This window comes from Sorex araneus, chromosome 11 (genome assembly GCF_027595985.1).
Source record: "Sorex araneus isolate mSorAra2 chromosome 11, mSorAra2.pri, whole genome shotgun sequence".
Taxonomy (NCBI): domain Eukaryota; kingdom Metazoa; phylum Chordata; class Mammalia; order Eulipotyphla; family Soricidae; genus Sorex; species Sorex araneus.
This window is the reverse complement of record NC_073312.1, coordinates 46,160,657-46,229,868: the sequence shown is the minus strand read 5'-3', so window position 1 is coordinate 46,229,868 and position 69,212 is coordinate 46,160,657. Positions and strand designations below refer to the sequence as shown.

Here is a 69,212-nt window from a genome sequence, read left to right as displayed (position 1 = left end):
ATAAAAGGGGCAGGAGAGTACAGCAGGTAGGGCACTTGCCTTGAACGTGGCAAACCTAGGTTCAATCCCCAGCAACCCCTATGGTCCTCCAAGCTTCAGCAGGAATAGTCCCGGAGCACAGAGCCAGGATTATACCCTGAGCACCACTGGGTGTGGCCCCAAACCAAAAAACAAACAAACAAACAAACACAAAGGGTTTTAAACATAAAAATATACTAAAGTTTATATATAATTGCTATATAACAATGAGTTACTTATTTTATAGGGTTTTAAAAATAGAACAATAATGAAAACAACTCAAAGAGTCACTGCAGGACTGGTCAATTATGGAATATTATTATATTATTATACTTTGGATTATGTATTATTGCAGTCATCAAAAGAGAAATTTAGAGAGATAGTGGAAAGGGCAGAGTTCTTGCCTTATATGCACTGACCTCAGTTCTATCCCCAGCACCACATATGTCCCCTGACCACCACCGGGAGTGACCCCTGAGTATGGAGCCGGGAGTAAGTCCTAAGAAATACTGGGTATTAATCAAAAGTCCAAAAGAAGGGGCTGGAATGATTGCACAGCGGGGAGGGCGTTTGCCTTGCACACGGTCAACCTGGGTTCAATTCCCAGCATCCCATATGGTCCCCCGAGCACCGCCAGGAATAATTCCTGAGGGCAGAGCCAGGAGTAACCCCTGTGCATAGCTGGGTATGACCCAAAAAAGAAAAAATGTCCAAAGGAAAAAAAATTAATGTGGTAGATAAACACATAGTATACTATCTACCTATATATTTGTATATATACCAATCTGCCTGGGCAAATAATTTATTTTTTTATCTAAAATTATTTTTGTTGGGGGCTAAACCCAGTGGGGTGCAGCTGACATAGCAACTTGTGCTATGTCGCAAGCCTCTAGACAAATTGTTAAGTACAAAAAGCAAAGCACATGGAATCAAGTGATTTCTGTTCATACCTATTTCGTGTGTGTGTGTGTGTGTGTGTGTGTGTGTGCACATTCATTTGGTTCTAACTAGATAGATGGTTCTAACTAGATCCATTAGTCTGGTGGAAGCAGTCTTGGTGGTAGGATGGCTATGTGGGTGAGGGGCAGATTTCGGTATTGCTGCTTGGCCATCCTCAGCATCGAGGATCCAGACAGCACCACATCCTCAGGCACTTGCATTGAATTACCAGCTCCATTATGGAATCATTCTCCTGCCCCTCACATACGCAAAGATCTATTCTTGGTAACTTTCAAGTATACAGGACTATAGGTCAACTGTAGTCACTGTGCTGTGCATTAGATCCTTAAAACTTACTTCTCTTATTAGTGGAAAGTTGTACTCTTCAACCCTAATTTTTACTCCTCCAGGCCCTTGACAACCACCTTTTGGCCACCATGTAGTACTTGAATTTCTTTGGAAGATTCTGTTCGCCTAGAACCCTCTACATTCAATCACGTCTCAACTGGTGAACTTTGTTTCTCTGTGCCTGTATCTGTCTGTCTGTGTCTGTATCTGTGTCTGTATCTGTCTGTCTGTCTCTCTCTCTCTCTCTCTCTCTCTCTCTCTCTGTGTCTCTCTCTCATTTGGCAGTGCTAAGGCTCCAACCTACACCTCCTACATGCAAAACGTGGGTTTCAGCCTTCTGGGCTAGCTCCCAGGCCCCTCGGCTAAATAATATTCTATTGTCTCTACCCTCTGTACCATTCTTTGTTCTTTCATCCATCCAAGGAAATAAGGCTTGTTTCCATATCTTGATGATTGTGGCTAATGCTGCTTTGAGCATGAGTGTGCAAATGGTTCTTCAGTTTACTTATTTCATTTCCTTAGGCTGTACAATTTGGAGTGGAATTGTTGGATCATACGATAACTCAACTTTTAAAGAAAGCTCCCTATTGTTTTCCACAGTGACCATACCAATTTACTTTCTTACTAATAATGTGTAATGTATAAGAGATCCCTTTTCTCCTAGCCAACATTTGTTGTTTTGTGTCTTTTGGTAAAAGATACCTTAGCAGGTCTGAGAGAGCTCTTTGTCGTTTTTAGTTTGCTTTCCTTGATTATTACTAATTTTGAGCACGTTTGTCCATTCCATACCTTTTGCCATATCTAAGTCTTTTTAGAAAATCTTGATTCAGGTCCTTAGCTCATTTAAAAAAAATAGAGTCATTTGCTTTCTTATTATTGTTATTGAGTGTAAAAGTTTTTATGTATATATATTTTTTTGGGGGGGGGGGGTTATTCACTCTTTACTAGATACATGACTTGCAAATGTTTTCTCTAAGTCTATAGGTTGCCTCTTGAGTTTACTGCCTGTCTCTATGTAGTGCAGAAGCTCTTCAGTCTGATGTAGTCCCATGTGTTTATTTTAGTGTTTGCCACCCATGCTTTTGGTTTCTTATCCAAGATATCATTGCCAAAAGCAATGTCAGGGAGATTTTTCCATATTTTCTTCTGTGAGTTTCATGGCTTTAGGTCTTATATTTTTGTCTTTGATCCATTTCAAGTCTATTTTTGTAAGAGTGTTAAGACAGGGGCTCAGTTCCATCCTTTGAATGTAGACATCAGTTTTCCCAACACTGTTTATTGAACAAACCGTCATTTCCCCATTGTGTGTGCTGGGTGGTCATGTCAAAAGTTTGTTGACTTTAGAGCAGGAGAGATAATACAGAGATTAAACCACTTGCTTTTCATTCAACTATGGTGGCAACGGTTTGACTCTCCTGTACCACATATGGTCCCCTACAAGCACTGCCAGATGTGGGCCCTTCTCCCCACCAAATTTTGTTGACACTATGTGTGGATTTATGTCTGGCTTTTCTATTTTATTCCACTGGTATGTAGTCATGCCTTTTTTTTTTAAATGCTCATACTACACTGTAATCAGGAGATCACTACAGCTTTGTAATAAAGCTTGAGATAAAAAACTGCAATGCGTTCAGCTTTGGGTTTTTGTTTTTGTTTTTGTTTTGGGGTCACACCTGGCAATGCACAGTGGTTACTCCTGGCTCTTCACTCAGGAATTACCCCTGGCGGTGCTCAGAGGACTATATGGGATGCTGGGATTAGAACCCGGGTCGGCCGCGTACAAGGCAAATGCCCTACCCGCTGTGCTATCGCTCCAGCCCCCTCAGCTTTGGTTTTTTCATTCTCAGGATTGTTTTGGCTATTGATGGTCCTTTGTGCTCCCATACAAATTTTAGGATCTTTTTTTCTTCTGTTCCTATGAAAAAATATCTTTGAATATTTGATAGGGATTGCCCTGAATCTGTAGATTTCTTATGTGGTATGATCATTTCCACAATATTAATTCTTCCAATACAAGGAAATTGAACATGTTTCCATTTATTTGTGTTTTATTTAATTCTTCTAATAATTTCTTTATTTAGTAAGTTGTGGCTACTCCTGAAATATTACTTGGGGATCCCATCGGTGGAACTTGGAACTAATGCATGCAAAGCATGCACTTCCAACCTCTGAGCTAGCTCCCTGGCCCTTTCATAGGTTTTAATGATTTTCAGTAAACAGGTTTTTCTCCAATTTGGCTAAATTTATTCCTAAGTAATTTATTATTTTGATTTTTAGGGGTTTTGTTGTTGTTGTTGTTTTTATGCCCAAGGCCTCACATATGCAAAACAGTCTACTGCTGAACCCACTTTTCACCCTAATTTTTGATGCAAATTTCTTGTATTTTTATGTATTGTGACTTTTTTTTCTGAAAAATTCATAATGAAAGTCCTTCCCTTTCCATTCTCCATCTACACTCCTCTTATTTGGGCTGATAGGGCCCACACCTGGCTGTATTCTTTAACCTGGCTCTAACTTCAGGAATGACCTCTTGCAATACTCAAGGGACCATCTGTAAAGTGCTGGGGATAAGCCAGGTTTGGCTACACACAAGGCAAGTGCCTGACCTCCTTTACTTTCTTTCTTACCCCAGTCCATCCTTTTTCATGATTGTAATAATCCAATTTTTTTGTTCCTAAAGTGTGTCACTAAAGACTGGTCAATTTTATCGATCTTTTCAACAAATTCACTTTGGCTCTGTTGATGTTTTCAGTATTTTTCCTCTATTTCATTGATTTGGGCTCTGGTCTTTTATCTTCCCTTTCTTCTGTTTGTATTGTGTTTAGTTTCTTTTCTTTTCCCCATTGTCTTGAGATGAAAGTTCTTTCTCAACATAGGGGTTTATAGCTACATTTCCTTTTGTGCACTGTTACTTGCATCTCATAAATTTGAGTATGCTGTGTTTTTGTTTTTCCTCATCCCAAGGAAAATTTTGTATTTTGTAATTTCCTTTTTGATTTCTTCTTTGGCCTCTTGTTTACTTAGGAGTATGCTGCTCAATGCCCACATATTTGTGAATTCCTCACATTTTCATCTGTTAGTAATTTCTAATTTTATTCCGTTGTGGTCAGAGCACATACTTTGTTTGCTTTTAATTATTTGCATTTTAAAAAGCTTATTTGATGATCTCAATATACTCTATATGGGAGTCTATTACATGTGCACTTGACAAGACTGGAATCCTGCCTTACTGGGTACATTATCTATAGAACCCGAGCATCTCACTTGGTCCAAGACATGGTTACTTTCTTCATTTCTCTTTCAGATAGTTTGTTACCACTGTGTAGAAACAATAACAGATTTGTGTGAGTTGACTGTATCCTGAAACTTGACCCAATTCATTTATACTTTGAACAGTTTTTAAGGTTTTCTGTGTAAAAGCTCATGCCATCTATAAACAGATCACTTTTTCTTTTCCTTTCTAACTTAACTACCTTTATTCCATATTCTTGTCTCACTGTGATGGGAAGGACTGTTGAATTGAAATGAGGGAGAGGAGGGGCCGAATAACAGTACAGCAGGTAAGGTGCTTGCCTTGAATGTGAATGATCTGGGTATGATCCCCAGGACCCCATATATCCCCCGACCCCCGAGTCTGCCAGGAGTGATCTCTGAGTGTAGAGCCAGGAGTAACACCTACGCTGCACCAGGTGTGGCCCCTCAAAATAAATAAATCAATAAATAATATTGGACCACTCTCCTCCCATTGTTCATCAAATTGCTTGAGCGGGCACCAGTAATGTCTCCATTGTGAGACTTGTTACTGTTTTTGGCATATCAAATACGCCACGGGGAGCTTGCCAGGCTCTGCCATGCGGGTGGGATACTCTCCGTAGCTTGCCAGGCTCTCCGAGAGGCATGGAGGAACCGAACCCGGGTCAGCCGCATTGCAAGGCAAACGCCCTAACCGCTGTGCTATCACTCCAGTCCAAATAAATAAAGAAATAAAAAGAAAGAAAGAAAAAAGAAGAAAAAGTGGGGAGAGTGACCATCCTTAGCATGTTCCTGATCTAATAGGAAAGGCTTCTTGCTTCACACCCCACAGAGCCGCAGTACACTTCTCAAGGTGACCTTTGCTATGTTCAGGAATGAACGACTCTGATCATTTGTTGAGAGAGTTTATCATGAAAAACTATTGCTATGCGTCAAATGCCAAATGTACTTCTTTCTTTTCAAATAAACTCTGGGAGAAGCACACTCGACTCTCCTAATTTCCTGTGGGTCTGGCCTCGGGCCACACTGAATTACAAGGGAAGATGGCTTTTTCATAGATTTTGTACCCAAATAAACTGGTATTTTGCTCCTTAAAAAAAGGGAAGGGCTAATAATATGGCTTAGTAGTAGAATACACAAGCACATGCCTCAGAAATGGGCTCAATCCTTGGCACTGCAAAAAAAAAAAAAAAAGTGAGTTGAACCAGCACAGTGTGGTCCTGGGAAAAGAAACAAGAAAATGATAACGAAGTTTACCCTAGATATTTACCTAGGGTTTGGGTACTGGTGACGGGGGCTGTGAATGGAAGAAAGAACTTTTTTTTTATGCCCTTTGAAACCTTTATAATTTGTTCCACAGGAATCTATTCACTAGTTCCTCAGAAAGTGCCCTGGGTTTTGGGGTGGTGGTGGGGGGGCATGAGGCTGAAGGTTTGGTGCTCAGGCCCTGCACCGTGGCAGTGTGGCAGTGTGGTGGCGGAGCCTGTGACGCTGGGGACTGAACTCAGGACGTCTCGCCTGCATGCACTCCGATGCTTTATAGCATCTCCCTGATCCTAGGTTGTAGGATTACAATAGCCTCAAGTAGTTTAGGTTTATTGGGTTACTCCCATCACAGTGCTCCCATTCCTCTGTGTTTATTTGTAGCTTATTTCTTAGTGTTCTGTTGACTTGTAAATGTTTTTCTCTTCTCCTTGAGTCCTTTGCAGTTTATTCAGAGCCACGTCCTTTTTGTATGGGCACAGGAAGACTTAGCAAATGCTATGCTTTTGTAACCTGGGAGTCATTTGACTCTTGCTCCTATTTCCTCCTGGGAAATACCATGTTCTCTCGACCTAAGCCTCAGCTGCCCTTACTTCCTAGCACCCCCAAAAGCAGGGTCCCAACGAGGGACGAGACGGACCCAGGGTAAGCGGTGAGTTGTGTGCTACCCTGGCATCGAGATGGGCCTGGCCAAAGTGCCTAATGCTTAACTATAAGTTAAGAGCTTGATCATAGACAAATGCTGTCATGATCCAAAGAGTGGTAACTAGATTTGGACCCTGCTAGGGTGAGGAATGATTAATCTGGCCTGAGTGCTGTGGTCTGAATCTGTGGCAAGATGTTGCCAGAAGAGCTGCCTTGCAAGCCTCAATGTATCTCTTGCTATGTCCATACAAAAATAACGAGTATTAAGATGTTAATGAGCATTTAGAATAAGGAGAGGAAAAAAAAACCCTTAAGAGGTATCTTGCCTACTGGCAGTCAGGAAGGGCTTTGGAACGCCCCTAGGGTGTGTTCCCTTTGTACCTGACAGCCCTCAGGAAGGACTCTCTTATGTTGATTTTGCTACCTGGCAGTGTGTAACCTAGGGGCAAGGGCGAGAGAGGAAAAGGAGAGGAGAGAGATGGGAGAGAGGCGGCAGCAGATCCAGAGAGAGGACGGAGCTGGGAGTGCGAGTGCGGGAGATGAGAAAGATGGAAGATTGAATAAACGGTAACTAATCAGCAACCAGCTTGGTCCTTCGCCTGTCCTTGACCACCGGCCGTCCCGATCCAGTCCATACACAGCGGTTCCATAGCACCGAACACAGGCGGTGAGACAGAGCCGCCCCAAGAGCCCTGAGTGCACACGCCCGTTCGGCGAGCCTTTGTTTTTTACACTAGGTAAATGTCCTTCCGCGGGAGGAGTGCTGGGCTTGGCTGGCTCTGCTCAGGAGTGACCCCTGCTGTTGCTGCGGTCCTGGTGAGTGGTGTTAAAACGGGCTGACTCAGGGGCAAGCGCCTTCAGCCCAGTTCTACCTCTCCCGGCCGGCATTTCAGTGAAACACTGGAAACAGTTCCGCTTCACATGCTCAGAGCTTAGAAAACTCCACAGAGAGAGGCTCACCAGGCAGGAAGCTTTTTTGTGTTCCTCAGACTAGGATGAAGGACCCCAGCCACCGGAGACAGTGCCTGTGGTTTATGGAGCCCAAGGGGCCTGCCTGGGCAGACCCAGGAGAATCATGTTAATCTTGGGGAACCAGTGCGCCCTGTGCCTTTCCTGGGCATAGTCAAAGGGCTGGAAGCTGAGCCCCAGGGCAGCGAGGGGCCGGGAGCTGGGCTGCAGGGTCGGGGTGCTCCATGCACTCCGAAGCAGGTAGCCTCTGCTGCCCTCATCTACCTCTGGTTTCTTCTGTAGCCGTCTGGACACGAGACTAGGGGGTGACCCTTGAGCTACTGTGGGGTGGGGGTTGAGGGGCTGTGAGCGGTGAAGCTCTCAACCTGGGGTACTGGGGCAGAGCCTTGTGGGCTCCAGCCAGACTGTGAGGCTGAGCACAGACAGGTGCCCTGGTCCAGAGAGCCTGGGGCTTCTGCCTGGGTGGCCTCCTGTGTGCCATGGGCTCTGACAGCTGCTTGTGAGTGCTCAAGGCTCTGGCAGCCACCGAAACACAGCCCTCTCCACACCTCGTCTCTTGTGCAGTGTGGGAAAATGCAGACAGGTAACATGCCCCTCAATCCTTACATAATATTATATCCTGCAATTAATAAATCGAATCTGTATACTTTTGGGGGGGGTGGCACATGCCCAGCAATGCTCAGGGGTTACTCCCGGCTCAGGAATCCTTCCTGGCAGTGCTTGAGAAATCATATGGGATGCTGCAGATCCAACCTGCATCGGCTGCATATGAGGCAAACTCCCTACCCACTGTATCATCACTCTGAGTGGAATCTGTAGACTTTTAAGCATGGTAGATTCTTCTGAATGTGTGTGTGTGTGTGTGTGTGTGTGTGTGTGTGTGTGTGTGTGTGTGTGTGTGTGTGTGTCTTTTGCCAGGGAATGAACCCAGGGCCTCACACACGCAAGTGCTCTACTGCCAAAGTACATTCCCGGCCCCTCCCTGGACACTTAACCATTAAATATGACCCACTAGTCTCTTCAGCATTTCCAACAATTTAAAAAATAGACAAGAACACATTCCACACAAAACCGAACCCTCCTGCTGAATCTGATTCCAGATTCGAATACGGTGGGCACGAGAGGTTTAGTTATTGGTGGTCAGCAGCCCTCGAAGCAGGAGGGCGGGATAGCAAGTGCCATGCGTTGCTGACACCCTGTGCCATGTATTACTGCCCTCCTGTGGGCACTACGAGATGAGACCAGGCTCCAGTTGCTACTGCAGGAACTGTGCCCAAGGGTGCTGTATGTCACCGGGTACTGCCACCAGAGTGGGGAGAGCCTTAGATTCCAGGAGTCCGGGCTGCCCTGGCCTGTACAAAATTTTTGCCCAAAGGGATGATGGTGATAGTGGCCATGGACCAGAAAAAGTCAGCCCAGAGAGAGGCGGGAGCCCCAAGCAGGGACGGTACTGTGGAGCTGTTACCCTTCACCGCGGGAACAGGAGAAACCAAGCAAGATCCCAGTGTGGGTGTGTGAATGAGGGTGTGAGAGTGGGCAATGCAGGGACTCCTTCAAGCTGAGGTCGTGCGGCTCAATCGGCACAGGTCAACGCTGTTTGGCAGTGGTCACGTGTGCAGAGTCAAACGGCACAGGGGACAGGAAGGATCCTGAGTTGGGTGTGGGGGAGGTGGGTGCGGGGGCCACCCCTCGGGATTGACAGAGGTCTCCCACAGGGAACCTCCGATTGTTCTCCAGTTGTCCTGGAAAGAGGGAAGGAGGCTGTGACAAGCCTGGGGGCATGGACTTTGCTTGTGGCAGGGACAGTTCCCTCCTGAGTTATCAGAGCCCAACCCTGGATCCTCCAGAGGACTGGGCTTCACAGGCTCCAGCCCAGGCAGAGGGACGCTGAGATGGGGTTAGCGTGACCTGCTCGGATGTGGTTTAGTGATTGGACTAAGTGAGACTAAAGATTCGGCTGTAAAGTAACACGCAACCCGGACATTCTTCTTGCAGCGATTTATTAAGAAACCTTCTCATGCAAACAGAAAAGAGAACGAACGAAGGACGGACGAAGGAAGAGGAACCAGAGGGGAACCCCCTAGCTAGGCAGCTTCCCTCCTTATATCCCTCTCGCTGTTTGTTTACGCCCAAGTGTCTGCAGCTGATAGGCTAGTTACACCTTGTGGGCGTGACAGGACATCCTGTTTTTCAAAGCACGGTGAAATTAACAAGAACAGGTGTTGTTTACGAAGCAAGCGGTCCTGTGGAGGCTCTCCACAGTTCCCCCTTTTTGTTTTAGAACAGCAAGTCTGCATAGCAACCTCGGCCCCCTTGGCCTTACCCGTCATTGGGAGCCTTATCGCTTGTAGGTCCCTGTCTTAGGTTGGTCCAAGAGTCAGGTGGGGTATAGTGCACCCTTTCAAACTCCTCAACCACAGGAGGTCCCCTGCAGTTAAGGGGTCTCAGCTGCGTAATACCTTTGCTACATCCGGCTAGACCTGATTGTTCTAAGCGAGATTAAGCCAAAGCTGCGGGGATTGCTGTGCTTCCAGGGCCGCAAATGCCCGTAAATACCACGCCCTATAAGTAGTTGTTCTTGCTGCATTTTATATAGACACCAGGCAAAAACCAAAGCAGCGAGAAGCAACAAGGACAGTACTGCTCCCACCCCCGCCCACTCTTTGATAAAATGGAGGGGACTTCTACTCTGGTCTTATCAAGATGGGTAAGGAAGGGGATAATCTATGCACAGGCGTCAAAGCAGGCCATTTGTAGCAATGGCCCAGGAAGCTGCTTTTTCAGCTCATATCATCACAGGAGTCAGGCTGAGCATGAGCACCAGTTTGCACATCTTGGTCTACTGGAGGTCTGAAATCCAAATCAAGTGGTTGAATTCTACCTCTGATGAGACGTAAAGGGATCCAAAGTTTCTTAGTGGGGTTATCATCTGTTGAAATAAAAGCATAGCCTTTTCCTCGAATGAGGAGTTTTCCTGCTACATTCAAGTGAGAAAATACCTCCTTTTTGTATTTGATTTAACATTCCATATGTCCACTGAAAATGCAGAGGTGGTGGGCTTAAGGCCGCAATGTTCTATACTGAAAAGGGGTTGTAGTAACCGTATCGGGGCAGGGAATAGGCTGCGCTTCCTGCCGTCCCTGGCTGCAGCAATTATACTGATTGGAGCTCTCAAACTCCACACTGGGGAAAGGGGCTGAAACTGGGAACATCTCCTGATTTTGTGGGGCCTGGGGCTGGTCCCCTTGCAGGTGTCCCGAGTTGGGGTCACCCACTACATCAAAATTAAAGCGACAATCTCTGGCCCAATGATTTCCCCTCTTATACCGGGGACAGGGCCCGGGAGGTGTAAGTCTGGCTCTGCAGTCTCTGGCCCAGTGGTTTCCCTTCTTACACCTGGGACAGGGTCCAGGACGTGCTCTCGTAGCAAGGCTTGGGGGCGCATAGCAATCTCTACGAAAGTGGCCTCGGTTTTCCACAATTAAAACATCTTTTCTGAGCTTCTCGCTGTAAGGCATAGACCTATACCTTATGTTTAGCAGAGCCAACATTCCTGCACGCTTCCAAATACCCGAATATGTCTTCCTTCTCTTTAATAGGGAGCAGAATGGCCTGGCAATCCTCATTAGCATTTTCAAAGGCCAATAGTTTAGTCAACAGCTCCTGAGTTGCCTTATCTTTAACCTGCATTTCAATGGCTTTCATCAACCTTCCTATGAAATCTACATAAGGTTCTGAGGCTCTCTGGAAAATCTTTGTAAAACTTCCCTTAAATTCTGCTTCTGCATCAACCTTCTCCCATGCACGCAGTGCTATTTCACGGACATGAGCAAGAACAGCATGAGGCAAGGTGACTTGCCTTTCTGGGTCGCGCCATTTCCCTTCACCAGTTAACATCTCACAAGTCAACTCAATACCTGAAAAGTTTTGTCCAGCATGGCCTAGGCCTTGAAGCTTTGCCTTGGCCTCATTATGGAGCCACATTCTCCATTCCAAGTACTGAGAACGGCTTAAGCATGTCTTAGCAACCATGTGAAAATCTTGAGGCACCCAGTAGGATTTTTTACTCCAGTGTGCAAGATACTCCCTACAGTACGGAGATGTAGGCCCGTACGAGACACAGGCCTGTTTGAAACGACTGAGAGAATCCATCTTTAACCTGCGACAAGATGGATGCTGCTTCTTCTCTGCCTGGACTGGGCGATTAGGAGCATGTCCCGAGTGGCCTGGAGGCCGGTTAGCTGAGTCACTCTCGGACTCAGAATCTGAGTAAGTGATAGCAGACTCATAACCCGCATCACTTCCATCTAATACACTGGAAATAGAGTTATATTCACCAGCCTCAGAAGTATTTTTCCTATGAAAACCCTTTCGAGACTTAGGTGTGGGAGGAGCTGAGGCCGTATTATTCCTAATGTTCTCCACATCAATTGCACTATTCAAAAACAGGAGAATAGAATTAACAATCTCCCATGTAGTCCAGAATTTCCGGGGGATCTTAGTCCCTTTCTTAGATGCCTTATAGACATTATTCCTAACTTGTCTCCAAATCCTGCTTTCTAGAGTTCCTTCGTCTGGGAACCATGGGTTAACCTCATAAACTACTTTAAGGCAGGACCGAAGTTGGTCTCTGGAAATGTAGAGTTCCGGGTTTCCTATTCTGCGGGAGAGAGACTGAATGAAATCCATAAATGACTTGCCCTGTTCAGTCTGGCTCGAGAAAATACGAAAAATCTTGGGAAGGCCCAGAATCTGTCCCATCTTAGTGGGGGATTGCTGCTAGGTTTCTAATCCGCAGCACACACAAAAAAATCCTGATCTCCCGCTCACCTTCTAGAGTGGGGCGCACCGAACGCTTATTCTTACCTTTAGTCGGTAGTTCGGGCCCACCCAGGGATGCCAGCTGTAAAGTAACACGCAACCTGGACATTCTTCTTGCAGCGATTTATTAAGAAACCTTGTCATGCAAACGGAAAAGAGAACGAACGAAGGATGGACGAAGGAAGAGGAACCAGAGGGGAACCCCCTAGCTAGGCAGCTTCCCTCCTTATATCCCTCTCGCTGTTTGTTTACGCCCAAGTGTCTGCAGCTGATAGGCTAGTTACACCTTGTGGGCGTGACAGGACATCCTGTTTTTCAAAGCACGGTGAAATTAACAAGAACAGGTGTTGTTTACGAAGCACGGGGTCCTGTGGAGGCTCTCCACATTCGGGGACATGGACTTCTAAGGTTTGAGGTACAGTCCCACTGTGCCCACCAGGACTTGCATTTAGATCAATTGGTGCAGGGAGGGAAATCAGGTCTACGCAGGTTAGCACAGCACCCAGTGCTCAGGGAATATCTGCAGACCCGAGTGGCAGAGACCATGGAGAGGGGTGCTGGCAAGAGGGGCTTCACACAAGGGAAGTATGAGGAAGAGCAGCAATGCCCACAAGGAGGGCAATCAGGGTGCTCAGGGGAGCTGGGTGTGCAGTGTGGGGTCTTCCTGGAATGTCTGTAAGGGAGAGAAGGGATGGGATGTAGCCCAGCGACAGAGATGCTCTGGATTTGAACTCTAGTACCAAAAAAAGGACAGACAGACAGAAACAGAGAGAGACAAAGAAGAGTGCCAAGAAAATAAGCTCTCTAGGATAGAAGGACTGCTCCCCAAGTTAGAACGGAAAAGCAAGGGGCTGGGGAAATAGTATGGGCATGCAGTCAGTCAGGGTTCAGTCCCTGGTATCCTGCATAGCTCCCCCAAACACCACCAGGAGTGATCTCTGAGCACAGAATTATGAGTAAACTCTGAACATCACCGCATGTGGCCGCCAAATAACAACAAAGGAGCTAGAAAGCCCCCTTCTCTGTTCCTACACATACCCAGCTCACAGTTCTGCAGACGGCCCCTAGGTGGCGGTGTGTGCACACCACGCGGCCTGCTGGGCTCCCCAGGGACTGCTGGGCTTTACCAGGGGACCACTAAAAGCCCACAGAGAGACCAGAGAGAGAGAGTACAGGGAGTAGGGCACTTGCCTTACACATGGCCGACCGGGTTCAAACCCCAGACTCCCATATGGTCCCCTGAGCATGGTCAAGAGTAGTTCGTGAGCATTGCAGAGTGCAGCCCCTAAACCAAAAACCAACCAACCAAACACACACACACACACACACACACACACACACACACACACACACACACACACACAAACAAACCCAACCCAGAACTGTGGCTATGAGAGGGATGGGGAGAGCGCCTGTGCCTGTTACACCAGCAACACTGTTACATCCAGCTCTGCTCCTGGTGGATCAAGAGGTGTGTGTTGGTTTGTGTTTATGTGATATGTGTGTTTCGTGTTTGTGTGTGTGGTGCACATTTGTCTCTCTCCAGAGGAGGAGGAGGAGGAGGAGGAGGAGGAGAAGTGAGCTCTAATCAGGGTCCCCTCTGGGAATAGAGTTTCTAGGAACTCATCAGACAGTGGGGTGGGAGATTAAGACAGATGGAACTCTGTCTGGACAGGAAGCTGACGGAGAGTTCTGGCTCTACCCCTATGCCCTGAGCATCTCCTTCGAGCCTCCTTCCCACATTTCTTTGACCAATGCACCACTTTGAAGTTCTGCTCACGCAGACTTACTCCTGAAGAACTTCTCACACTGTCAGGTGACTCACATCTGTGTCTTCCCAAGTGGATGGAGATTTCCAGAAGCCAGAGCTGTGTTTTCACTCAGGCACATTGACTCCTTCTAATCTTTCCATCTGCTTCCTCCCTGTCATGTTTTATCTGGCCACACCTGGGGGTACCTTCTTTGGTCAACCGTCTTGTCCCCTTTGTCGTCATTACAGAATGGTTGGCTCAGAGTCCATCAGGAAGGAGGTGACCTAAATCCTCTCTCCCCCAGTTTGATGGGACATCTGAGGTGACAGGGATGAGGTGCTCCCTGTCCTTGTCTCTCATTAACCATCTTAACCTCATCTTTAATTTTTTTTTCTTTTTGCTTTTTGGGTCACACCCAGCGATGCACAGGGGTCACTCCTGGCTCATGCACTCAGGAATTACCCCTGGAGGTGCTCAGGGGACCATATGGGATGCTGGAATTCGAACCTGGGCCGGCTGCGTGCAAGGCAAATGCCCTACCCGCTGTGCTATCACTCCAGCCCCTTAACCTCATCTTTAAAGAGTGCCCGGGGGGACATTCGCTGCAGATCTCACTTCTCAGTCACTGAGGGGACACCACCTGAGGAGGTGAGGGCGGAGGCCTCATGACAGGCTGCAGATGCAAATGGGAACAAGAAAATCTTGAACGTTTTGACATTATCTAAAAAATGAAAAAAAAAATTCTGGAATAAATAGGATAGGCATTGCGTGAGAGGACAAGAAATCTTTCTTTTAAGCTCACCTTTCCTCCAGGGTTCCCTGACCGCCCGTCCTTCAAGAAAGACAACTGTCTCATCATGCATTCCTGGGGTGTCCCAGCCTCACCCTGACCCCCATCACCCTGAGGTCCATGACTCCTTTATTCCATCTTAGACACACTCGCCCTCTGTCCTCTGTGACCCCAGATGCCATAAACCATTCCTGGCCACACCATAGCCAGGTATATGCAAGCGCTCCAGTCAAAGAGCTGTGACCCCACCCCCAGCCCCAGCAAGCACTGCAAGAAAGAGAGATATGCACAGGACGTGTGACCCCTGATAGCATATTCTGAGCGTCACAATGTCCCCCCAGGAACACTCTAATCAGAATAGGTATGAACACCACCAGAAGTGACAGAAGTGTGTTCCCTGGCAAGGTCCACAGCTAAGTATGTGAGCAGCACAGCACAGGGCATGCGTGCTGTGACCAAGACAATGGTGAAGAGAGGAGGAAAGAGTGGGGCTACAGGGGCTGGAGCGATAGCACAGCGGGTAGGGTGTTTGCCTTGCACGCAGCCAACTTGGGTTCGATTCCCAGCATCCCATATGGTCTCCCGGGCATCACCGGGAGTAATTCCTGAGTGCAGAGCCAGGAGTATCCCCTGTGCATTGCTGGGTGTGGCCCCCTCCCCCCCCCAAAAAAAGAGCAGGGTTATAGCAGGGAGCTGGGTGGGAGGACAGGGATGAGGGACAGGGGCCAGAGCATGTGTGGAGGAAGGGAGAATTGCCCAAGTCACTCAAAAATGAAAAATAGAAGCTGACCCTATGGACTCTCCTGCCTTCTTCTAGTCCTCTCAGCCTTTGTCCCTCGAGGAAAACAAGATTTGAATAACACACGACTAATGTGAACAGATGTCAAGGACAGACTCTAATTCACCCAGCTCTGGTCACCTGTGCATCCATCTGGTGAATAGGGTCATCCCTATATCAAAAAAGGGGTGGTATACTCAGCACTGACTTCATAATTCCGGACAGCCTTTCTGTACCTGGCATTCCTTGGGCTCTACGCAGTTACTGAAAGGTTTTAGGTGGAGAGTGACATGGTTAGAAAGATCCTATGACTGCAGTAGGAAGAGGGTTGTCAGAGGGAGCAAGATTGGCAGAAAGCAGAGGTTCGCAAACCTGTGGGACCAACTGATCCCTTTTCAGAAAGAAAATATTTAGCAGCTCCCTGGGAATCTACCTTCTTTGAGTGAATAAAGAGAAACCAACTGCCCCGCCCCCCCCCCCCCCCCCGCGCGGACACTTGTATCTTAGGCTGATACCTGCCTCAACTAGTAAATCCCCAATTGTACCTGAGTCTGCTACACTCTCCCCCCCCCCCCCCCCCCCCGCCACCCAAGGAGCACAACAGTATTGCCAAACTTGGAACTTGGGAAAGACTTGAGTAAAGAATCCTTAGGAAGGGCACTGCTCAGGAAGTGCTGTCCCTAGTTCAGGAAGTTGATGAAATGGAAAGAGGCAAACGGATTCAACATGCATTTTTTCAGGAGGGGGAACCTGGAGCCACTATTTGGATGGGAACACACTGAAGAGACATATTCTGGATGCATGGACAGATAGAGAATCCCAGCCACCTGTGTGTGTGTGTGCGGGGTGTATAGTTTGAGTGTGTAGTGTGAGAAAGACAAATATTGGCAAGCAGTGATGAGTTGGCCTCATGTTAGGAGTGGCCCTGGACAGAGAAGAGAGGCTCAATTTGCTCTTTGGAGTTCAGGAGAGATTCCTAAGCAGATCCCAGATCATAGCAAAGCTATACATCTGGGCATTTTACTAATCAGAGTTTATGTTCAGCTCCTAAGAGAGCAAGGCAACTATGCTGATTTTTTCCCCCTTTTTTTGGGTCACACCTGGCAATACACAGGGGTCACTCCTGGTTTATGCACTCAGGAATTACTCCTGGCAGTGCTCAGGGGACCATATGGGATGCTGGGAATTGAACCTGGGTCGGCCCCATGCAAGGCAAATGCCCTACCCGCTGTGCTATTGCTCCAGCCCCAATTATGCTGTTTTAATAGAATGAATTTTGTTGCCATTCACTGACATGGCTGCTGAAAAACTCTGACATCATACAAACAAGTAAAGATGAACCAACCAACATTGGCCACTCACTCACTCCTCGGTGTCGCCCAGGCTCCCGCTGGCTCTGTAGGTCTGCTCTGGCTCTCCTGACGAGGAAGCTTGCATCCTCAGCATCTGTCTGCTTGTGGTTACAGGGCTGGTGCTGGCCGCCCCAGCATGGTTTCTGACCTGCACTAAACAAGCAGGAAAAGGGCAAAGGGGATGGAAGGGCATCACCTGTGCCGGGAAACCAGCACTTTCCCAGAAATCCCCACGGAACTCTGCTATGCCTTACAGGTCAATTCTGGTTCAGGGCAAGCTGAACTCCAAGGGATTCTGGAAAATGGAATTTTTCTTCTTTTTTTTTTCAAATTAGTTTCCCTGTTTAAAAGAAAGGGAAGAATGGATACTGAAACAACAGCCCAGGATGATAATTAAAATCACAGGAGTAGAGAAGACTGAGAGATGAAAAGGACTAATGATGGCAAAATGGGTGACGATCAGAAGTGCCAGAAGCAGGGCATCAAGCACCCTGAGAAAGAGTGGCTGGGAAGGGCTGGGAAGAAAGTGTGGTGGATGGGGCACTTGCTTCAAACACTTCCGGCCAGGGCTTATTCCCAGATACCACATTTATGGTCCCTGAACCTTGCCAGGAGTGATCCTGTGCGCAGAGCCAGGAGTAAGCCCTGAGCACTGCCGGGTGTGCCCCACACTCCAAATTAGAGAGGCTAGTGAGGCAGGCAGAGCGCCAGAAGGGCAGAGTGTATGGAAGTCAAGGGAAATGAGTGTTTCAGGAAGGAGGAGGGGGGCCAGCTTCCAGAGCCCCAGAGAGGGTCAGCAAGACCACTGGTGTCAGCAAGAGTCCGGGAGTAGAAGTTGGCTGTGTCAGTGAACTGTAAAAATAGGAAGCTATTCTGTCAGAACTATTCAGCAGAATAGTTGGGTCCATAGCTAGTCTACAATAGGCCCAAGGATAAATGAAGGTGAGAGGCTGTTAGCTGAGGGAGGATGAGGGTAAGAGATGGATGGAGAATTGTCTGGTGAAGTCTGTTCTTTTAAAGAGAGAGTTACAATGAAAACAAAGAACATGAGGACCTGGTCTTCAGCAGGAAAGAAGCACATGAAGTGAGAACAGGGGAACAGGACAGGAAGGGGCAACAGCTCTGGTGGAGGGAAGTGTTCAGCAGGGAGAAGGAAGTGGTGCTAAAGGGTGCTCAAGTGTTATGCAGGAAACCCTATCAGTTACAGAACTGTAAACCACAATGTAGAAACATATATATGTATATATATACAATATATACACACATATATGGGCTGGAGCAATAGCACAGCGGGTAGGTGTTTGCCTTGCATGCAGCCAACCTGGATTCGATTCCTCTGCCCCTCTTGGAGAGCCCGGCAAGCTAGCGAGAGTATCTTGCCCGCACAGCAGAGCCTGGCAAGCTACCTGTGGCGTATTTGATATGCCAAAACCAGTTACAAGTCTCACAATGGTGACGTTACTGGTGCTCTCTCGAGCAAATCAATGAGCAACGGGATGACAGTGACAGTGAGATGATACATATATATACATATATATGTATGTGTATGTATATATATATAAAGCGCCTCTCCTAGGGGAAGACTAGTGGGTGGGATGGGAAGCAAATGAGGGTGGGGTGGGATGGATTAGTGGTGGAAGGAATTGGATGCTGGAGAAGGCCTGGTGTTGAAACATTCTATGTCTGAAACCCAATCTCAAGGTGACTAAAATAAAAATTTTGAAAAAGAGAGTTGATTCTGTTTCTTTAAAAGAAAGAGGCAGTTGGGGCTGGACCAATAGCACAGCAGGTAGGGCGTTTGCCTTGCACACGGCTGACCCGGGTTCGATTCCCAGCATCCCATATGGTCCCCTGAGCACCGCCAAGGGTGATTCCTGAGTGCAGAGCCAGGAGTAACCCCTGTGCATTGCTGGGTGTGACCCAAAAAGCAAAAAAGAAAAAAAAAGAAAGGGGCAGTTAAGGAAGCAGTCAAGACTGGGCAGTAGCAATCGCACAGGGGATGGGGCATTTGCCTTGTGCACTGGGGATGGGGCGTTTGCCTTGTGCACCACTGCCCTGGGTTGGAGCCCTGGCATCCCGTATGGTCCCTCAAGAAAGTGCCAGGAGTAATTCCTGAGTGCAGAGCCAGGAATAACCCCTGAGCATCACCAGGTATGACCGCAAAAGCCAAAAAACAAATAAATAAAAATAAAGAAGTGAGACTTAGAGGCTGCAGGACGAGTGAGGCCTGAGCTCTCCCTTGGAACCTTGTGAGGAGGGTGGTGGTGGTGGTGGTGATGATGGTGTGTGTGTGTGTGTGTATGTGTGTGTGTATTCAGCATCTTGACATATCCAGGGATTATCTTTTAGGGTGTTGGTAACTCCCTCTTAGGTTTGTCCAAGGCTATTCCTCATGCTTTAGACTTCAGAGTCAACATCACCTCCTCCTGGGACAATTCTCCTGACTGCTCCATTAAAAGGAGCTCTTATTCTCTTGCCCAGTCCCTTGTTGATGTCCCAGAACTTATTTCCATTTTTCAATTATGTGTCAGTCTCCACCAGAAAAAGAGCTGATGCCCCACTGAACAGGTGGAAGAGGCCTCAGCGGTCAAGTTTACTGCTGTTATCTGCAGTGAGTGTGAAAGCAGCGTCTCGCCAGGAAGCTGACCCCACGGAGGTTAGCCTTTATAATCTGGGTCAAACCAGCAGTGTGGACACCTCTCCACTCTAGGCTGTCATCTCAGCGCCCTCCTTCCTCACTCAAGAATTCTCCCAACCATCTTCCATTCTCAGCCCGGCATCTCAGGAAAGCTGGGTATTTTTTAGCACCCAGGCTAGCGGGATCAGGTCTTCAGTATCCAGGTTTGCAAAGAATTAAAAACAAATCTTGATGTGGCATCCCTTTTTGGGAGTCTACCCCACTCGCAGCCTCTAAAGCCCTGGCAGGAACGCCTTTCTATTTTCTACACACCCATCTGTCGAGCCCTGAGCCCACCTCTACCCGGTCCCTCCCGGGATCCCTTGGAGATGTGGCCTCTCCTCGCCCGCCACAGGAGCTAAGGCTCCCCCAGGTTCGGGTCTACGGATTCGAGACGAGGTCGTAAGCACAGCGCACCTCGAAGGCGCGTTCGCCGCGGCCACCAAGGCTCGGCGGGCCGGATCCAAGCTCGGGTAGCGCGGCGCGCGCACGCGCGCGCGACACCGCAGGACGCGGCCCCCGACCGCTCCGACTCAGCCTCTGGCAACGCCCAGAGCCCGGCCGAAGGGGCATGCCCGGGGCTCAGGCCACGCCCCCACAGGCCAGTCCGGCGCCGTGGTTGGGCGGGGAAAGCGTCAGAAGGCGGGGGCATCCGAGAGGGGCGGGGCCAGTTCGGAGAGGCGGAGTCGGAGGGAGAGGCGGGGCCAACCGGGAGAGGGCGGGGCCGGCCGGGAGGGGGCGGGGCCGGGCGCGCTGGGCCGCGCCGGGCGGCGCTGGGGTGCGCTGGCGCCCCTTCCTCGGCGGCCGCCCGGCGCCGCCCCCGGCCCCGCCTCTCCGCGCCCCGCCCCCGCCGCTCGGACGGCCCGAGTCGCGCCCTCCCGCCCCGCGCCGCCGAACTTGCTCTAACTTCCTCGGCCGAGCCGGGCCGCGTCGCCGCCGCCGCCTCCACCGTTGCCGCCGCCGCCGCGCCCGGGTGAGTCGAGCGCGGAGCCCCGGCCGGGGCGTCGGGCCTTGCGCCCCTCATTGTCTCAGGCCTTGCTCCCCCACAACGCTCAGCGCCCTGCCCAGCTCCCGGCTCGGCCCCTCGGGGTCCCTCGCCCCCGTCCCGGGGCGGCGCGGGCTTTGTCTGCCCGGATCGCTCGCGGGGACACTGGAGGCCGCGGCCCGGAGCCCGCAGAGCCCCTCTCGGGCGGCCCGAGCGCTGCGCTGCCGCCCCTGGCCCTGCGCGCCGGGGCCGGCCCGGGTGGGAGTGTGCGGAGCCCCTGCCTGCTTGGCCCGCGGGCCGGGGGTGCGGGGCGGGCGCCGGGCCGAGGGGAGGGGGGTCGGGAGGGCCGGTGCGCCCCCCGCCCCGCCGTGGGCGTGCTCCCGGGGCGCCCTTTCCCGGACGTGCGCCCCTCTGCGCGCACAGGTTCGGTGAGGCAGCCCGTGTCGGACCCGGGGCTGACCCAGCTTCTCCGTGGAGCTGGCCCCACTGGGCCGTGGGCTGCTGAGTCGGAGCTCCCGGGCCCGCCCGCAGCTCCGGCCCCGGGAGGGGGATGGTGCGGTGGAGTAGAAAGTGTGCGTGCACGCAATGTGTGTGTGTGTGTATGTGTGTGTGTGTGTGTGTGTGTGTGTGTGTGTGTGTGTACGCGTGCACGCATGTAGGATTTAGGTCCCAGCACTGCCGGGTCATCTTTGGGACTTGAAGAGGGTTCTTGGTCAGTAGGCGATCGGTGTTGCTGGGTGTCCGAACTCAGTGATGAGTCAGATGGCTGGGGCGGGTGTGTGTGTGTGTGTGTGTGTGTGTGTGTGTGTGTGTGTGTGGAAGGGGCTCCTTGGGGCCCTGGGGCATCAAGGCGTCCTGGACGGGGGTTTACAGGGCAGGTGTGCTTTGCTCTCGAGGGTGCTTTCCTTCTCAGAATGGGGTTGTTCTTGCCTTGAGGCCCCCCCATCCACCTCGATCCCAAGTTAGGAGAACTTAGTGTCCGTGGGGGCTCCGTGCACCCTGCCCTATTTGTGAAGGGGCACCGGGGGCACAGGCTGTCAGAGCACTCCAGTAACCCTTAGTCCCCTCCACCCTCATCCAACCTCGCCCTTGACAGAGGCACGCCTCGCAGGGCTGTTCCCGGGCCCTGAACCCTCAGAACCAAGCCTGTAAACTCCTTCCTCCGCCCCCACGCCTCTCAGTTGAACTTCGCCCATCCCAGCCAGGGTCCCTGAGACAGGCCTTGGAAGGTCAAACTTTCCCCAGCGATTTCTCCTCAGCGATTTCTCCTCCCTTCCTGCTATCCCCCCCCCCCCCCCCCCCCCCCGTGTTGCTGCCCCCCATTCAGCTGGGGAGTGTTTTGATCTCCCCGTCCCTGTGTCCCTCCATCTCTGAACTCTGGCTTGGGCCATCAAATTTCCTCCCCTCCCTCCACCCCCAGAGTGAGGGAGGAGGGAGTGTGGGGGAAGTGTTGGCAGGAAGGTGGGGGTGGGGGCGAGGGTGGGGGCGGAACTGGTCCAGTCCCACGCCTCTTGCTAGCTCTGGGACTACCTACCAGCTCTGCACTCTGCGAGCCCAGCTGGTTATGTGGCAGGCACTGAGTACAGTGTTTGTGACTTGGGCTTCAGCTCAGCTTACACCTGTTACTCAGGCAGACAGGACTCCACTGGTGGTTCTGGAGGTTTGTGGGCCACCTCTAAGAAAGAGGGGAAGAGGGGGCCACCGAAAGGTCGGCTGCCTGGGAAAGGCATTGTCTTGACCGACTGGGTGGCTGCGCTGGTCTGAGGCTGGGTGCATCCCTGCCCGTGTTTGGGGGTGAGGAGGACAAAGCTCTTGCGGGTACGGGATGGGTCGTGGGGGTTGTGGAGACCCCCAGAAGGCTAAGGAGGGAGGGGTTCTGGAACCAGCAGCTGAGGCCTCATTCTGTGGGCTGCTGTGGGCTGGGGAATCTGACTTGTTACCTGTTGAACTTCAGCTGAGATGGAGTTCATTTGGGTGGTGCCTGCAAAGTAAGTGCCTTAAGTGCCTTGGTGCAGGCCCCTGGGAAGCCTTTGGGGGGGGGAGGTGGGAGGTGGTGTTACATCCAGTGACGATTATGGCTGCCTGCAGTAATTACGGAGAGAATAGAGGGCCCCACAGAGGAGTTTTATTGAGACTTCACAACAAACACTGCCCTTGATGCTCTACTTGAATAGTTTAATCCTTGGAACAACACTGTGTGGTGTCTGATACGGAGGTTCCATTTCACAGGTGAGCGAGTTGAGGCCTAGAGAAGTCGCAGAGTACCCCGCATCCAGTCCCCACATGAGCCAGGCAGGCCGCCTTCTTTCTGATGTAGGTGATGCCTTCCCCAGAAGCGATGGGAATTTATTAACACACCCAGTGGGCCTGGTCCACAGTGGGACTGTGGCCCTCCCGTGCTGGTCCCCTCCTCTCCCCTGCCTATGAAGCATCTCATCTGTCTGGCACAGAGGTGATGCTCCTGAACGCCAGCTGATTGACTGGAGAGAGCTTTTATCTCCTGGATGCCAGAGAATAGGAAGACACACATCGCCATAGAAGATTGGAGAGTGAGTCATTGCTTCTTGTATCTGTCTAGATAGATCAGGGTTTACCGTGGTTACAATCCCCAAATCTCAGAGGCCTGAAATAACAAAGGTGTACTTCTTGCTCAGGGCCACATGCATCACTTTATCTGCCCTTTTTTTTTTTTTTTAAATCTACTGTGGTTCTCAGTGGGGGACTCATGGTGATTAGTTGGAACATTCCTGGTGGCCAACACATGATGAATCCCACCCTGACTGTAAAGCTCCCCCACAAAGGGGCCTTGCAAGGGCCGTAGCTGTCCCAAGGTCACACCTTCAGGGTGGGGTGGGGCTGAGAATTGGAAACATCTAGTGAACAAACAGTACTGATGCCTCCCACCTACCTCCCCTTGAGCCTTGCCCAACCACTTCCCAAGTTCTGGGCCTCTCAGCCTTATGTTTCTGTGACCCAGAACACTGACCATGAGCTAGTCAAAGAAGCGATTTAAGGATGAGTTGAGGCAACCACCTTCGAATCTAAGTTGGGGTAGTAAAGAGGTGGCTTGCAAAGGCAGCTTGTTCTTCTGGTCCTGGGCAAGTTGGTGGAGTTCCTGGGATTTTGTCTTTTGTTTTTGTTCATTGATTTTATTCATTGATTCCACTTTTCATGGGCCCAAGAACTAGTGGCAAATCCAAGATCAGAGATCCTTTTTCTTCTTTTGGAGCCACAACCCATGATACTTGGGGCTTACTCGTGGCTCTGTGCACAGGAATCACTCCTGGCAGGCTTTGGGGACCCTGTGGGGTACAGGGTTCAAACTCTTCTGGCCATGTGCAAGACAAACACCCTACCTACCTCTAGTACTGTCTCTCCAGCTCCACCCCCCCCCCCCGAGTTTATTTTAAATATTTGTTCATAGCTTGGTGCTGTGGGTAGTGAACTGGGCTGATGATCCTTGTCACCTGCTGCCGTGTCCTAGTTGGCCTGCAGAGAGCCATGTTAGTGCCCAGGGCAAGGAAGCAGACCCCTATTTCCTCACTGCCTTGGCCCGTAGCCCGTGGACTTCCCTATTGTCCCTCCATGTGGCGCCTTTGGCAGCTGCCTGTCTTCAAAGCAGGAGCTCTCTAGACCTTGGCCTTCTCTTATCATTTCTGGGAACACGTTTGTAGGCACAGGGATGTTGAGTAGAAGGATGAGGAAACTTTAAGAGGGTGGAGTCACATGTCCGAGAGGCTTGAGTGTGGTGCTTGGCCCGGATTGGGACTGGGGGGAGGGGGTGGTTGTGGCAAACCCTTTTGTTCACTGCATTTGATCCTGGGCCTTCCTCCCTTGGCGTTAAGGCTCTGACCCCTCCGTGGGCGCCCTTCTGTGCTTCCCCACCTACTTGGGCTCTGCTGACTTCCAGGAGGCCCAGGGAACACTCACTGGTGGCGGTGGAGAGACCTCCCGTTCTTCTCCCCTGTGGTCAGCTCCGCCTGCCTCCTTGGGCGCGCTTCCTCCCCGGCCAGGGGCTCTGTGTTGCATCCGGCAGAAGCAGGGGCGATGGTGGGCTGCAGCAAGTGTCTTGCTTCCCGGTTGGTCACCCCCATCCTTGGCACCGCGCAGACTTCGATGATCTGCCCGAGGGGACTGCTGGTTCTCCCGGCGGGTCTGTGTTCCGTTACTCTGTGTGTGTGTGCCCAGTCCACACTGGCTGCTCACAATATCGCCCCATTCTTTTTCTCCCGTGACAGCACAGCTTGTGGTTTTCGTTGACGTCAGTGGCTGTGGTAGGACAGCAGGGCCGGGAAGGGGGTATGTGTTCAGTGTCTTTGCCAGTTACAAATGCGTGGAGGAGGAACAATCGCCCGCTTGTAGCGTGGATCTTGGTGGGACCGACTTCCCAGTAGTGTCCCTTCCTAGCTGCGCAACTGGGTGGTTTATTATGGTTTCTGGGTCACACTGGAGAGGCTCAGGTTGGGGATTGAACCAGGAACTCCTGCATGCCAACCACTCCAACCCTTCCAGCCATCTCCCAGCCTTAAGGAGCCTAATGATGCCAGCTGCTCGCTCCCTCTCTTGGAAGTGTTTTTTTTCATTTGGGTGTTGTGTGTGTATTGTTGTTGTTATTGTTGCCGTGAGGGGTGGGGGCTCAGGACTTATTCCTGACTCTTCTCACGGTTCACTCCCCGCGGTGCTTGCGGGGGTCCCAGGGATAGCACTGGGGCTGTCTGTGTGTAAAACAAGCGCCTTATCCTCTGTATTGTCTCTCTGACCTTGTTTTTTCATTTGTGAATTGAGAAGACTCCCCCCTTTCCTAACTCGGGGTGACTGTGAAGCGTGAGCATGTCAGATTTGGCAAGCCGGATCTGAAGCCTGCGAGTGAGGCCTCGGCGCATTGGTTTGGAAACACTTACTTACATCACACCGATATCTCTCAGCAAAAGTGCTCAGCAGTTGCTCATTCTGTGAACCCCACTTCCTGCACTCCTGCGGTGGGGCGGGGGGGGGGAGTGGGGGGGTTGTTGGGTGGGGCCGGAGGAGTCTGGGCGGGTCTGGGCGGATCTGGGCGGTGCTGTGGTTTCACTCAGAAGCAAGGTTATCTGAGTGAGCTTCAGTGGGCCGTGGGCCGGGGCAAGTGGGAGAGCTGTAAAACTCTTCTCTGGCTGGGTCTGTTCTCGCTCCCCAGGCTGCTGGGCGGGGCCTCAGAGCGCCCAGTCTCTGGAGAGCTGCAGGCTGGCCCCAAGCACCGAGCGCGTGGCCGGGAGTCAGGGTGGACTGACCCTGAGTGGCGTCTGCGATCCTGGGGAAGTAAGAGATAAACTCACTGCCCCTGGAGCTGAGCAGAGCCAGTGGGCTCTCCTGGAGGGGATGGGAATATTTTTCGTTCTATCACCATGAGATGCACAGAGTTTCGGTCATACAGTGTTCCAACACCCACCCCTTCACCAGTGTACATTTCCCACCCCCAGTGACCAGTGTCTCCAGTTTTCCTCTGGCCCCCAGCCCCCACCTTCTGCCTCTATGGCAGGCACTTTTCATCGTGCTCTCCCTCTCTCTCCCTCTCTCCCTCTCTCCCTCTCTCTCTCTCTCTCTCTCTCTCTCTTCCCCTCTCCTCTCCTCTCCCCTCCCCTCCTCTCCCCTCCCCTCCTCTCCCCTCCCCTTCCCTATCCCCTCCCCTCCCCTCTCTTCTCCCACTCCCACTCCCCCTTCTCCCTGCCCTCCTCCTCCCCTCCCCAGTCCCTCCCCTCCCCTCCCCAGTCCCTCCCCTCCCCTCCTCTCCTTGGAGGCTCTGCTCCTCGGTTTGCAGCACTGTTACTGAAAGCTTACCATGTGTATCACCTCTCCTTCTTTCAGCACTCAGTTCTTGCCCAGAGTGATCATTTCCCACAGTTGTTGGTCTGGAGGGGGTCTGTTTCGGGGGGCAGTCAGGGTAAGGTGCTGGCAGGTTCGAGCCTGAAGAGAGCTCAGGTCTCCTGGGTTTTGCCCCAGTGTGTGTGCCAGTGTGGTTCCCACGCTGACCCCTCAGCAGGGCCCAGAGAGTGGCTGTCTCGGGAGGGGCTTTGAAGCGTCTCTCACCACTCTCCAGAGGTGTCCTCGGGGTGGCCGCAAGGAAACGCGTGTCCCCTGAGTCTCTTCCGTCTCTCTCCCAAGGTCCGAGTGGTGAGCCCGGGACGCGGAGGGCATGCCGTGGCCTGGAGCATGTGGTCTGAGAGCAGGACCCGGGCTTGTTGCTAAGTTGCAAGACGGCCAAGGACCACGTCGGCTTCCCAGGGACAACAGGCCAGCTGGGGGCCTCTCTCTGTGCACGCCTTGGGGTGGGGGCCCCAGCCAGCTCTACTCCACAGGTTTTGTTTTTTTGGTTTTGGGCCACACCTGATGATGCTCGGGGGTTACTCCTGGCTCCACACTCAGGAATCCCTCCTGCAGTGCTCAAGGGACCCTATGGGATGCCGCCAGGGATTGAACCCAGGGTGGCCACGTGCAAGGCAAGCGTTTTACCTGCTGTACTATTCTGCCCCGTAGGGAAGAGGCTCTGATGGCTCCCACTCTGCCCCAGGTGGGGACACAACCTCCCAGCCCCAGCCCCAGGGTTTCTCACATTGTTCTAGGTGAGGGGCCCAGAAAGACTTAGAGCTTCCTTCTGTTAGTAACCGTGATCCTGGTGCCGGTTCAAGCTGCAAGGGAGACTTCCCTCTGGACTGTCCGAAGGTCACGAGCTACCACAGGGATCCTGTAGCAGTCAGACTCTTGGACAACCCCACATGCAGCCAGCGGAATTGGGACTGTGTGAGCACAGCTCCGGGTGGGGGTGGAGGATGAGACATTTCTTAGAGGGTAGATAATTGTTTGCTCACCCCGCCTTCCCCTTCTCGCTGAAGGCAAGGTCCCAATCAGCTACTGCCTGGGAGATAGTCAAGTGGGGAAGGAGTCGGCCTTCCTGGGAGGAGGGTGGTCAGTGTTGGGGAGGGTCCAGGGATTCCAGAGGAACCTGATTTAGCAGGATTCTTGCCAAAATGACACCTTGAGGGCAGAGATGAAGCCCTGGCGGAGGCCCGTTTGTTTTTTGGTGTCTCCCAGCTAGCAGTGGCCAGTGGTCAGTCTCGGGCGTGGTGCTCACCTTGGCCTGAGCTCATCTGCTCTCACCATCCCAGGGTGTGTCCCGCTGGGGGGAGGGGTGGGCTCCTGGGTCCCCTCAGCCTTTCCAGCACCCGCTGTCTCTTATCCCCTGGCTCCTGGGGCGTTTGTGTGGAGCCCGGCCAGCTCTGCCCCTTACACACAGCCCCCCCTTCCAGCCCCCACCGCCCGCCCACGGCCTGGACTCCTTGCTTTGACCCTTCCTCCCGGCCTTGTTCTCCTGCTTCCCTTCCCGGGCAAACCAGTCCGGCAACTTTATGGCCTCTCCCTCCCTCAGCCGCGGAGGGTTGGACTGGTCTCGCCTCTTTTGTCTGAGCTGGGCTGATGGGGGACGGCCTGAGACTTCCCATCCCTGCCTGCTTCCCACCGGCCTCGCTTCCCCCCTCGCTGAGACTCCTGGATCCCTCTCCCGGTTCCCCTGTCCCCCTACTTGCTGTTGGAGGTTCCTTCTCAGGAACCAGGCCTCCTGCCCCGGGGCACGGAACAGCGTGAGGGGAACCCCATGGCCTCGGGTAGGCGCCTTCCTACTCCGGGTCTCCACAGCCAACCCCACGGCGGGGGGTGGGGGGGGGGCGCGTGGAGGGGCGTGTGGGCAGCGTGGGTGACAGGCCCTGGCCCCGAGCAGCCATCCCCCCCACCATTGTCTGCCTCGTCCGCCGCTGTCCCTGCTGTTTCCTGTGACAGACAAGTAGTGGTGTAAACATTGAGAAGTCTCCAGGGGGCATGTCCATGACCGAGGCGTGGTGGTTTTGTTCTCAAGGCAGGAGGAGGCGGTGGCCTGTACCACAGGGCACAGGGTGGGGTGGTGGGTTCTAGGGCAGGGGGTGATGCTCGCCCTGTGGGAAGGCGGCAGAGGTGATGGGCAGGTGCCAGCCCGGGTGTGGCAGCATTCACTGTGTGGAGGGCCAAGGCCTGCTTGGGGTGGAGGGGGGTCCAGCCCATGCGGGTGGGAGGCTGCGGTCATGCCTGCCCAGTGTAGGGACGCTCAGACTCCCAGTTCCCCATGGGGTCCCCATGTGGAGCCTCATCCTGGGGCTGCTTGTGAGATGCTGAGCAGCCCCTGGGAAGTTCTCTGAGCACCTGGGGGTGGGGGTGGGGGTGGGGGGAGTGGCTGCCCTTATGATGTTGCCCTTATCGTTTTTGACCTTCTCTCCCTTTTCCGGGGAAGTCTGTGAGGGGGAGTCTCTGAGTTGCTGCCTTGGTACCAGGCGTGGTGCTGCTTTGGGCCGGCCCGGTGGGGCTTCCCAGGCTTCTGGGCAGCCCCGTTGTGCTCTCTGCCCTCCCCCCCACTTCTCTCCCTCAGTGCCCTGGCCCCCGCCGCTAATAGGCATTGTGTCATCCCCTTTTGAAGCCAAAGAGATCGGGATGGTTTTCCGTATTGTTCCTTAGAGGGAAAAAAAAATCACTCGGAGGAGAAACATCAGGGCTTCTGAGTGCAGAGTGCTTATCGACGGCCAGTTCAAGGAGGCTTTTAAGCTCCATATAGGTACCCCGTTAGCGAGGACTAATATAGGCGCCCCTCTCCGTGCCGGCCTACAGCTCTGAACGCTGAAAGGTACGCTTCGTGGCTCAGGGAGGGGCGCGTTCTGAGCCGGGATTTGGGAGGAACTGATTTTAGCCTGTCCTTGGAGGTCAGCCAGGCCTAGAAATCTGTTGAAATAATTTTCTGTAGCTGCTAAGGTTGGCCGGGTTTCTCACCCCAGGGTCTGGCGCCTCTCCGAGGGGCCCTGCTGATCTTGGGCTCCCTGAGCACCGGCTGCCCCCACCCGCCGAGTTGCCTGAAACCCTGGTCTTCAGCCTCACGGCACAGGGGGTGGGGTGGGGGGCGGGATGCTGCCCACGGGTGGATCTCCGTGAGGAGTAACTTGGGGTGTCCTTTCTACCTTTGTCAGATCCGCTCTTGGGCTTGGAAGAAAAACGTTCTACTTGGGGACTTGGGGAAGGAGTCTGCGTAGGGGGACCCGGAGTTGGTGAGTCTCTCTCTTTCAGGGGTGGCCCCTGCCTTGCCCCCTCTTCCATCCGCTCTCCCTTCCCCTGTTCCTTTCCTCTTTACCCACCCCCACTTGCTTGTTTTAGAGGAGATCATACCAGAAGCTGTCTGCAGAGAGTTAGGCATTTATTTTTTGGGGGGTGGGGGTGGAGGCAGCTCCCACACTGTGGTCAGGGAGCCTGGGAGTGACTCCTGGCGACTCAGCTTCCTGGGCCTGCAGGGCCCCGTGTGTGAGGACCTGAGGATGTGATGTTGCTGGGACCTTGCGGCGCCAGGGACCACCAGGGACGCCTCAGTGGTTTTCAGGCGCCTCCCCGGCTCTTTCTGGTGACACTGGGGGGTGGGGCATGTGCTGACCATCAAACCAGGGCACGTGTAAAGCTACACCCCTAACCTGTGTTCTTCTGGGGCGGTTGGGCTACACCTAGTGGTGCTCAAGGCTTACTTCTGGCTCTGTGCTCAGGTATCACCTCAGGTGGTGCTCGGGGAACTTAGAGGGATACCGAGGACTGAACCCAGGTCACCTTCCTGCTATACTGTTGCTCTGGCTCAGCGTCCCTTATGCACACTGGGCTTTTTCTTCAGGCCTACAGTTATTTTATTTTTTACTTTCCTGTACCTCCAGCCACAAACTTTAGGAATTTTAAATGTTAAAACCTAAGTTAAATTTTTTTTTTTTGTTGTATATTTAGTGTCACGGAGGGGCGAGGAACATTACCAGACCCTAAAATTTTCAGAAACATGCCCAGAGGGGTTGGAGCAATAGAATAGTATAGAGGATGCTTGCCTTGCAAGTGGCTGACCCAGGCTTGACCAGGCCTGCACCCTCTGCAGTTCCCTGAGCCCCTCCAGGAGTGATTCCTGAGCGCAGAGACAGGAGTAAGCCCAGAACACAGCCGGTGGCCCAAAATCCCAAAAGAAAAGAAAGGAAATGTAGCCCTGCTGGGGGCCTGGGAGAGAGCCTGGTGGTCAGGGTGTCTGCCTTGAACATGTGGCAGCAGAGTTTGAACCTCAGCATCACACAGCTCCCTGTCCCCAGCACTGTCCCTGCCCACCCTCCCCCAAAGAGGGAAAGGTCTGCATGACAAGAAACACATGGAGACACCCACTGGGAGTGGGTGTTTGTGGGAGTCTGTGTTTTCATCCCCACCCCTTCAGCTCAACTCCCCTAACCTCTATAGCATCGCCAGATGGTGGGTGGACTCAGTCACGTGACCCTGTGGCCTTCTCCTTTATCCCCATGCTGGCACAACAGGTGCCCTGTACTTTGTGTCACCAAGGCTCCGTTGGAGTGTGATGCTCTGTGCATACCAATTTTTTCTTCTTCTCTCTCTCTCTTTTTTTTTTTACTCTAAAGTTTATCTTGGGATCGCTCCATTTCAACGCATAGTTTAGTAAACCATGTTTCATACGGCCTGTCCCATTGGTAGACACTGAGGCTATTTTCAGCATTTTATTTCTAGCTAAAACATTTTGTTAGCATGTGTCCTGCCAAGTCGCAGGCCCGCTGTGCACCTGCTCGTAGGTTTGTGGTGGAGAGGGCTGCGTGAGGAGTCCAGGCCTTGGGTGCTGGATACTGCTCTCTCTCTCTCTCTCTCTCTCTCTCTCTCTCTCTCTCTCTCTCTCTCTCTCTCTCTCTCACCCTCTCTCTCCCTCTCTCTCACCCTCTCTCTCCCTCTCTCTCACCCTCTCTCTCCCTCTCTCCCCTCTCCCCTCTGTCTCTCTCACTCTCCTCTTTGCTTTATGCACAGGTGGTGATGCTCGGTGGTGATGACAGTGGGAGATCTAGTGCGGAGGCAGGGCGGGGCGGGCGGGGTGGGGTGTTGGGGTGCTGCTTCCTATTGCTGCCCCTCAGTCTTTGTTTCCGCTGCTCTGGTCTGCCCATCCCTCAACACCTGCAGTTACAGACCTGAGCCTGAGGAGCAGCTGGAGTGTCAGCGCTGCGGCGAGGCCCTCGACAGCCCTTCGGCAGGGCCGGCCCTGCCGGGGAGTCCTGGCTAAGGAAACGAGCCTGGGTTCGAGCCTGGGTTCAGCGTGTCCTCGGGCTGCGGGGTGGGTCTCCGGTGCGGGTCTCACGGGAGGCCTCGTTTCTGCCCCTCTGGCTTTTCCAGCTTATGCTCCAGAAGTCGCCTCGCTTACCCCCAACAGACGACTGAGGAAGGCTGGAGCTAGGGGGCTCTGCGCCGTTCTTCCCCTCCCCCCGGGGGGAGGGAGGAATATGCGGGCATGCAAGTGGGGTTCATCCCCTGGGAGAAGAGGGTCACAGACTTCTCCAGGCTATGCTGGCCACCTGGTGCCAGGGCAGGACGGGCAGGAAGGCAGGTGGGCCGGCCACTGTCCCCAGAGGTGACTGTGACCTGGTGGGCTGCGAGCTGGGTGCTTGCCCTGGGTCCTGCTCCGTGAGAAGGCCGGTGGGTCCCGCGCCCACAGCACACAGAGGTCTCCATTGTGGCCCGCGGCAGCTCGGTGGCAGTGTGCTGACCTGCGCGGAGGAGGCGGGGCTGGGGGCTGACAGTGGAGCTATTCACGGGCGGGCGCTGCCCTGGTTTCCTGCTGCCGCCTATTGTGGATTTGGGGGTGGGGAGGGGCCAGCCGAGGGTGGTCAGTGCTGCCAGCGGGAGACCATTCTGCTTAATGGAATCCTGGGGCGGGCGGGTTTAAGCCGCTTTAACCCCCTCCTCCCCCCAGATGCCCTGGTGTTTGCGGAGCCCCCAGCCCGGGGCCCTTGGGCGGGGGCCAGGCTCGTGCCTGCTTTGATTTCCGCCTCCCAGGGCCCCACTGTGCTCTGTCGCTCGGTGCTCGGTGCCCAGCCCTGCGTGGCCGGGCCCGCTGCAGCTCTCAGCTGCAGAGAGGCCGCCTTGCTGGCAGGCGGGCGCCTCCCCGCGACCTGCGCCACAGCCACTTCCCTTTGTTCTGGCTGCTCGGGCTCCTCTCCAGGCTCAGGCGGGCGGCACGCAGGGGGCACGATGCCTTGTGACACATCTTCCCTCTGAGCCAGGGCACGCGGGCTCTGAGTTTCACTAGTGGGGCCACTTCCCCCTCTTCCCGCCCCCCCTCCGCCGCCCCCCCCCCCCCCCGCCCCGCTGCGCCCACTCTCTGCCCACTGGTGCTGAGTGATGTCCCTGGAGAGCACGAAGTCCTCCCGCGCTGGATCTGAGTCTGGGTGACTTGTGCAGCCGGTACAGGGTGTCCTCCTGTGGTTTCCAGGGAAAGGGGCGGGGACAGGGGGAGGGGGAGGGGAGGGCCTTCATGCGTTAAGCCAGTTGCAGGCACCCGGCCTGTCCTGACCTTCCCTGCTCAAGTTCGTGTGGGAAGGCTCTCAGCATCTCGTGTCTGTCTCGGGTGGGTCGCTGAGGGACTTTTTTGGTTTTTGTTCTCTATTGCTGTGGGAATTTTCCCTCTAACAAGAGCATCCCTTTAACCCGGAATGTCTCTGGTGTGGGGGCCAGACGGGACATCATGCGCAGGGGCTGCTCCTGGCTGTGTGCTTGGGGGTCGGTCACTCCAGGTGTGACTCAGGGGGACCACGTGGTCGAGGCCGGCCTCCCGCTCGCCAAGCTTGCGCTCAGCCCTGGGAACCGACGCTCTGATCCCTGAATGTCTGTCTTCGTCCTAGGCGGGCAGAGTGGTCCTTCCTGGGGGCTGTCTGGTTCACCTGCCCGAGGGGCCTGCGGCTCGATTCTGTGCTGCGTAACTTTGAAGCGGAGCTGTTTTGTGTGAGAGTTTGTCTCCACCGCTTGTCTGATGCTTAGTGTTTTTATCTCACCCTCTCCAGACTCGTTTGTCTTGAGATCAGCCTGGCTTTCTTATTTGACTTTGGTAGAGGAGGAAAAAAGAATCTTCTCTCCACTTTTCCAGGTTCTGTGATAAAATATTAACAGAAGTAAAACTGAAGTTTCATACAGGTATTTTTCTAGCACTCATGAGAAATACCCAGGAAAATGGACTAACTTCTCAAAAGGGCCCACGCCTTGACCATGAATGCCCTTTTCAGCTAAAGACAGAGCAATTGGTGCAGTGACCGGAGTGGTAGTACAGCAGGTTTGCCTTGCATCAACCCAGTTTCTATCTGCAGCATCCCATATGGTGCCCTGAGCACCACCAGGAGTAATTCCTGGGTGCAGAGCCAGGAGTAAGCCCTGAGCATTGCAGGGTATAGCCCAAAAACCACCAAAAAAAAAAAAAAAAAAGCTGGAGTAGCTCAGCAGTGAATACTTGCCTTACATGTGGGACTGATCCACAACATCCACAAATATACATAAATAAAATACAAGGGTAAGGGGGCTGGAGCCTACAGTGGGTAGGGCGTTTGCCTTGCATGCGGCTGACCTGGGTTCGAATCCCAGCATCCCATAGGGTCCCCCAAGCACCGCCAGGAGTAATTCCTGAGTGCAAAGCCAGGAGTAACCTCAGTGCATTCCCAAGTGTGACCCCCCAAAAAAAAATACAAGGGTAAGATGTTGGGGACAAGTTATGGACCACTATTAGGTATGCAGCCACAGATCAAAGCCAAAGTCCATATCCCTCTCGACTCATAAAGTTCCTTCTCTTCCTTGTAACTTCCATTCAGCTTCCAGAGTCGTGTCTGCTGCTACTTAAAACATAAGGGAGGGAGGGGGAAGAGAGAGAGAGAGAGAGAGAGAGAGAGAGAGAGAGAGAGAGAGAGAGAGAGAGAGAAAGAAAGAAAGAGGGAGAGAGAGAGAGCGAGCGGGGTTAGGGTGCTTGCTATGCGTATGGCCAACTTGGGTTTGACCCTGGCACTGCGTGTGGCTCCTAGAATCCCACTGGGAGTGATCCCTCATCACAGAGCCAGGAGTGAGCCCTGAGCACTGCTGCCCTGAGCAACTCATCAGCCAAATCCTCCTTGAAGCGAGTCCCAACCCGGGAGAGGGTTGCCCGTTGCAGTAGCTGCGTCTCGGGGAGGTACTGTACAAGACTGAGTCAAAGCACAAAGAGTTGACAGGAAATAATCCCGAGTCACACACCCTGGGTGCCCCGAGGCTGCCCGGAGTTGAGTCCCACCGCCACTGGCGCCGAGACCTCGGCCTTGCCTCTCCTGGTGAGGCCTCAGGAAAATGGAAGGTGAACTTTGGGAGCCTTGCAGCTGTGGCTCCGAGAGGCGCAGAGTCTCCTTCCAAAGTTGCCCGTCGCAGCTGGGGCCCCTCACGCCCAGCTGTTCCTTTTCTGGGGACGAAACCTCTGGGCCGGGAGGACCCGACTCCTCCCCTTCCCCTTGGTTGTGAAGTCGGGGAAGATTGAACGCTAGCGGTGGTGTTGGTGACCACAGCAGCGGTGAGGGCGGCCCCATCCCCCCCGCAAGCCCCCTGCCTCCTGCCTCAGCGGCTCTGGGCTGTGAGGGCCGTGGGCGGTGTTGATTGGTTTCTGAGTGGAAACCTTCCCACACTGTCACATACCGGGTGCCGGGCTGGCTGTGGTCGTGGGAGCCCACTGGGTCTTGCCTCACGCCCGGGGGTGGGGGCGGCCCAGTCAGTTTTGGAAAGTGCATCACAGGTAAACTTGAACCCAGCAGGAAGAAAAGCCTGATTTCACACCCCCAGAGTCAGTGAAACAATTAGTTTGACTATTGAAAATCAAACTATTGAAAGTAAAAAACACTTCTTTCTTCTTTCCTTCATTCCTTCCTTCCTTCTTTCCTCCCTCCTCTCTCTCCCTTTCTTTTTTCTCCTTCCTTCCTTCCTTCCTTCCTTCCTTCCTTCCTTCCTTCCTTCCTTCCTTCCTTCCTTTCTTTCTTTCTTTCTTTCTTTCTTTCTTTCTTTCTTTCTTTCTTTCTTTCTTTCTTTCTTTCTTTCTCTTTCTTCTCTCTCTCTCTCCTGTCTCTCTTTCTCTCTCTTTCTATCTCTCCCTCCCCCCTCCTTTTTAAAATCTTACTGCAGTAGTGAGATAGGGACAGTTCCTGTGCTTGCCTCTCATGTAAACTCGGCTGCTGTTCCAGGGATCCTGCTCAGGACCCCCTGCCCTCTGGGGGAAGCTTCCTGCCTCTGAAAAAACAAGGTCTGTTTGCTGTTCCAAGAGGGCCAAGCCTTCCCCTTCCTGGTTCCCTTCAGGGTGGGGTTCAGCCCTTTATCTGCCTCTCCCCACCATGCCTCCTCTTGGGGGCCTCCTGGGGGCCTCTGTGCCTGTGCCCAGTGGCTTTCCTCCCATTGTCCCCGGGGCCTTGATCTCTCCCGGCCACTGCTATGGCTCCCGTCACTCAGAGGCCACTGCGGTCGGAGAGTCCAGCTTTCCCGAGGCCTTTGGTTACGTAGCTTTCCAGTGAGAATGGAATGAAAATTGAAATAATCTGTGAGGATCCAGTGAGCGTATTCTAGAAATCACAGCATCTCTCCGGGCAAGCATTGGGTTCCTGTAAATGGACACTTGGTGAAGTTGGGAGATTCATTCTTCTGCCACCCCTCGATAGCACAGCGGGTAGGGCGTTTGCCTTGCATGCGACTGACCCGGGTTCGATTCCTTTGTCCCTCTCAGAGAGGCTGGCAAGCTACGAGAGTATCCCACCTGCACCGCAGAGCCTGGCAAGCTATCTGTGGCGTATTCGATATGCCAAAAACAGTAACAAGTCTCACACTGGAGACGTTCCTGGTGCCCGCTCAAGCAAATCAATGAACAACGGGATGACAGTGCTACGGTGCCGCCCCCACCCCCTGCCCTATGTACCCTCATCAACATTGGGTTCTCGCTTCCCCATCTCACTCTCACACTGTTCAGGTCCCCCCACCAATGCCCCAGGCCCGCTGTCACCAGCGTCCTAGCGTCCCCGGGAACTCTGATGGGCAGAGTTTTGGGCTGCCACCCACAGCTGCAGAAGCCGAGGCCACCGCCTTTCACCCGGTTCCCAGGTGATTTGCATGTGCTTTAAAGTCTGAGTCTCCTCCCAGCTGCAGCCGGCCCTGTGGTTAGCCGCCTTCCCCTCTGCCCTGCTCTGGTCTCTGTCTGCCTTGACCCGATCCGCCTGTCTGTGTTTTCCTGCCCGTATCCCTGGCACTCTGGGGCGCTTTGGAGGTGGGGCTGGTGTCTCAGCGTCCCCTTGGCTGGCAGCGGTGGGCGCCTCCGCCAGGCCTGCCGGCAAGGTCATCTTTGGGGCAGAGAGCCCCGAGGGGGGGTAATTGGACCCCGCCTTTGCAGCGCCCAGGCCGCCCTCAGCCATCTGTTGCCTGCTGGACCACAGTCTCCGACTCAGGTTGTAAACGCTGCTTGCTTTTTAGTCGCAACAAAACTGTTTGTTTTGGTGTATGCCGAAGTGCAAGTCCGTCTCCCAGGAGGGGGACTGTAACTTTATAGAAAAAAAAAAAAGTTTGAGGTGAAACCTTGAGTTGAAAAAAGTCTCCGGATTTTGGGATTTTGCTAGACTCACCCCCTCACCTGCATTCTGGTGGGGGGTGGAGGTGGTGGGGGGCAGCTCAGGGAAGGCTCGGGCCTGAGGATGAGGCCTGGGGGTTGGCTGGAGCACTACTCCCTTTCCCCCTCACTTCTAGGGAGCACAGGGTGGCTAATCTGAAGCTCTCACCAGCTCACTAGAAACACGCTTGCCCCCCCCTTGACTTTTCCAGCGATCTTACTTAGCCTTACTTCTTTTTATCAGAATTTCAGTTTGTGGGGGTCTGTCAGCTGGGCTCGCTGAGCGCTTTCCCCCTGCAGGCCTGTCCTGCGGTGCTGGAGGGGACCAGGCCCTGCATACGCACCCCCCCTCCTCGGTGGCGGGGGAGGGGTGGTGGTTTGGGGGGAGGGGGTGGGGAGAGAGAGCTGCTCCCCATCTATCTCGGGTCCTGCGAGTGTGGCTACAAAGATTTCACATTTCTGAGCTGTGACCCTTCCTGCCTCCCAGGCGTGGAAGAAAGGAACAAGTGTCTCGCTGTCTCTCGCACCGTTCTTGGGGTGCCGGAGAGGAGGGCTGCTGCGAAGAGAGCAGCCAGCGTCTCTGGGGGACCTGCCCAGGAGTCCTCGCCCGCGGCTGGCTGGAGCCGTGCCCGGCCAGGGCCAGCCGCCCCTCACAGTGACTGGCGCGGGATTCTCCTCTCCAAGTGTCGGCTCTCACGGAGCCGTCCGCCTTTCCAGCGAGAGCTTTTCTTACTCCTCCCCGGGAGTGGGCTTGTGCGTCTGTTGGCGGGGTTGCAAGTGGCTCCGCTGGGTGGGCCCCTGGTGGCTTCCTCAGGGGGTCCTGCATGGGCTGGACCATCGCCTGAGTCGGCCTTGCATGGTGTCGGGTCGTGTGGGGTCACAGTGCCTGGGTGCTGAGCTGGCAGGCATCTCCTGGCCGCCTACGCTGCTGCCCACCTCTCGGTCCAGTTCTTCTGACTGCACAGCCTCCTGATGGCCATACAGGCCGCTGGGCCATCTTCAGTCGGGACAACTCAAGGGCCTCTGGCCCTCAACTCTACATCTGGGAAGGTCAGAGCGGACACGACCCCCTGGAGTTCCCACAGTGACATCTGGTGGTAATGGGGCCGATGTCGCAGCCCCCCGTGCCCGTTGCTGTGTGTTGGGTGTCTCATGCTCTCTTTGCAGTTCAGAAACAGTCCCACCGAGATTGTTAAGGGATAAGGGCACTACCACGGCAACCTGGCCACTTCCCTGCGCCTCCAAGGGCAGAAGCAGCTTCTGGTGGTAGGGGTTAGTGTCCTTACGTGAGGGCACAGTGGGATGTACACCGAGCAGAGAGAGCACCTTCCTGGGGCCCTGCTGGCTAGGACCCTCCCAGCCTCCCAACAAAAATTCAGTTGTTTGCGAGGGCCTGAAGAGGTGGTGCTGCCCGTGTCTCGTGGTACCAAGGCCTCCAGGGACACACCTGGGGTTGGGGGCGGGGTGGCATTCTGTTGGGGGGAGTGCGGGGGGAGCTGGGGATGCCACGTGCTGGGGTCAGCTGGATCCAGCACACATGTGCAAGGCCCGCACCCTAACCCGTGCACCCACTGATGATTACTCCTGACAGAACCAGTGATTTCTGCCCTGGCTGCTGAGTGGAGATGATCTAATGTCATAATTCCCATGTAGCTAGCTAGCTCCCTCCCTCCCGCCCCCGTAGGGGCTCTGCTCTGGTTGGTGGAGAAAGCAAATTAACATCAGACAGATTAGTGGGAGAAAAACACATTTAATTACATATGCTTGGAGAATTTTCAGAACTCTAGAGTAATGAGGTAGACCCGAGGGTTTCCGTTCTTCACCTGAGGATCGAGACAGGTTCCCCGGGGTCGTGCGGAGCAGAAGGTGACTCACGGCAAAGCCAGGCTCCGGGTGTCGTCCTGCCATAAGATGGGTCTCTCCAGTAGAGGAAGTTCTTTGTGGATGTGGCCCTGCATCTCGGCAATCTTCTTCCCTGGACGCCTGCAGCCTCCATTGACCTCAGCACCCCCTGCCAAGGAGACACTTAGTGGACAGTGTCTGCTCTCGGCTTTTTCGGGGGAGGCCGAGCCCTGATTTGTTTCTGAATTGGCGCCCTGCTGTAAAAAATCTTTTCCTTCTCCCTATTTATTGATCCATTATCTACATTAGTGTGGACTTCTGGATGCTTATCTTAGCCATTGGGTCCAGGGCCATCACTGTTATCTTATATTTGGATGCTCCGAGGATTCCAGATTTGGCCAGGGGCCTTTTAGCTCTTAACAATGTGAATTTCCAGGTCTGAGATTCCCACTGTGCTAGTCTCGGTGTGTATCGGGGAGAAGTTTCTGGAATGGGAGTGATGTTCTGTGGCATTTGTGATGAGTGGTTCCAGCCCCCGCCCCCTTCCCCAGTGCCCGCTGTCGAGAGGGTGGGGGGGACCCCCCCCCACCGCTGCCCCTCTGGTGAGATGCCAACTACCTTGCCTACCTCCATGCTGGGTTTCTGGGTCAGAATTCTTTTGAACAAAGACTCCCACAGCTTAAAAAAAATAGTAAAAATAGTAAGTCTGAAAATCACTGGATTAGGTGGCCTCAATTCCAGGCCCAGGGTTTTTCCTCTGAACCCTCGCCTCCCTCTCCCTGTGTCTGCCTCATGTGTGTCCCTCTTGCTGCCGGTCCATAGGAGTTAGACAGAGGGTAGACAGTGAGGTGGAAGGGTCCCCCCGTTCATGGTGCTTCTTGAATTCAGGGTTTGGGCTGTGTTTTATTTATTTATTTATTTGTTTGTTTTTTCATTTTTTTCTTTTGGGGTCATACCCAGTGATGCTCAGGGGTTACTCCTGGTTCTGCACTCAGGATTCACTCCTGGCAGTGCTGGGGGGCCAAATGGGATGCTGGGAATCAAACCCAGGTCAGCTGTGTGCAAGGCAAATGCCCTACCCTCTGTGCTATCATTCCAGCCCCCATGGGCTGTGGGTTTTGAGGGTGGAAACTCACGGTGCTCTGCGAAGCTCAGGGTTTCAGACAGGAAGTCAAGCTGAGTAGTCAGACCTGTTGGAAAGCTCGGTGGGCCTGCAGATGGTGGCCCAGGGCTCCGGAGCACCTGTGAGGACAGTCCCTGGGAGTCAGAGACCCCGGGGTGGGGGCGGGGAGGTGTCTCAGCTCTCCAGCCTCTCTGTCTCCGCACCTGTGTGCCGGGGTCAGTGTCCCATGGAAGGGTTGTCCCTTCCCTGGCTGGCTCGGGAGCACTTGTCTGTGGTACACAGACTTCTGGATCCCTGTGAGTAGCTGCTGCCCCATCACTGTTTCACAGCTTCTGGCAGGGCCTGGGTTAGGGGGTTGGAGCAGGTCAGAACAGGACCCTGGTACTGGATCTTGGTTCTGTTCCGCAAGACTCTGAAGGTAACTCAGAATCGAATCTGAGCATTTGAACCCCTTTGTCCCGTCTCAGAGCAATGGCACCTGGACCTCTAGAACCTGTGGCACTCACTGAGGCAGCCTGTTCTAAGCTGCATGTGATCCGCTGCCTTTCCCCGTACTTTCTATTCCCCTCGACCCTGCCGAGACGTCTTCCCTTGGACCTGCCGGATGTTTCTTCGGCCTGTGAGTGATCCCCAGCACCCAGCGGGCCTTGGTGGAACAGAGCCTTGGAGGGGGCCGGGTCTAAGAGTCGTTTGGATGCAGTTGTCAGCGAGGTGCTTGTCCAAGCAGTTGTGGCGTAGATTCATTCTGCAGGAGAAGTGAAGGGGACCGGGAGGCTGTGTGCATGGTAGGACTCAGCAGCTCGGTAGAGTAGGTTAAGTCCAGACTCGCACCCTGAAATTGTAGTATACTGGGGAGAAAGTTAATCCTACAGATTTACAGGGACAAAACGGTCATAGTTGAACATTAGGAATCAGAGTTGTTTTAGGCTTCCCAGAACACTGGGATATAGATGGTTGAGCTGTATCCTTGTTCTGTTCTTCTTCCTCTCTCTCTCTCTCTCTCTCTCTCTCTCTCTCTCTCTCTCTCTCTCTCTCTCTCTCTCTCTCTCTCTCTCTCTCTCTCTCTCTCTCTCTCTCTCCCTCCCTCTCCTCCCTCTCTGTCTCTCTGTCTCTGTCTGTCTCTCTTTTTCCTCTCTCTCTCTCTCTCTCTCTCTCTCTCCCCCCTTAGTGAGGTTGGGCTGGGTGCTCCTTAGTGGTGCTCAGGAGGCCCTGGAACCATTCCTGGTAGTATTTGGGCAACCATCCCCAATGGTTCAATGTATGGGAGCACACGGTGTTGGGGATCAGACTTGGGGCCTTGTGTTCGCAACACATGTGCTTCCACTCTCTGAGCTAACTCCCAGGCCTTCCTACTTTTTTTTTTTTTTTTTTTTTTAATGAAATTGGTTTCTGGTGTGGAATTCCACACACAGCTGGCATTTTCTTTCTTTTTCTTTCTTTCTTTCTTTCTTTCTTTCTTTCTTTCTTTCTTTCTTTCTTTCTTTCTTTCTTTCTTTCTTTCTCTCTCTCTCTCTCTCTCTCTCTCTCTTTCTTTCTTTCTTTCTTTCTTTTTGGAGTAAAAGTAAAATAGGCTGGAGCGATAGCACAGCAGGTAGGGCGTTTACCCTGCACGAGGCTGACCGGGATTTGATTCCTCCGCCCCTCACGGAGAGCCCGGCAAGCTACCGAGAGTATCCCGCCTGCACGGCAGAGCCTGGGAAGCTCCCTGTGGCGTATTTCATATGCCAAAAACAGTAACAACAAGTCTCAAAATGGAGACGTGACTGGTGCCCGCTTGAACAAATCAGTGAGCAACGGGATGACAGTGATACAGTGATACAGTGAAAAGTAAAATACAGGTGGTTGTAGACATACTGGGTCTGAGAGCTTTGCTCTGCAGGATTTCTTCACTAATCCAGATAAAGCCTGTCTCTGTAGTAAGCTGTCGCCCGAAAGAGGCAAGGGGAGTCCTGTGCCCCAGCCCAGGTGGGGGCAGCTCAGAGGGCGCCAGGCAGGGAGAGAACCTCATGTGAGTGAGCTTCCTACTAACAGGAGATCTGGGCCAGGGGCACTGAATCTGGCGCTGAGTATTGGTGAGTTCACAGAAAATCATGCAAACAGAAAGGGAGTTATTAATCCCAGGAGCAGAAAGTTGTTCAGGAAATGAAAAGTAATCCTGGTTTGCTTGACTCACCATCATAACAGTGTAAACTCAGAAAATTACTCGGGTCGACGCTACTTTAGCTGTAATTAAGAGTGAAGATAGAGGAAGAGTGGGAGGGGTGGCTTGTCTCGGGGTGGAGAGTGACACCCAGGGTAGGAAGTGAAGTGGTAGGTAGGACTTCAAGCTGGAAAACAAAGGAGGAGTATTCGCTGCACGTCAAATAGAGGATATTTCTAAGAAATTCTTGGGGGGTAAACACGGTCAGGGAGAAGTTGACAGCGTGTCCTGGAAAGGGGAAGGTCTGGTCTAGGGGCTAGGAGCTGCTGTTCTCACAACAGCTTTTTTGGTGAGGTGCAGGGGTAATTTTAGGGAAAAAAAAATGAAAAACCAAACAAACCCGTTTGGAGTGCCTGGCATGTAATTGTGAGGCCCGCTCTGGGAAGCCAGCTGTGCTGCTGAGAAAGTGCCGGGCACCGCTGATGCTGACGGTGTTTCTTGCCGTGGGCGGCAGTGGAACAGGGCGAAGCCGACCCATGTGGTTTCTCGGGGCCAGTCAGCGGCCAGTCAGCGACGGCCCCTTTTTCTCTCCGCGGGGGCTGGGGAGGGAGAAAGGCTCCTCCAGGTTGAGGGGGTTCCAGGCTTGGGAGCCCCGTGTAGGGCGAGCCCCGAGGCCATCCCGTCCGCACAGTCACACTGGCAGCCTGGGCGCGGGCTTCCAGGGGCCATCGCCTCCGCGGGTACCGCCACACCGCAGAGGTGGTCGCGGGAAGAGGGGCAGTGGAGACCTTGGTAGCAGAGCACTCAGGACCCTGCCACTTGGGCTGCGGACCACACGCTTACAGATATTTCCTGATTGAAACCATGTTTGGGTTTCATCCTTTATTTCATTTTGTGCGGGGGTGGGGGGAGGGGCGGAGGGGCATGAGCTCAAACTTTTGGCCATTCCCAGTGGTGCTCAGGGGCCTTTCCCGGTTCTATGCTCAGGAGTGACCCCTGGTGGTGCTCAGGGGACTATATGGTGCCGGGAATTGAACTCGGGTGGGCAGCATGCCTTGTCCACTCTACTGCCTCTGTGGCTCTAGTGCCTATTTTTTCTTTCTTTCTTTCTTTCTTTCTTTCTTTCTTTCTTTCTTTCTTTCTTTCTTTCTTTCTTTCTTTCTTTCTTTCTTTCTTTCTTTCTTTCTTTCTTTCTTTCTTTCTTTCTTTCTTTCTTTCTTTCTTTCTTCTTTCATCACTGTGAGATAGTTACAAGCTTTCATGTTTGAGTTACAATCACACAATGATCAAACACCCATGCCTCCGCCAGTGCACATTCCCCACCACCAATGTCCCCAGCATACCCTCCCCTTTCCCACCCTCCCCCTGCCTCCATGGCAGACAATTTCCCCATACTCACTCTCTTTCTCTACTGGGGCATTACGGTTTTAGTGCATATTTTCTTAGTTTGTGTGTATGTGTGGGGGGGTGGGGGGGCGTGAGGGGTGAGGGGCTGGGTTGCTCCCGAGCCGTGCTCAGGGAGCCTGAGGGCCACTCTAAGAGGTGTGCAGGTGGGTGGTGGTGGGGTCTGCCAGGGCTCCACCAGGCAACTCTGAGAGGACTGTGGAGACCAGGTGGTGCCAGGTTTGCATCTGCAGCATCATCTCAGGCGTGTGCTGTGCCTTTGGAGCCCCGTCTCCCAGGCCCAGAACCCTCACTGCTTTTTGGTTTTTTTTTTTTTTTTTTAAATTCTGTTGGTTTTCTGCAGGCAGATTCTTACTTATAAGTTTATTGGATTCAGAGGGTGTGTGTGTGTGTGTGTGTGTGTGTGTGTGTTGCTGTCTCTGCAGCTATATTGCTTCCAAAAGACACGAACGACTCAGTCTGTTAGAAGCAGAGTGTGAACCAGCCAGCCTCACACAGGACCGCCAGCGTTAGTGGTGGCCGCTGTGTTAAATTGTGAATAGTGTCCCTGGGTCATCTTCAAGTTTAATTTCTAGTACAGGTTGGCTGTTTGTTCATCTGCCAGTTGCACTGTCCTTGTGCGCCAGTTGGTGTGATGTGTAGGGCAGGGGGTGGGGGGTATATGCTGATTTTTAAGTATGGATCGTTGTGTGTTGGAGTCTTAGTTGCAGTTTTTGCAGCTGCAGATGACTTACGTTTTTCATAATTTTATTTTTAACTGTATGGGGATTAAAATTTTTTTTTATTTTCATGGTTTTTTTTTTTTTTTTTTGTTCTTAGGATTGTCTTTTCCTGTTGGTTCCAAAGTTAAGTTTAATATAGGCTCCAAGTCCGCCGGTACATGTGCGCCTGCCTGCGTGCGGCCTTTGGTGTTGGAGTGTCTCCACTGGTTCTGGTTTATGTAGTCCCTGTTCAGTCACTGACCCGCTGGGTCACAGTGGTCAGCGACTCTGACTGCCGTCTTGTTCTGAGAAGTCTCTGCCGCGGCACATGTCTGGCTGTCACCTGAATGGTTCCTTTGATTTAAGTGTTTGCCATGCGGCTAGCACGTGGCACTTCTTTCCTGCCCTAGTGGTCATGTGAATCTGAAAAATGTCTCATCTTCTTTCGGGGGAGAGCTAAGATGTAGGGGTGCGGGGGCAGGGCCTTGGGCCACGTCCAGCAGTGGTTTGTGGGGGGTGGGTGGGTAGTGCTGCTTTGTGTGTTTTAAAGTAAATGTTAATTAAATGTGTCCCTGGGTCAGAGTTAGTTCTGCCTTCCTACCAGACTCATTTTAGACTCGGTGAGGTAAGATGCCCCATTTACTCGGAGTTATGGCTGAATTTGGGGTCAGATCTGGGCACCAGTTTCAGCACCCTGACCGTTGTCACTGTCTTGGGCTCCTTTGCAGGTGTGCTAAGCCCTCCGCGTGGTGGCTGGGGGATTCATCAAGCTTTTGCCCTTCCCTTGGAGCTTTAAAGCTGCCGAATGAGGACGCAGGAGCCGCTCACTGAGGGCCTTGGTGCCCTGTGCTGGAGCATGTGTCTAGGCGCGGGATGGGGCGCGGGTCGGGGGTGGGGGGTTCAGAGCAGATCTTCCTGTTGCCCCCTTCTGCTTAAATGCTGGCATGTGCCCGTGTGGAGACTAGGATCTGCTGGTGACACTGAAGTTCTTTCTGCCTCTGATCTCCACACACTGGCCAGAGTGCAAGAGTGCAGCCCTCCCTCCTGTTCCAGGGGTGTGAGTGTGTGTGTGAGTGTGTGTGTGTGAGAGTGTGTGTGTGAGAAAGACTGTGTGAAAGAGAATGTGTATGAGAGTGTGTGTGAGTGTAAGGAGTGTGTGTGTGAGAGAGAAAGAGGGAGAGGGAGGAGTGTGTGTGAGTGTGTGAGAGAGAGGGAAAGGAAGGAATGTGTATGAGTGTATGTGTGTGTGAGAATGTATGTGAGAGACTGAAAGAGTGTGTGTGTGTGTATGTGTGAGAGAGAGGAGTGTGTGTGTGTGTGTGTGTGAGAGAGAGAGAGAGTGTGTGTGTGTGTGTGTGTATGTGTGTGTGTGTGTGTGTGTGTGTGTGTGTTTGTGAGATCCGCGCCTTCCTGGTGTGTCTCCACCAGAGTGGGTGGTGAGGAGAGCCTGATTTTCCCCGCAGCAGCGTCTTCCGTAAATGGGGAAGTAAGCGTCTGGGAGCACTGTGCTCCTCCCCCAGAGCACGTACTCGGGCCGTGCCTGCTGAGTGATCCCCTGTTCCTCCTCCATCGCTTGCTGTCGTGGTGGGGGGGCTGTGAGGGGAGGGCGGCGGGCAGGATGCTGGCCTGGGCTTAGATGTGGGCCCTGACCTCTGGGGCTGGAGACTTGCAGGGATTGTGTTGGTGGCAGCAGAGCGAGCAGCTGCTGAGGCAGCCGGGCGCTCCCCGGCCCCCGTCTCCCCGCTCCCCATGCACCGTGGAGTTCCTGGTGCCTTTCCAGGGCCGCCGGGGGTTGAACCTCGGCTGCAGCATCTCAGAGGTGCCCGGCTCCGCTCACCTGGAGGGCAGGGATCTCGAGGCTGAGGACCTTTGTATGACTGCAAGGTGGTCGCTCTCCAAAGGCCCGTGGCCACTCGTCCAGGCGCTGGCAGGGGCCGGCGTCGGCTCTGCGGGTGGCATCCAGGCGTGTTCTGGGAAGCTGGTTTCCGTGTGTAGACATGAGGGAACCTGGCTTTGTTCGCCGCCTTGCCGCTCTGGGGAGAGCTGTTTCCCACAGTTCGGCCTAGCGGTGTCCACGGGGGGTTTCAGGGTAGGAAACCCAGGCCTGGACGCGGCAGAGAACACAGGGGAAACCATCGGGAGATTTCCGGAGTCACTGTATGCGTCTCATGTTTGCTGCCTCCTGGGGGAGTGGGTTTGGGGCGACGCCTTGACCTGGAACGTTCCGTGTCTTCACAGCTGTCTCTGTCTCCGCAGACCCTGCCCCTCGGAAGATGCACTATTATAGATACTCGAATGCCGAGGTCAGCTGCTGGTACAAATACCTCCTGTTCAGCTACAACATCATCTTCTGGGTGAGTGGACAGCCGCCGCCGCGTTTCCTTCCTTCTTCGGCTGGTTTTGGCGACACCCCCGGCAGTGCTGGGGTGGAGGAGGGAGGGTCTGCTTCCGGGTGGGCGCTCAGGAGTCACTCCTGTTGGCGCTGGGGGTGGGGGCAAACCTAGGGCCTCTCAAGCAGGGCCAGTGCTCGCCCACCACGGAGCCACACTCCTAGGCCCGCCTGTGCATCCTCTTTTTTCCAGTCCTTTGTTTGTAAATCTGGGTTTCCGCCCGTGCCTTTGATCTGCCAGCTCTCCTTTGAGGTCCTGGGCGGAATGCTGGGCGGTGGTGAGTCCTGCCTGCAGGGACGCAGCATCCTCTAAATGATAAGGTCGACTTTTAAGTGTAGTGACTTAAAGAGGGCCAAGGTGATAAGCAGATTAGCCCCTCTCTGTCCGGGTGGTGAGCAGCATCAGGGACACCCCCATCCTTGGGGGCTCAGGAAAGTTTGGGGCTCGGTCCCAGACCCGTGCCCCATCTCCACGCGGTCTTGCCTGGGAGGACCTCAGGATGACCTTGGCTCAGAGCCCTGGGTGTGCAAATGTGAGCTTGAGCCTCAATTCCACGCTCTCGGGTGGAAGGACGATGGGGACCGGGGAGAGAGTACAGTGAGTCCGGCACTTGTTTTTGCACACAGCCCGCATCAGCTCAATACCTGGCACCAGATGTGGCCACTCAAGTACCACCAGGGGTACGTTTTGCGGGGGGCGGGGGGGGGGGAGGCAGGACAGGTGTGGGGAGGAGGAGATTTGGGCCATTTCACCTGGCTCTGTGCTCAGGGATCACTCCTGGTGGTGTTTGGGGGGGGATTATGTGCTATACCAGGGATCAAACCGCAGTCGACCACGTGCACCGCAAGCGCCTTGCCTGATGTACTAGCTCGCTGGCCCCCGACTTCTTTCAGCAACTCTTTGTAGGCTAGATGGTGGATGCTGTGCTGGCGTCTTTGGATTCTGATGGGGGCGGGAAAGGATGGGTGGCTGGCTCCCTGCCTTGAGATAGAACTTGGGGCAGAAGTGTTTGGTCTGTTTCCTGTGTCAGTGACTGACCACCGAGGGGATGAGAGCCCTAGGGCCACTGTGCGAGGTAGAAGGGGGCTGAGTAGTGAGCACATTTGTTGACAAGAGAGATCTGAATATTGAACCCTGGGATTTTTTTTTTTTCGGGGGGGAGAGGGGTCACACCCAGCGATGCACAGGGGTCACTCCTGGCTCTGCACTCAGGAATTACCCCTGGCAGTGCTCTGGGGACCATATGGGATGCTGGGAATAGAACCCGGGTCGGTTGTGTGCAAGGCAAACGCCCTACCCGCTGTGCTGTCACTCCAGCCCCAACCCTGGGATTCTTGCCCAGTTTAGAACTGCCTCTGGTGATCGACTTCAGGAGCGAGCAAGAGATTGTCTTTTTTTTTTTTTTTTTGAAGGTGGGGGGAGGGAGGGTGTTTGGGCCATACCAAGTGGTACTTAGGATTGACGCCTGGTTCCAACACTCAGGGGTCACTCCTGGTGGGCTAGGGGGACAAGGTGGGGTGCCAGGAATTGAACACAGGCCAGCCATGTGCAAGATAAGCGCCTTCCCGCTGCCCTCTCTGGGACCCTGAGAGATTTCCTCTTGGAGCAGCCTGGAGAAGGGAGCCTGCTGTGCGTGAAGGCAGCTGTGAGAACCGGGACAGGAAGTTGGCATTTGGTTTTGTCGAGGTAGAGAGATAGTTGGGAACTTCAGCCAGAGTCTCGGGGGCTTGCGTGGGAACCTCGGGTCAGCCGCGAAGCCAGCGGAGTGTGAGGAAGCAGAGGGCACGGCCCAGGACACCTCTTCCAGGCCTCTGGCCCTCAAAGACAAGAAAAACTGATCCCTGCCTGGAGGTGGCCAAGGGGTTACGGGAGGTGTCATGATGGACCGTCACTCGTGGGATTGGCCCCGGGAAAGGCTGACGTTGATTCTCTGCGGGCCAGATATGCTCACTCACAGAGAGGCTTTGAGTCCATGAAACATGAGTGTCTGTGTGGGCCAGCTGGAGCACGAGGGGCCGGGTGCGTGGCCACGGACGGGCTTCACTGGCCTGACTTTCCCCACGGCTCTTCCCTGTGCTCAGACTAGTGGCTTCGGCCTCCTTCCCCTCGTCGTCGGGCAGTGCTGCCCGGTTGCTGTGGCTCCCCCAGCCGAGAGCTGTCGGCCTTCAGACCCGCGCTGCTCCCGCGAGGAGGCCCTCGGGCCCCACCTGTTGTCCCCAGCAGGTGCGTCGTGTGGGCGACCATCTGGCCTAGCGGCGAGCCTGACCCTCAGAAACGCATGTCCGTCCAGCTGTCCTCCCCGCCCCGCCCGCCCTGCTGGCCCTGCTGCGCGCGTTTGGCCTCGTGCCGTGACCTCTGACTGCGGTCCGCCCGGCAGCCAGCGCACAGCTCTCCCGCTGATGCTGTGGCCGACGGCCCCGGCCATCTCCGGGTCTCGGCGGCTTTTCTGACCGCTTTTCCTCTGGGGAAGTCTGGCGGCTTTGTCCACTGGCAGCTCTGCGCTCCAGGAGGGCCAGAGCTGGGTGGATCCGGAAGGGGAGCATGTTTTGGAGGCGGTGGAGGGCGGCAGAGTTGTGCGGCGTCGGCACTGTGTGTGGCTGAGACGTAATTACCTTTCACGGGGTGGGGGTGGGGGGGCAGAGCAGGAAGAGACTGGAAAGCAGTGAGGCAAGATGGAGCTTGGCTGGGAAAATGAGACCGGGCGGCCACCTGGACCCTCGGCTTGAGTTCTGGGTGATTTTCGGCCTCTGTGCATTGGAGCTGGGAGTGTGGCGTGAGGCCTGGGGCTTGGGTGCAGAGGCCTTCAGGAGAGGCGCCTGGGTGCCAGACAGGAGTGTCGCCTGGACTGGGGAAGACAGTGACCTCGGTGTCGGCTTTGTGGAATGGCTGAGCTCACCTGCCAGCTGCCTCATAGTCGCCGCAAGTGTGAGGGAAGGACGCGCCAGGCCCTGGCCAAGACAGTTTCTTTTTTTCCAAATGGAGAAAATACAGAAATCCCTATATCCTCATCACTAGCTTCAAAAATCACCCACTTGGTGCTGATCTTGCTCAATTTATATCCCCTCCCCCGCCCCAAGGGCCGCTCAGATTATTTTTTAAAAAATTATTATTATTTTTTTTTTTGGCTTTTTGAGTCACACCTGGCAATGCACAGGGGTTACTCCTGGCTCTGCACTCAGGAATTACTCCTGGCGGTGCTCAGGGGACCATATGGGATGCTGGGAATCGAACCTGGGTCGGCTGCATGCAAGGCAAATGCCCTACCCGCTGTGCTATCGCTCCAGCCCCCCTGCTCAGATTATTTTGAAGCAGCCCAGAGATTGGTTTCCCGTTCCCCCCCCCCCACCTCCTGGAGAGCTTTGGGATTTGTTTTGTTTGGATGAATTAATGCAGAGAGCTGAATGGTCCCAGAATTTGCAGTGGCGGAGGTGAGTGGCCTGGGCTCAGCCTGTAAATCTGAGTGCACGGAGAGAAACCTGTTACTTCTTTGCCCTATTCTCGGTGCCAGGGCTCATGCAAGTTATATTTAGTGGTTTTGCCTGACTCAGAGTTGTCTTCGCAGCATCGGTCTTTATAGCAAACACCTGTGGCACCTTGACAGCTTTTTAAATGTCTCTCCCACTTTTTCTTCATCTTCAGGGCTGAGATTTTTCCCAGTTTTTCTGTAAATGGTTGGGTGAGACCGACATCACGGATGCCAGCCCTGTCTGTCTGACCCTCTGGGATGCTTGTCACAGCAAGCGAGGAAGCAGTGCTCCCAGCCAGCCCAGGACTGCGAGGTTATTCATACATGTTTTCTATTGTATTAATTTTTTTATTCTTTGGCCACGTCAGACCCACTTCTGGAGCACTGTCTTACTTAGACTCAGGAAATGTAAGTCAGGATCACAGTGAGATGCCATGTTCTACTTATTAGGATAGCTATTATTATTATTATTATTATTTATTTATTTATTTTGCTTTTTGGGTCACACCTGGCAATGCACAGGGGTTATTCCTGACTCTGCACTCAGGAATTACCTCCTGGCAGTGCTCAGGGGACCATATGGGATGCTGGGAATTGAACCCGGGTCGGCCGATTGCAAGGCAAATGCCCTACTTGCTGTGCTATTTCTCCAGCCCCCAGGATAGCTATTATTTAAAAAAAAAAAAAAGGAGCCGCAGTGATAGTACAGTGGGGAGGGTGTTTACCTTGCATGCAGCCGACCCAGGTTCTATTCCCGGCATCCCATATAGTCCCTCTAGTACTGCCAGGAGTAACCGCTAAGCATCAGTGGGTGTGACCCAAAATGAAAAAAAAAAAACCTCAAAAAAGATAAAATATTAGGGTTGGAGAGGTAAAAAGCCGCCAGGATGTTTGCCTTGCTTGCAGCCTACCCTGGTTTTATCCCTGGCCTCACCTGTGGTTCTCCAAGCACCATCCTTGAGACTCATCCCTCACCACCATGACTCATCCCTGAGCACAAGAGCCGGGGGTAAGCCCAGAGCACCACCGGGTGTGGTGCCCCTCCCCCACCCCCCAACAAAACAAGAAAAAGGCCCACAAAATGTTGGCAAGGATAAGGGGCTGTTGAGCTTTGCTGTTGGCGAGCGCCTGGAAAGTCGTAGCCACTCGCAGTGGCTCCTCAGGAAGGGCGAACTCAATGGTGCGAGCACTGTGGCCAGGAATATGACCTCTGGCGAGCGCCATGGCCACTAGGCCCGTGAGCACCACTGCCGAGGAGTGCCAGCCCCGGTGTGAGCTTGTTAGCGACAACATGCCGCCCCCACCCCCCCACAGCGGGACCGGCCAAGGCCAGGCATGTGCACGTGTCCCAGTCCTGGCAGCCACGGGCCGCAGAGGGACGCGGGCGCGGAGGGGCTTCAGGGAGTCCGCATGCTCGCTCCAGCAGCTCCGTGTCCACCCCTGTACCCCGGAGGGTTCGGCGCCTCCTCTCACAGAGGCCTTGGCGCTGCCCTGCCCATAGCAGTGGCCCCGGGCACAGGAACACGAAGGTAGATGCTGCTGAGTGTCCGGCGACAGGAGCCAACCAGCGAAGGGGGTGGGGGGAGAGGTGTCCACACTGGTCCATTGTGTGCCACAGTGCAGATGAGCCTCGAAGTTGCACGGTGTCCCACTGGGCCCTGCTGTCACTTGGTCCCCCCTACCCCACCCCCCACCCCCGGGACTCGTGATCAGAGGAGTCGAGATGGAAAGTAGAGCTGGGGTTGCCAGTGGGCAGTGGGCAGTTGCCGGTCCCCCAGTTTTAGGCTTGCCCGAGGGAGGTCTGTGGATGGTGGTGGGGTGGCAGTGACCCTGTGCGTGCCACCCACGCCACTGGGCTGAGGTCAGAGTTGGTTTCTGCCGTGTCTGTCCCAGTCAGCAGCAGTGAGGTCTCGCCCCGACTCGCCGGGGAGGAAGGTTGCCGAGCGGGTGGGGAGGATGGGCTTCGTTGGCTCCCTGAGGAGTCCGAGCGCCCCCCGCTCTGCTAGGCGGAGCCCGAGGAGGTGTCCTGCGGTCCAGTGCCCCTTCCCGCCGCCAGGCGCAGCGAGGCCTGTCTCAGGGCCAGAAGAGAAGCGTGGAACGGAGGCCCCTCGTGAGCGCAGACAATGCACTTGTGTCGCGGGGCTGCGGCCATGGCGCCTCTGGGCCCCTCGCGCAGGCCTGGGCCTCGGCGTCCATGCCTGCAGCCTGCCAGAGATGCCGCCTGCTCCTGCTGCAGAGGGGTCCCCTGGGCGTCTGTGCTCTGCGCTGGCCAGCCGGGGGCCAGCGGGAACCACCTGTCTGCAGAGTCACGGGCGCCTCCAGGAGGGGGCAGCCATACCCCCTATGGTCCAGGGAGGGGACCGTGTGTTTTGCCTGTGGCAGCCCAGCCCCAGGAGGCAGGACCCTCCTCCAGAAAAGACAGAGCAGCTCCCCGACCTTTCCGGGTGGGGAGCAGCTGATCTCCCTCTCGCTGTGCTCCTCCACCCCCCGCCCCCCGACCCCTGCGCCCTGGGCTGTGGCAGGGAGAGGGTCCCCCGGACCTGGAGCTGCATTCTTGCCTGTGAGTCGGGGAACCCCAAGGGCTGGGCACTGGTCTGAGTGAGGAGGGTGTCCCCGTATCTGCCCGACGGGGATGTGCCTAGTTCTGGTCACGCGTGTCCCGTGACCTGCTTGCACAGCCGAGAAGCGGTGCCTGTCCTCCTCTCCACGGATAGCCCTCTGGTTAGATGGCCCAGAGCATCCCGGCTGCAGCCAGCCATCCATGTTCTGTTCTGTCCACAGTCACAGAGAGTGCTGCCCCCCCACCCCCGATGGTACCCTTGCGGTGACAGTGTTGTGCCCTTGGCAGCTGTTTTCCAAGCAGCATCACCTAGTGTCCAGGTTGCTTGACTTCCAGTTGTAGTTTTAGAAATTCCCATGTTGGACATTTAGGGTGTTTGCTCCTTTTTTTTTTTCTTTCTGTCCTAGATAAGGGTGCACTGATTAGTGTTACATGATACAGATTCTGTCCTTACGGGAAGGAGGGAACTGATTGGCTAGGGTAGATTCCCAGGAGTGAGAGGAAGTGGGTCAGAGGTGTGTGCCTCGTTCACACCTGACATATTTATATAGTCGAAATAGCTCCTCCAGAAGGACTGCCCCACTTTGTAGAAAATCGCCCGCCTTGTCTTTTGGCTCATGGGGGATGTGAGAGAGAGAGAGAGGGAGTGGTGGGGGAGGGGAGAGAGGAAGGGAAGGAGGGAAGGAAGGGTGGAGGGAGGGAGTTTGCCACGTTGTGTGGGCTTGCCAAGGCCGGGGCTAAGATGACCCCGTCAGAGTCCCAGAGCGAGGGGCTGCCTGTGGTGCTCACGGGCCCTCTGACCCCACCGTTCTGTGGCAGGGATTTCCAGGGAAGGGCCACGATGGAGCCCGGCAAGAAGGCCCCTGGCTGCTCCTGTGGGTCTGTGCTCCCTGCGTGGGGCCACGGCCGTGCTGGATTTTTCTCCGGAGAAGCGCTCCGTTCCCATTTTGTGTCTTTTTTTTTTCTCATAAGTGCTTAAAAAATGAAATAAACCTACCCCTCTAGTGAGATACGATTAAGACGAAGTTCCGTGGACACGTTGCAGGTGTCCAAGTGAGGAGTGGTCAGTTGTAGATGCAGCGTGGCTGTTGGCTATCACAGGGCAGAGAGGAGATGTGGCCAGCAGCCCGGGAGTGTCCCCTGGTCCCTGAGCGCTGCTCCCGCCCTCCTCATTCCAGGAGATTGCATCTCCCTCTTGTCTGTAAGCCAGCCACGCCTCCCCGGCCTCTCGTAGGCTCATCACCTCGGTTTCTTCTTGCAGTGACACGGTCCACAGTAACGCACATGCCCCTGTGTTTCACACTTCTGCAAGTGCCTGCTGCTGTCCCATTCCGCCTCCAGCAGGCAACACTGCCCGGGCCCCCACTAGGCGCTGGCCTCTGGCAGGTGGCAGTAGGCTCAGGGGCCGCTGTGGGCACTCTCTGTTCCACCTAAGGTCGATTTCCAGGGATGCAAAAGGATTAATTTTTTTCTGAAAAAGGGCGGGGGGCAGGTTGGCCAGATCACTTTGAAATCTTTCCAGGGCTGACTAGACTGTCCTCATTGGCTGCCGCTTGTCACCTGGGAGAATTTTCTGAAATCAGCTTACAAATAAGATATCGTTGATCCCGAGCCATAATGAAATTTATTTGGGCTTCTGACCCATTGTTTAAGAAGCTGGGGCTTAGGCAAGGCTTTCTGGTGTTTGGGTCTTTGATTTTATTGAGTTGTTTAAATTTTTTTAAAAAAATGCATTTTGTTTTTACAACCTATGATACATATTTGTCTCAGTGGGATCATGGTGGCCGTTCTTTTTTTTTTAATTTATTTTATTGAATCACTGTGAGATAGTTACAAGCTTTCATGTTTGGGTTACAATCTAACAATGATCAAACACCCATCCCTCCACCAGTGCACATTCCCCACCACCAATATCCCGGGTATACCCCCCCTTTCCCACCCTCCCCCTGCCTTCATGGCAGACAATATTCCCCATATTCTCTCTCTACTTTTGGGCATTATGGCTTGCAACACAGACACTGAGAGGTCATCATGTTTGGTTCATTATCTACTTTCAGCACGCATCTCCCATCCCGACTGATTCCTCCAGCCATCATTTTCTTAGTGATCCCTTCTCTATTCCATCTGCCTTCTCCCCTCCGCTCATGAAGCAGGCTTCCAGCTAAGGGGCAGTTCCCCTGGCCCTTGTATGTACTATCCTTGGGTATCAGCCTCATGTGATGTTATTCTATACTCCACAAATGATTGCAGTCCGTCTATGTCTGTACCTTTCTTTCTGACTCATTTCACTTTGCATGATACTCTCCATGTCTATTCATTTATAAGCAAATTTCATGACTTCATCTCTCCTAACAACTGCATAGTATTCCACTGTGTAGATGTACTAAAGTTTCTTTAACCGTTTTATCATCTGTTTTAGGGCACTCAGATTGTTTCCAGATTTTGGCTGTTGTGAACAGTGCTGCAATGAATATATAGGTGTAGATGTCATTTCTACTGTGCCTTTTTGCATCCTGGGAATATATTCCCAGAAGTGGTATTGCAGGGTCATATGGAAGCTCAATTTCTAGTTTTTGAAGAACTGTCCATATTGTTTTCCAGAAAGGCTGGACCAGTTGGCATTCCCACCAACAGTGAAGGAGCGTCCCTTTTTCCCTATATCCACGCCAGCACTGGTTGCTTTTGTTCTTTTGAATGTGTGCCAGTCTCTGTGGTGTGAGATGATATCTCATTGTTTTGATTTGCATCTCCCTGATGACTAGCGATGTGGAGCATTTTTCATGAGCCTTTTGGTCATTTGTATTTCTTTCTTGAGGAGACTTCCGTTCATTTCTTCTCCCCATTTTTTGATGGGGTTGGGGTTTTCTTATACAATTCTACTAGTGTTTTGTATATGCTGGATATTAATCCCTTGTCATATGAGTATTGGGTGAATATTCTTTCCCATTCTGTGGGCTCTTTCTATATTTTGGTCACTGTTTCTTTTGAAGTGCAGAAACTTCTTAGTTTGATGTAGTCCCATTTGTTTGTCTTCCACTTGCATGGTCAGTGCTGTTTCATCCTTAAAGATGCTTTGGACTTCAATGTCATGGAGAGTTTTGCCTACATTTTCCTCTATATACCTTATAGATTCATGTCTGATATTGAGGTCTTTAATCCACTTTGATCTGACTTTTGTGCCTGGCATTAGATAGAGGTCAGAGTTTATTTTTTTTGCAGGTAGCTCTCCACTTGTTGAAGAGGCTTTCCTTGTTCCACTTTGTATTTCTTGCTCCTCTGTCAAAGATTAAGTGGCCATATATTTGGAGGTCTGTGACAGGGTATTCAACTCTGTTCCATTGTCTGCAGGTCTGTTTCTAGCCCTGTACCATGCTGTTTTAATTACTACTGCTTTGTAGTACAGTTTGGAGTTGGGGAAGTTGGTGCCAGTGATGGCCGTTCTTAGGAGAACACTCAGTGGCATTGCCCTGGAGTGGGCGCCCTTGGCTGCCTGCAGACTGTCGCGCCCCTCTGCTCTTCCTTAGGGTCACTTTCCCACCCTCTCTCTTGGGGATTGTCTTGCTCCCTTTCAGGCGCCTCAGAGTAGAGTAGTTCTAGAACACTTAGCTCCTTCCTTTCCTAGCGTAAGAATATGCTGCTGCTTGCCCCCACCTCCACCCTCTTCCCGTATGTACATTTTGGGTGGTCAGTTTTTGTTTGGTTAAAATATCTTTGTTTTTTTTTGAGGGATGGGGGATGGATATATATATTTAATTTAATTTTGGTTTTGGGCCACATCTGGCTGTGCTTTGGAATAACTCCTGGTGGGCTCAGAACCATATATGGTGCTGGGGACTGAACCCAGGTCGGCTGCATGCAAGGCCACATGCAACCCTACCCACTGTCCTATTACACACGCTGTCTGTGGTAAGTTGCATCTGTGTGCTCTGTATGTGATACATGTCTGTATGTACTGTCTGTGTGTGATGTCATATGTGCTGCTGTAGTTTTCTTAGGGTTTGTTCTGTCAGGAAGTCATTGGGATTTTGAGTCATGTAGGTTTGTGGTGTGGGGCGAATTTAGGGCTATTTTGACCATAATTTCTTCAAACACTATTTCCCCTGCCCCCCCCCCCCCCCCCCCCCGACGCCTTGTCTTACAGATCACCAAGGCTCTGTGGAATTTCCTTACCCCCTCATCCATCCACTGTAGTTTGGGTCATTTCTGTTCTCTTCCTTTGTCTTAAATTTCACTTATTTTTTTCCTTTTGCCTAGTGTCTAATTTTCTTGTAGACGTCAAGTGAGTTCATTTTTAATATATTTTCTATTAGTTTTATTATTATTATTATTATTATTATTGCTTTTTTGGTCACACCCGGTGATGCACAGGGGTTACTCCTGGCTCTGCATTCAGGAATTATCCCTGGCGGTCTTGAGGGGACCATATGGGATGCTGGGAATCAAACCTGGGTCGGCCACATGCAAGGCAAACACCCTACCCGCGGTGCTATCGCTCTGGCCCTTTTCTATTAGTTTTAATTGGATCGGTTTTAATTTTTCTGTTTCATTTTTCTTTACATCTCTGAGCACATTTGTAGTGTTTGACAGTCATTGCTCTAATTTACTTTTGGGTAGATGCTAGATAATTTTTCAACTAAGTATTCTTCCTGTTTTGGTCATCTTAGGCTGCCAAAACGAATTGTCACCGAGTGACTTATACAACAGGAATGAGTGACTCGGTTCACATTTCTGAGGGCTAGAAGTGAGGTGAGGGTGCCCTGTGGAGCCGATTTGTTGGCCTGGGGTGCGGGCTTCTCGTCTCTCCCTCCTCTGAGGCTACTAATCACCGAACCTTCCCCTCCTGGCTTTGTCTGACCCTGAGGACCTCCACCAAGGGCCTGCCTCAGACACAGCCCAGTGGGAGTGGGGCCTCTGCCCAGGGACTCTGCAGAGCGACCCCGATGTCCATCCGCAGTACTTCCTGTGTCTGACATCTCCTGTGTGTATATGTGTGGGGTGTGTGTGTGTGTGTGTGTGTGTGTGTGAGAGAGAGAGAGAGAGAGAGAGAGAGAGAGAGAGAGAGAGAGAGAGAGAGAGAGAGAGAGAGAGAGTGACTCCTGCTGGTGTGTGTCACGGGAGGCCACTCAGCTCTTCCTGTTGTGTCACATTCCCTTGCATTGTTGTGTCGTATTCTCACCGATGTGTCATTTGGGTTACTTACAATGTGAGGCCATTAAGTCCTGCTTGCATCACACAGGAACATAGCAGCATAGGGGCCTGGGTGGTGGGGGCGTCTCGGGGGTCCTGAAGGAGAACACTGACCACTGTCTCTAAAGTCCGGATGGCCTTGCTGCCATAGTTGAGTACTTGGCAGGCCACGGTTTGCAGGCGGTGCCTGGCACTCGGCCTGTTTCTGCCTATACGGTTGCACCGGAGCGCAGCCCTGCCCTGTGGGGTCACCTGCTTGCTCGACGCACAGCCAGGCAGTCGGGAGAGAGGCCGTCTGGCACGTAGTGCTGCAGGTCATTATAGTCTCCGGCCCCTGGTGGGCCCTTGCATGGCGCCTGCGGTTCTTGGTTTCCCAGTGCACAGGCATTGAACTGTGCCCGCCAGGGAGCCCGGGGCAGGGCGGGGCGTGGGGTTGCCTCTCCTGGGGCGCCAGCAGCTGCTGTGACCTCCCAGGGGTGAATCTGCCCCTCCGCTCCGCCTGCCTGCCTTCCTTCCTCAGGCCTTGACAGCCAAGTTCCCGGGCGTGCGGGGGAGTGGGGGGGCCCTTATCGGGGTGCACAGCCTGCCACGGACGCCGCCCCGGAGGCCCCTGGGAAGCGCAAGGCCACACTCCTTGGGGCCCCGGCTTCTCGGGCTCTGCCGGGAAGGGCACAAGTGCTGTTTCCGAGCTGCCCTTCCGGCGGGAGGAAAAGCTGGTGTGTGATAGCGGCGTGACCCTGCCCCCTGCAGGGGCACCTTCCTGCGGCTCCCTCGCCCGGACTCTGGCTCCCTTCCCTCCCAGAGAAGAGGAGGCCGCTGCCTCTGGTCTTCCCCCACCCCCGAGGCCTGGCTGAGTTGGAAGGGGCGTTCCCAGCTCTCCGCTGTGTTTGCTGTGTTCAGGGAGGAGCGGAGGCACCGTGCTCCTCGTGCTCCTCCTGCTCCTCCCCTCTGCCCGCCTCCCTTGCCTGCCTGGCCTGCGGAGGCGGTTCCCCAAGCCACTTCACTGTTGCCCCAAGCAAGATGCCTCTGGGAGGCAGGAGCTTGTTTGGGACAGACTAGGTGTCAGGAGCCCAGGGAGCCCAGGGGGAGGGTGGGGGGCACTGGGGCTGGGTGACGCGGTGTCTGTCACTGCAGTCAGTGCTGTGGTACCCTGAAGTGCCCCCCAGGACCGGGCAGAGGTCCCGAGGGAGTGAGAGGGATGGCAGGGACCGAGATGGCGCGGCGGGAGGGTTAGTTCGGTGACTGCAGGGAACAGTGGCAGTGGCGGGAGAGAGCCTGACGCAGGCCTGCCCCCCTGCCCCTGGTCCACCCGCTGGTAAATGAGTCGACTACCAGACTGGGTTCTGGCCCCTCACGTGCTGCCCCTCCTCCCCCCCAAGCCCCCTGTTGTAGAGCAGAGGGAGGGGCCCTGCAGGGTGTCGTCACTTGGGGTCCACAGACCGAGCTGGCACCAGCAGCGAGGAGCCTGTGGTCGCTGCTGTGCCACCCGGTGTCGGGTGCTTGCCCGTTCCTGGGACGGTCTGTGACTTGAGAGGCCTTCTGCAGAGGGCCCTGCCCCCAGGCTGGCGTTGGAAGCCAGAGCCGCACTGGTGGGGAAAGTGGAGTGTTGCCGCGACAGTTTCCCCCCCATCGTCACTGGGTGGGGCGTGGATACAAGGCAGCCAGGGGCTCAGCAGGAGGCTAGGGGGCTGCGTGAGGCAGCAGAGGGAGGCTGGGCCCCCTCCACAACATGTCTGCACCTGTGCTGCACACTGGGGACGGGTTGGGGGGGGTCAGGGCTGGGGGATGGGTAGGGGATGGAGCCAGTGTCCGGTGCTGCCCTGTGTGTGTTGGGGGGAGGGTGTGGGGGAGGCTGGGCCCTGACGGGGAGCACCACAGAGGCCACTGGCCCCGGTCGCTGCTGTCTGTGCTCGGAGCTGCTCCTGGGCGGTGGGGGCCCCGGTGTTCCAGTGTACCTGGGGGTACCTTAGGGGAGGGGCCAGTCTGTGCCCCTCGCTCCTCATCCCTCCAGCGAGCTCTCTCCGCCCGGATCTTGGCCTCTGCTCGCCGGGCATCTGGGGGAAGGAGCTGCTCCAGCCCGCCGGGATGGCTGCTCAGAACAGCTTCTCGGGCCTTTGTCGGGTGGGCCGGAGTCCCAGTCTCCTGCAGGAGCCCAGCCCCCGCCCGTCCCCCAGGCTGGCTGTGCTGCCTTCCAAGCTAACATGTCTCTCTCTCTCCCTCCCCCCTACCCCCGCCCCTCCTCAGCTGGCTGGCGTTGTCTTCCTCGGCGTCGGGCTGTGGGCATGGAGCGAAAAGGTAGGCACAGCTGTCGCCGGACCCTCGGGCCCGTTCCTTCAGCTGTCACCGTCCCTCCCTCCCTCCACACCGCGCCCTGACATGCCTTTTCCGCTGCGAAGACCGTGGCTTCCAGGCCCTCCGTCCCCGCAGGCCTGTGCTCAGCACCAGGCGCTGCACCTGCCGTGGAGGTTGGGGGACTCAGGCCAGGGCAGGGCGGATTCAGGTTTGGGACTCGGGGAGCTCCCAGTTTCCCAGCAGCCCTGGCCTCTCCGCAGCTCGGTCCAGCCGCCCCCCTCTGAGGCCTGGGAGCAAACAGATCCCCGGTACGAAACTCCTGTCCGCTCCCACAGCCGGAGCCGCTGGGCTCGGGGCACAGGCGCTGGGTGTGCCTCCCGGACGCTGGGCTGGGCTGGGCTGGCCTGGGGCAGATCTCCTTGCCTGGCCTGGGGCCACTGGGTGACTTCCTGGAGGGACTTGGGACCCCAGGAGCTCGGGGTGGGGGCAGGGTAAGGTGGAGGCGCATGCCTGCTTCCGCTGCCTGGCGGACCAAGAGGGCATGCAGGGGCAGGGGCGGGCAGCAGCCCTGGAGCCGGCCCTGCAGAGCTGCGGGAGGTGAAGCTGGCGCTTGAGCTTGCAGACCTGCGCTTTCAGCCGGGAACTGCAGGAGTCATCCCCTTTGCATACAGGGTGCTTGGGCTTAGGAACTGGGTAAGGCCCCACTGTAGGCTTGGACCCTTCCAGTGGCCTGGAAACCCCTCAAGGGCAGGCCTTGCGGCCCAAACAATCTATTTTTTTTTGTCCCAGTGACCACCAAGGTGCGATTCACAGCGCCACCGTGTGGCCGCCTGTGGAACAGCAGCGGCCCTGAAGGTTTCTCTGGGCCCCGGGGAATTTTCTGGAGAATTCGCTCCCTGTTCTGACCAGTTTGGTTGTCATTAATATGTGCCTGTTTATGTTGAATTAAAATCGAGTTCTTCAGTCCCACTGACCCCTGTTTAGGTGCTCCCAGTGGCTTGCCCTCAGCCCCCCTGGCTTGGTATCAGCTTCCTTCCTACGGGAGAAGCTGGGTGTCAGTCTGGGAGGAGCTAGAGGCTAGGGGGAGGGTCTGCTGGGCAGGTGCATGGGAAGCGGGTGGGCAGGGCCACACCTGAGCTGCCTCCTGAGGGAGGCCCCGTCCTCACCCCCGGCCCCTGCGGCTGATGCTGCCCTGCTCTCTCTGCCTCCTTCAGGGGGTGCTGTCCGACCTCACCAAGGTGACCCGGCTGCACGGCATCGACCCTGTGGTGCTGGTCCTGATGGTGGGCCTGGTGATGTTCACCCTGGGCTTCGCCGGCTGCGTGGGGGCCCTGCGGGAAAACATCTGCCTGCTCAAGTTTGTGAGTGGCCCCAGGGGCGGCTGGGGTGGATGGGGTCGGGGGAAGGGGGGAAGGCAGGGTGGGCTGTGTGGTCAGACTCAGGCTGTAGCAGTGGAGGGAGGGCGAGCGGGAGGATGGGTGGGGTGGGGGGAGGATGGGAGGGAGGAAGGAAAGGAAGAGGGAGGGAGGATGAGGGGGAGGGCGGGTGGGAGGATGTGAGGGAGGAGGGAAGGGAGGATTGGCGTGGGGGATGAAGGGAGGGTGAGAGGGAGGATGGGAGGAATGATGGCCAGGAGGAACGGTGGCCTGGCCTGGAGGCACCCAGTCAGCGAGCCTCATTTTCAGGAGTCTGAGGAGTTTGCTCCTCCCCTTCAGCCTGCCAGTGGGAGGGAGGGCAGGCGTGTTTGGGTTTTCAGCCCCGAGGGCCGTCCTGCCCACCAGCCCCACTGTCTTGTCACCTGCCCTTTTCTGCCCTTCAAGTCTTTTTTGTGACTCACCTTCTGCCTTTCTTGGCCAAGATCAGAAGCAGTTGCCAGCTAGAAGGAAGCGGGAGGGAAGCGTTTCCCTCCCCCAGGGAGTGTGAATCTGCTGGATGCACTGGGTTTCTGGCAGGACTCGGAGTTACTAAGAGTTTAGTTTTATATTTAGATACAGCTTCGTTTTGAAACGGTGCATTCAGTTAAAATTAAATAGCACCTGGTGGAGAGAGAACATAATTGAGGCTTGCAGTCCTTGTTGTTGTTGTTGTTGAATTTATTAAATCAAGTCTTTTCTTTGTTGGCCTGAAGAGCACCATTTTTCTTTGCCTATTGCCCCCCCCACACACACACACTCTTAAAAAAATTGCATTTAATCTCTTGTTTTCCTGTGAACGGAGGTTGTGTTTTGGAGGGTCTGCGTGTGCACGTGGGAAAATTGTGTGTGTGTGTATGTGTGTGTGTGTGTGTATGCATGCACATGAATATACATGTGCATGTGTCTGCGTGCCTGTGTATGTATGTGTGCTGTTGTTTCTCTGTGCATGCACGTGTGTTTCCTGGGTGGCTGCCGGTGATGACTCCGAGCGCACTCTTGGCACGGCAGGACAGTGGGGTCTTCTGAGACGCCCCTGCCCAGGGCTGTCGGCACCTGCAGAGGTGCGGTGACGAGCCCCACGTGGACTGTGTGCCTCCCTCCCTCCCCCCCAAACATTAACACAAGGGTGCGCTGCAGTCTGCTCGCCCCTTTAGTGGAGGACAAGGCGGGGCTCTGTGGGAAGGGAGGTGGGGAGCAGGGGGTGGTGCAGGAGCTGGGGGCCTGGGGGCTACCCTCCGCACCGCCCTGCCTGGCGTGGTGACTCTGGCGCCGCCGCCTTGTCCCCGCAGTTCTGCAGCGCCATCGTGCTCATCTTCTTCCTGGAGCTGGCGGTGGCCGTGCTGGCCTTCCTCTTCCAGGACTGGGTGAGGGACCGCTTCCGGGAGTTCTTCGAGAGCAACATCCGCTCCTACCGGGACGACATCGACCTGCAGAACCTGATCGACTCCCTGCAGAAGGCCGTAAGCACTGCCCCGAGTGGTTCCCCCCACCCGGGCCCCCTCCCCCCCTGCCCTGGGCGCCGTGGTTCAGGAGAGGGACAGCGCTTCCCCTCCGTGGTGCGTGACTCACCGTCTGAGGCTATTCCTGTCCTTCCTGCCCCCTTCCCCTTCCTGTGCACGAGGGCAGAGCTGCCTGGAGGGCACTTCCTGCCGTGGAGTGGGATGTCACCTCCCCAGAACGGTCCCTGGGTCTGTCCGAGCAGTGGTGCATGCATGGCCTCGACGTGTCCCCCCACTCCCCAACCCCCAGCCTCGAACATGCGTGTTCAGAGCTGCACCTGGAGCCTAGGACCGCAGCTGCTCCCTGCCCCAAAGTCCCCAGGGAGGACCCGTCCGCCGAGGCCGGTCCAGCTGCTGGGGCTGTTCTGCCCTCAAACCCAGCTTCTGCACAGAACCTTTGATCTAAAAGAAAACAAACAGGGGAGCATTTAAAATAGCCGTGACCCACTGGTCGTGTTAACCAGAAATGTTGCTTGCCCTTCATCCGTGTCCACTGGGCTGCCGGGGTCTGGGGCGTGGCCGGAGGTGAGCAGGTCGCGTGTGTTTGTGCAGGGAGTCGGACACAGTGGGCACCAGTCGTGGGGCCCCCGGGAGGGCCCCCTCCTTCCCGGCACTCTCCCATGCCCTCGGCCTTGCTGTTGCAGAACCAGTGCTGCGGGGCGTACGGCCCTGAAGACTGGGACCTCAATGTCTACTTCAACTGCAGCGGTGCCAGCTACAGCCGCGAGAAGTGCGGGGTGCCCTTCTCCTGCTGCGTGCCCGACCCCGCGGTGCGTCGCCCCCGACTCCCCCGACTCCCCCGACCCGGCCCGCTCGCCTGCCGTCTCCCCGTTGGAGAGGCAGCACCACTCTCCCCCGCCACGGCTCTGACTCCTGTACCTGAGACCCCCAGGGACGTGCCTCCTCGGCCCCACCTTCACGGGCACCCTGGGAGAGACCAGTTTGGGGGAGGGGCTCAGACACCACAGATAGCTCCATCATCTGCCCTCGGGGGCAGTGCGGGCGTGTCCCCAGGGGGTGGGACGTGCCCTGTGTCTGTGGTCACTTTTCAGTACTCTCTCCTGCACCTCTGGCCACTCCCAGCCCAGGTTCTGGTCCTGTGTCCCAGAACTGGGCTTTTGGGCCGGGCTGGGTGGGAGGGAGCACGGAGGGCCTGTGCGGACTGGGCCCGAGCAGGCCGCCATCCACTGTGAGTGGACACGGCTACCAGCCGCTGGCCGTCTGTGGCCGAGGTGCTGCCCGGCGTTTGGTGCCCGCTTTTCTAGCGCCCCCTCCCACCCGCTTCTCCAGAGACGTGACGTGCCTCCCCGCCCCCTCTGCTTTTCTTGCAGCAAAAGGTCGTGAACACCCAGTGCGGCTACGACGTCAGGGCCCAGGTGAGGAGCCCGGGCACGCAGCTTCCGGAGCTCGAGGGGCAGCAGAGCCCCTGCTCTGGGCAGCCGGGGTGGTGGGGCCCCGCCCCCACCCTCCAGCCCCCCTACGCCTAGCCCTGGGAGTTCTGGTCTCGAAGCCCTGTGCTGGCTGCATTAGCGGGAAGAGGCCAGGCCACGTCCGGGAGAAGGAAGGACCATGAGGGACAGGCCATTTCGGTCCCGTTTGCTGTGCTGGGGATGGGACCCGAGAAGACGTTCCTCTAGGGCACGAGGGGCCCTGGCAGGTGTGATGCTGAGCTGTGGGCCAGGGCGGGGGGCTCAGACGTGGGGCCGCCTCTCCCCAGTGCCACTGGAGCAGTTGTGTGTGAGGAGAGCAGGCGCCCGGCCCAGTGCCGCCCTCAGGGCTGTTCCTAGAGGGGTGCTGGGCCCCGGGGACCGACAGGTGCTCCCCGTGTAGTCTCTGGGCCCCCCAAGTTTGCAGGCTGTCTCACTGCTCTCCTGCAGTGACCTCCGTGTCACAGGCGCCCCGTGGGCAGCTCTGTGCCATGTCCACAGTTCTGGCTGGGGAGGCTTCAGCCCCCGGGGCGCTTCCACTCTGAGGGCAGACGCGGGGGGCTTGAGGGGAAGGCTGGTGGGCTTCACAGAGATGTGTTTCTCCTGGAAAGTTCTGCCCATCCCCTTGCTGACTTCCCAGTGGTGGGCTCTGCCCTGGGGGCACGGGTGCGTGTCTGTGTGTTGGGGGGGGTGGGGGGATATGACTGTCTCGCCCGCCCGAGGCTCAGGCTGCTGTGGTGGCTCCCCGCACAGGCGAAGAGCAAGTGGGACGAGTTCATCTTCACGAAAGGCTGCATCCAGGCGCTGGAGGGCTGGCTCCCGCGCAACATCTACATCGTGGCCGGGGTCTTCATCGCCATCTCGCTGCTGCAGGTGCGGGTCCTCCCCCCACCTCCCTTCCCGTCGCCTTTGGAGTTCTGCTGTGCCACCCGTCAGTGCTCGGGGTTACCCCTGGCTCCCGAATCACCCCTGTTGGTTGCTCGGGGGGGGGGGGGGCGGCACGTGGGGTGTCGGGGGATTGAAGCCGGGTGAAGGCGAAGCGCCCGCCCCGAGGTGCTCTCTCTCTCCAGCTCCTGGAACTGGCCTGTGATCTCAGCCGGGGACCCAGGGCTGCAGGGGGGCCCCACTGCCTGCCTCTCTCTGCTCAGCGCGCCTGTGTGGGCTGGTCTTGAGGAAGGCAGCGAGGCACAAGCATCTAGGAAACCCTTCCTGGCAGAGTGGGCTGGACAGCCCCGGCAGCCCAGGCAGAAAAGCCAGAGCCCCAAGGCTGCCCCGGCCCTGCCCCTCTGTCAGGCACTCGCCCGCCCTCCCTGCAGCCCGCTCCTGGCCCCAGGTTGGGAAGTGACCGCAGGTGGGGGCAGGCTGACTCGGGTTTCAGCCTGGAGCCTGGTGGGGGACCCTGTGAGGTTCTGCCTCGCTGGGGTTCCAAGTGTCGTGCAGCCACCCTGCCCTCCTCTTCAGCTCCCTTGGGAGCTCAGGGTGCGGGGGAGGGGGGCGGTCCCTGGGGCACGTGGCTCCGAGCCCGCCCCTCCCCCCGGGGGCGGGCGCCTCACACGTGGCCACTCCCCGGGTTTCAGATATTTGGCATCTTCCTGGCGCGGACGCTCATCTCCGACATCGAGGCGGTGAAGGCGGGCCACCACTTCTGAGGCACCACTGGAGCGAGCGGAGCTGAGCCATGGGTGGTGATGGCCGGAGCCGTGGCCGCCCCTCCGGACTCTGCGTGCGGGGCCCGCGCCCCTCCTGCAGCACAGCGGGACCTGGGTTCCCTCCTGCCGCCGCCGCCGAGACAGACCCTGCACCCCGCGCGCCCGCCCGGGCCAGAGACTGTGCCTGTGGGGCCGGTGACTCCGAGGGGACGGGTGGGTCCTCGCACGCCCAGCAGGGGCTGGACGCTGTGTCCCGGAGCCCGCGTGCCTGCAGGGGCCCAGGCCGCTTCTGCGCTCGCGCCAGCCGCGCCTGTGAGTGGCTGTGGGCCCAGGGGTGCTGCCCGTAACTGGGCCGGGCGGCACGAGCCACGTCCCCGGGGAGGGATGAGCCGGTGCGTGGACCGGTGCCACGGGAGCCCTCGCCCGCTGTGCCCAGGGCCTCCCCGCCTCCGGCCCGGCGGCAGGGTGCCCAGGTGCCGCGGGCGGGGCTTTTCGCTGAGAGCCGGCTCTCCTTTTCTTGAAGTGTATAAATGGTTTATTTATAGGGTAAGAAATGTTGGCACACCATCTCTTCCTCTGCCCCCTGGTGTTCTTCTCTCACGGCCTTACTCGTGTCCGGGGCTCCAGCCCTCCCTCTCACTGCCCCTTGCCCTCCTGAGGCCCACCCTCCACCCCCCCCACTCCCCACCCCCCGTGCATCCCCAGTCCTCATCCACCCCACGCCCTCTCCCGGCCTCACTGTCTTCCGGTCGTGGTGCTACTGAAACTGTCCCTGGGACGTGAGCCCTGGCCCTCCATGGCGCGGCCCTGAGAGGGGTCTGCAGCCGTGTATTTGCTCCGGGGCGTCAGGTCACTCATGGGGCTGCCCCTCCCCCGCCCAGCCCCCACCTGTGTGCCCCCTCCCCCACCAGGGCTGATCTTGGAAATGAAGTTGTCCTGGGAACTGACCCCCCTCCCCCCCCCGGGGGCGCCTGTCCATCCCGGGCCCTCCACCCGCTTCCCAGGCTCTCACCGCTCCCCGGGCCCCCCCCCCCCCCCGCCCCCGGTCTGTCCTTGTTCAGGGATCGAGCGCTACCGTCGCCGACTTGCCCACGTGTGCGGTCTCGTGCGGTGTGTGCTGGTGGGTGTCTGTTGACGCTGTCGTTCATGATTTTTAAAACTTTTTTTTTCTCTGTAGACTTAGGGGAAGAAGAATGCTCGTGTTTTTAGGAAGTGTGATGCTTTTCTTTGACTGCCAAACTCTTTTACGGAATATATCTTTATACGAACGCTGTCGTCTTGTCCTTTCCTTCGGGGTGGCGTGAGGCGTCGCAGATTCTCAGTGGTGCCCTGGGGTGCCGAGGGCGGGGTGGGTCTGGGCCGCCCCTCATGGGCGCAGTTGGGAGTGTCTCACCGAGTGGCTGTTTGGCCCTTCGAGTCTCTGGGCCATTTCTTCTTTGTCCTGGTGGTGCCCGGACACAGCCTCGGTGGCCTGGGCGGCAGTGGGCACTGGGCACTTTGCGGGCCCGAGGGAGCCCTGTTCTCCGGCCCCGTCCAGCCCCGCCGTGTCACCCAGGCGGAGGAGCTGTGCACGATGTCCTGGTGGCAGTGCCACGTCTCCCGCTTCCCCTGACCCTGCATGCCTGCTGGCCCGCTGGATGCGGTGGCCACACCCCCGCCTGTCTCTCTCCCCTCCAGGGAGGGGTCAAGCTGGGACTTCTCCAGGTCGGGCTTGTTTTCCAGTGAGCTTCCAGAACCTTTGGACCCTTTTTCAGCCGTCTCAGCTGACCGAGTTGCTGGCAGAGGACAGAAGAGGTGGCCAGGATTAGGGGTGTCCAGTATGCCCCCCCCCCCCGCCTTCCTCCCTGCACAGAGGCACAATCAACCCTCACTGCCACTCCCTGCACAAACTCCCACCCTCCAGCCCTCAGATGGGTGGGAGCCGGGGGTGACCTCTGGCTTGTTGGGTCACCTGCCTGGTCCTGAGTGCCCCCATGGCCTGGTGAGGCCCAGGCTTGTCCACTCCTCCCCTGTGGCCTGTGCGCAGTGGCCCCGCATGACCGCATCGACTGAGTGACTCTGTGGCACCTTCCTCTGACCGTCCCCAGGGGCCCTCTCGGCCAGCCAGCTCTCTCCCTGGCCAGCCGCAGGGGAGCCATGCTTGCGTCCCAAACCAGAGACTCGGAGAAAGGTGAGTCACTGGCGGGGGGGGGGGCACTGGGCAGAGCAGGGCCTGGACACCAGCACCCAGGATGCCGCAGGGTACCAGGGCTTTCCTGCACGTCGCCCAGGGGACTGGGCTCTGGGTGGAGTCGGCGGAAGAACATGGCGTGTGCCTGGGTTTGGGGGTCTCGGAGAACATGGCGTGGACCCCAGGTGCTCGGAATGGCTCTGGGCAGTAGGGCTGTACTTCCTGTGCCCAGCAGGCCCGGGGATTGCTCCGCAGCTGTCACATGGTGGGGGGTGGAGGGAGATCTTAGGGGCCTCCAGGCAGAGCAGCCCTGAAGAGACGGAGGGTCGGACTCAAGGCACGGGGGCCTCCATCTCCTAGTGAGACCAGCAGCCCGAGAGCAGGGGGTGTAGAGCTGCGATGCCCAGGGCCAGCGCCCTCTGCCCCCGTCTGCCTCCCTCTGCTCCGGAAGCCCCATCCTGGGCATCCCCCAGGGCTCACCCTCAGCGCCAGCTGTGGGACCTTCATGCTGACCCTTCGTGCCAACCAGGTCTCGGGTGACCTGCAGTATCTGTGCTTAGGGCCACAGGGCTTCTCGGTTATCCCCAAGCTGGTCACTTATTCCCGGCAGCGGTGGTGGTGGAGGAGCATCCGTGCGCTGGGGGCAGACGGTGCCTCTTCTCACCCAGTGGGGTCCCCTCTTCCCGGAGAACCTTCAGGCATTTGCACCGTCCGAGATGGCCAGCCCTGGCATCTCCTCGGGGGCCGCCATGAAGCCATGGCCATTTCCAGAATACATTCTGGGGAGTCAGAAGTGGGCTCTCGAGAAGTGGAGTGATGTGGGGAGGGGGCCTGAGGACCCTCTCAAGTGGTGCCTGCTGCACTCCCATGGCCAGCGCCCAGGAGGAAGAG

The 69,212-nt window shown here is 55.3% G+C and overlaps 1 protein-coding gene across 2 annotated transcripts; it reads left to right on the top strand.

The window, feature by feature from the left end:
• The first annotated feature begins 20,388 nt into the window (after positions 1 to 20,388).
• TSPAN14 (tetraspanin 14) lies at positions 20,389 to 67,420 on the top strand. Of its 2 annotated transcripts, XM_055119419.1 has the most exons (10): positions 20,389 to 20,576; positions 29,603 to 29,680; positions 46,523 to 46,620; positions 60,114 to 60,164; positions 61,376 to 61,522; positions 62,866 to 63,036; positions 63,720 to 63,845; positions 64,407 to 64,451; positions 65,256 to 65,375; positions 66,080 to 67,420. In XM_055119419.1, exons 3-10 carry the CDS (start codon positions 46,540 to 46,542, stop codon positions 66,149 to 66,151), a joined length of 813 nt encoding a protein of 270 aa, XP_054975394.1. In that variant the 5' UTR covers positions 20,389 to 20,576; positions 29,603 to 29,680; positions 46,523 to 46,539; the 3' UTR covers positions 66,152 to 67,420. The 2 variants fall into 2 exon arrangements, with proteins under 2 accessions (XP_054975394.1, XP_054975395.1); XM_055119420.1 differs by lacking the exon at positions 29,603 to 29,680.
• Positions 67,421 to 69,212: the final 1,792 nt, after the last annotated feature.

Excerpts from the sequence above, each read along its gene's own strand:
- TSPAN14 (XM_055119420.1), top strand. The coding sequence starts at position 46,540 with ATGCACTATTATAGATACTCGAATGCCGAGGTCAGCTGCTGGTACAAA. Across the intron at positions 61,523-62,865 it reads ACATCTGCCTGCTCAAGTTT|TTCTGCAGCGCCATCGTGCT; the intron begins GTGAGTGGCCCC and ends TTGTCCCCGCAG. Across the intron at positions 64,452-65,255 it reads GCTACGACGTCAGGGCCCAG|GCGAAGAGCAAGTGGGACGA; the intron begins GTGAGGAGCCCG and ends CTCCCCGCACAG.